Source organism: Suncus etruscus, chromosome 18, assembly GCF_024139225.1.
Source record: "Suncus etruscus isolate mSunEtr1 chromosome 18, mSunEtr1.pri.cur, whole genome shotgun sequence".
NCBI classification, from domain to species: domain Eukaryota; kingdom Metazoa; phylum Chordata; class Mammalia; order Eulipotyphla; family Soricidae; genus Suncus; species Suncus etruscus.
The window spans coordinates 20474643-20546731 of record NC_064865.1 but is presented as its reverse complement, the minus strand read 5'-3'; positions in this window follow the sequence as shown (position 1 = coordinate 20546731).

Below are 72089 nucleotides of genomic sequence, written 5' to 3'. Positions count from 1 at the left end.
AGCAGTGGTCCTTTTCACTACATCCCTACCAATACAGATTGCTCCCAGTATTTTTGGTATGTGCCATTCTCACTCATGTAAATGATAGTTCATTTTTGTCTTGATTTGGATTTTTAGATATAATGATAAAAAATGAAACATAAAACTTGCTTTGAGGCCAAGTGATAGAACAGCGGGTAGGGCACTTGCCTTGCACGTGCTCGACATGAGTTTGGTCATCGGCATTCCACCCGTGCATGCCAGGAAGGCATCCTGAGCAAAGCTAGGAATAGCCCCTGAGCATTTTTAACCGGTGTGGTTAAAAAACAAACAAACAAAACAAAACAAAACAAAAAACTTGTTTTATGTTTTTAGTTAAGTTATTTTTTTCAAATTTTTTTAAAAAATGCTTAAGAAAAAAACTGTAGAAAGTTAAGTAATGAAAAAAAATCTAGTCTATTAAAGCATTAGTCTATCTCTCACAAGTTAGTGGAAGCAACTGGAGAAAAAGAATATGTATTTAATATGAAAGAAAGCTCCAGCCAAAGTCCAGGGAGTGGAGTGTTAGACCACGTATTCATGCAATTATCAAGTAGAACCTTATGGCATGAAACAGTTGGTTGGTATTGGAAGGCTATGTGAATTACAAGAGCTGAGGAGTAAAATGATGTCTCTATAGAAAGTGTACCTGAGTTTAGATTTGCAACTTGTATAGATAGTGAGGAATCATTCGTTATGGTATAGTGAGGGTTCATATTAGAAATAAATATTGGAAGATGATCAGCATATTCTACTGTGAATTCTGCATTTAGACTTATAAAATTGAATTTAAATTTAAATATTTTTTTGCTCTTTCTCGCATATGTATATATTAATGTTATTGTTGACTCAAGGAAACAAACCTTGTCTGTTATCCAGGATATTCAATTTTTATGGATATTTTTCTTAGCATGTTAGGGTTTATTCGACCATTTGTGCTGGTATATGTTGTTATTAAAACAAGTTTATTTCCAATCCTTTAAAATTTTGATATAAAGAGCCCCTCCCACATGGTACCTCCAGACCCCTGAAACTGTAGACCAGCAACTTGAGTCTATTGTGCTATGGTAAAACAAAACAGAACAAAATCGGAAGCCCATAAATCCTGGAACTGTGAGCATCAGGGCCAAGTGAAGATCAGCAGAGCGCCTGCATTAAGACTTGTCTTTTTCAAGACTCTGATGGATGATTATAATTTTCTTTTTTCCTACTGATAATAAATTTATGCTTTCTTTTTCACTGCATGAGTATTGCAAGATCTTTTCTCAGCTTAACCCTGATAAAATTCTCCCTAATGAAAGGCTTTTGAGCTCTCTCCCTGGCCCCTCAGGGCTGAACTCTTGGAGAGCAACTTTCTCTGACTTCATTATATGAGAAAAAGAACTAGAAGAATAAACAAAATCAAAATATGGCAAATCCTTGAACTTTGACTGTAGAATTGAGGTGACCAAGCAATGAGGAGTATAATAAGGAGGTAAAAGTGAAATAGAAGGAACATAGGATAGTGTTGGAGGATCTTGAACAATTTTTGAGATGGTTGAGATGCAATTATTATACATCAGTCTATAAAAATCAATACTACCACAACCATGTTATCTACACAATAGTTTACAAAGAAAAATATTTGGAGCAATAGTACATTGAGTATGGTGTTGCCTTGCATGTGGCCAACCCTGTTTTGATCCCCAACTTTTCATATATTCTTTGTGAACTACCAGGAGTATTTCCTGAGTACAGTGACATGAGTAACCCCTGATTACAGCTGGGAGTTCAAAAAGCCAAAATTTAAAAAATATTTAAAATTAAAGAATAAAAAGAAAAGAATCAACCTGAGTCTTAGCAACTTCATCAAGAATGAGCCTTGAGACTTAGTCTTCGCCAAGATTTGGCCTTGAGACTTAATGTCTTTGCCAAGAATCAGCCTCGAGGCTTCACATCTTCACCAAGAATCAGCCTTGAGACGTAGTTTTAGCCAAGATTCAGTCTTAAGACTGAGAGTCTTAGCCCAATGACACATTCCCCACATGAGGCAAGAGTCCAAAATCACAGCCAAAAATCAAAAGGATAACAGATGACATCATTTCTGCTGAAGATGATGTTGGTTGAGTCAGGAAGCCAGGGACACAGAATCCCAAGGACCCTAATATATTTGACATGCAGAAGCATGATTTGTCACTTCAACAGAAAACCATCAATGAACAAAGAATCTTCCTAACACAATATTTTCAAGAATAATTAAAGCTCTTCCTAGTTTGCCTTATTCACTCCTCATCAGAAGACTCTCCACAGGCTCATTAGGTTGTCAGACTATAATGACACCATGTCCTGTTGTGAGGGGTTATGTGAAGAGAGGGGAGTGACAGGTAGTGAGATTTTTTTCCATGACACTGTAGAACAGTGCTTCTCAAATAGTGGGGCGCGCCCCCTGAGTCTCCTTAAAGGGGGTGGCTTTGACCTCGGCAAACTGTCATAACAAGCTAAGCCCCTATTTATGTCCCTGTAAGTCTCTGGAACTGAGAGTTGCTGTGTCCTGCTTCAAACGCTACTTCGAAAAGCTATGCATTGCAAACTGTGCTCATTGTAGCCATTAATCACCTCTGATTAAAAGATCAGCTCAAATTATTTTATATATTTTTGTTTTACAGGTTAAAGTTTATTTTTAAAAAAGATACTATTTACAGTGGTGCGGTGGGCATGAAAAATGTTTTCTTCTTCCTAGGGGGACATGACAGAAAATAATTGAGAAGAACTGCTGTAGAAGGTTTCAATATCAGATATGTATAGCTTGGACTGGTATATCACAAATAGGAAATAAGGAGGCACTGAGTAAGGGGTTAGTCCCTCTTTTCCTCTCTATGAGAAGTGACCCAGTTTCCTGGATTACATATTTTAATTTTTTATTAATTGCTTTATTTAATTTACAAAATTGTTCATTGTTGGATTTCAATCATAGAATGTGCACCACCCTTCACCAGAGCTCTCTTCCCCCTCTGATGCTTCCCTTTTTTGAGAGATAAAAATTAGGCATGGGTTTTGTTGTAGGTTCTTCATTGGATCATATCACTGGGTGAGGAAGCAAGAGATCTAGAGCAATTCTAGCAGTGGGGAAATCAAGATAGTCTGAGATTTAAGGAGAATGTTATAATCTGGTGGATGTTTATCTCTGGGCTGCACAACTAAGAAGGAAAATATTTCTGACAGTGTGCAACTGAGAGATTTCCTCCTGGCTATCCTAGCAATCTCATTCTAAAGGAGAGAACTTTCTAGAAATGTAGTTATTAAAAACTCTTTCTTTGGAAAGTCAAAATCCTATGATTACAGTCTATAACTGAAGAAGCCAATGAGCTGAACCTGCTCCCAATGATAATCTGAGGTTTAATTAATTAATGACTAAAGTACTTTGGAAACACAAAGGACTATATAAATGCTAAATATTATTAAATGTTAATAGCCATGTTCTTGAATAGCATTGATATTAATTTAAATTCCTAAACCTTATTATCAGAATGAAATGCATGCTAATGAGTCTTTCCTAATAAATATTTTGTTTATGATATATTTGGATTGGTATTACTTATCTTGCTAGAGCAAGTATAAATTACAGCACATGGCAAAAGGTTTGCTGCTTTTTATTCTTGATAATTAAAATGGAAATGCAGAAAATAGAATGAATATATTAAGTAAATGTAAATTGTGTTAGAACAACTGACATTTTCTTTGTGATCCAGCCAGTGGTTCCATTTCTTTTGAAAGTGGTGGTTCCAGTATTTAGTTGGTCTAATTTTTATCTTCTTAGACTTTTCTATCAGTATTTATTGAAGCATTTAAATTTTCAACCAACAGAGTGACATCACAATTTGTAAAGAATTTTCTGAAACTTGCATGGCCTATCTATCCCTGAAGATACCCTGAGGTGCCTTCTGACATGATTTCAATTCTTTTTCATACTGCTGCTTGCCAGAGACAACTGACAAACTACTATCTTTGCTACACAGATGGAAGCAGGTTTGTGTTTGTGTTGCTTTTTATTCTGTGCCTGGACTAACAATGCCAGAGGTAGCTACTTAGGGCATCGAGTCATTTGTGCATCAATTAGTGAAGATCTGAGTGAAATCCTCAGGTAGAATATTTCTAGTCATGTATTTATATAATCATCCCCACATCTCAAACCGCTATGGCTGCTTGCATACTGGTAGCTGAGCATGGACATTTCAGAACTAATTATTAATAGTATTGTAAACAAAAACATAAAGTAAACTTCCAAATGTGTACATACTTAATTGATACTTCTCTAAATTCTCTAAATTTTATTGTTGCTGTGTTGTTTTGTTTGGGGACCATCATTGAGGCAGAGGTAGAAATATTTGAGATTTTAAAGAATATACATAGTTTGGGACTGAACCAAAAGCACAGCTGGTAGGGCATCCACCTTGCTTGTGACCCACTTGGGTTCAATCTACAGCATCCCATATGGTCACCTGAGCCTGCCAGGAGAAATATCTGAATGTAGAGCCAGGAGTAACCCCTCCATGCTACTGGATGTGGCCCCAAACCAAAAATAAAATAACAGAAAAATTGAATATATTTTAAACATCATAGTCCATTCTCATTTTTAATAACATTAAGTATAAAGAAAGTGACATATTCTGTCATATCTTTGTTTCTGCATTTATCAAAAACAATTTCACATTCATGGAACCAAACCGATAGCATAGTGGGTAAGTTACATTCCTTGCATGTGGTTGACCCAAGTTTGTTCCCAAGCACCCTATAAAGCCCCCCAAATTCTCCTGGAGTGATCTTCAGATGTAGAATCATGAGTAAGCTTGAGCACTGTCATGTGTGATTCCCCAAAAAACTAGAAACAAAAAATACCCTCAAAAGACACATTTAAATGACATTAATCAGAGAGGGAGTTTGAAATCAAGGACGATTAATGCTGAGAATGGAAATGCTTCAAGATACTTTAGCAAGTAGAGAAAGAGGAAGAGAGGCAGAAGAGAGAAAGAGAGAGAGAAAGATAGAAAGAGAAAGAAAAAAAGATGTATATGCAGTTTTCTAAGGTATAAAATTCTAGAATTTTTCAAAGCCTTTAGATTAGGGGTCAGAGAACTATGGCATATAGTTTAAACACAATTTCAATGGGCACTAGCCATTTGCAGAGTTTGTTGACATTTTTAGACTATTATGTGCATGGCACGATTACTTTTTTCCTAAAACGTTCAACATAGCCAAAGAAAGATGACTTAAAGAGCTCATCTGGCTTTATTTTTTACAATTTTTTTTGAGAAATAAATCAATGAGAGCTATAAAATAAGTGTATTGTTCCCCATGTAGATTAAAAAATGCAGAAAAACCATAGGTTGAAGGGTACATTACTAGGGGGATAAAACAAAATCTAACATTTGGCTTAGAAGTGTTCACTCAGATTGGGGCAACTATATTTAGAAATGTCAGACCATTGAGAATGGCATCATATCATTCTGAAACAGTTAGGGGAAAAATCAGAAATTGAGACTATGAGAAGAAGAAATGTTTCCTTTTTAATTTAGAATCTCCTGATTTCACATCTGTCTTTTTTCTCCTCCACTCAATTCCCTTTTTTCTCCTCACTATATTCTGGGTCCAAAAGTGTCTAGACAACCTCCATTTAAAATTTGTTTCCTATTCTAGAAATTTAGGAGTTGAAGAAGCTTTCTTTAAAATAAAGATAATATATATATATATATATATATATATATATATATATATATATATATACACACACACACACATATATATATATACATACATGTAAAAGTAAAATTGGCTACTCAAAGTTAGCACAAGGTAAAAAATTGATTAAAAGACTGAAGATGGCTGCTCTGTGAAAAGAAGTCTGAGCCAGGTTAGTGGGAAATTTCTATAGTCATATTCTCTGCATGGTCTCAGCTTTTGAGTGATGTATGTAGATAATTAGCTAACAATGAGTATCATGAGTGCTATTAGAACAAACTCTGATTTCTTTACATCACTGACTCAAGTTTTACATTTTCTTATAGGAAGAAACATATCTGGAGGATTGAGAGCAACATTTGTGAATTTAAAATAAACCCAATGATTTATCTTCTGGGAAAGTTTAAAAAATTTAAAGGGAGCTCAGTGAATTGGTCTTGACTATTTCACCTCTCTTTTCCCTTACCTACTACAATGAATATGTGCTGTTAGAGGTTATAGCTTGTTGGCTGAGAAAAAGATAATTCATTCTACTGAGACCCTTTGTATAATCTTATCATTTATCACCCTATAGAGAAATAAGTATATGGGTTTTTATTAATCCTTGTAGATGAAGTTTAGCTATAGACTTTTTGAGACTAAATTTTAAAATGTGGGTTCCCCCTACTAAAAATGTCATTACCGAGTGCAAGTGTCACCATAGCAGATAAGGCACTTGCCTTGCAAGTGGCTGACCCAGGTTAAATCCCTGATATCCCATATCGTTTACTGAACACCATCAGAGTAATTCTTGAATGCAGAGCCCTCTGAGAATCATAGAGTGTGGCCTAAAACCCAAAAGCCCCAAAAGTTATTATAATTACTAAAACATAGATCCATTTCAGTATGTTAAATGACTAGAGCCCTACTCAGAATCTTCAGAAAAATTGATGCTCAAGGAAGACAGCTTGTTTCTTGACTTTACATAATATTCCCACCCAATTTTTGAGGTAAAGCTGCACATAGCACATTCAACTTTAATTTTTTCTCCAACAAATCCTGAGAACTTACTATATAGATGCAACCAGGCTGTGGATTCAAGGGTAAGCAACACCATGATATCTTTCTAGACACCCAAAGTTCTAGTCTAAAGCCAAGATTATCATCTAGCAATAGCCAGATGTGTCACAGAGCTGAAGTTGATTTTATTCATAAAATGCAAAAAGAAAATATCTTTAAAAATTATTTTTCTATAATGGAGTCCATGAACGACAAGAACTTCAGTCTTTGAAAGCATGTTTAAAAGTGTGGCTGTGGGTGATGGTGGATGGAACTGGATTAAGAATGGAAGGTCAAAAAAAATTGAAGGTCTATTGTTCTAAGGTTTCAGTGTGGATTCATTAGGATGAACGAATTTCCACCCTGGCCAACTGCGCTAGGCTTAATGGCTGTGAAATACTTATGTGCTGAGACAGGATGAGCCAATGACCTTGCTCCTGGTGATCCATTTGTGGATTTTTATGAGACTTTTCCACCTCACTGGACAGTCGTCTTAGTCAATCAATTTTACGTATTTGCTTTGGACTACTTTCCTTAGGTAGATTGAGATCCAAGTGCGCTATGTGTTTTTAACTATATTAATTGCTTGAGCACCTCCCATTTTGGAGGGGCTCAGAGAAATGCTTGCACACATTTTTCTCTCATCCTCAGCTGTTTCCCTTCTCCTTTGTTAACCCTGTGCTTGCCATGCAAATCTTAGGTTTGGCATTTCTGGCACTGATCAATGACATCTATATTTTAATTCTATTAGAAATTTGATTGATCTCATCCATTCTGGTGGAATGCCGGAAATCTAAAATCTGACTCACTGGAATGGCAAATAAGTTCTTCTTCAAGCAAGAATTGCTAACTAATTCAAAATGGGAAAAGAAAAAGAAAAATATCAGCATATGCAGACGTCCATTATTCCATAGGAAATAAATTTCTGGAATTGAAAAATGTTTAATTAAGCATGTTGAAATAGTTAACAATAATCTCATGAGAAAATAATATATACATAATCATTTGAATATCCCCAATTTGTGCATGAAAAATAGCAATGTTGACATTTAAATATTAAAAAAAATTGAAAGTACACCAAAATATCCAAAATTATTCCTAATGGATTTGGATATTAAAAATGTCCATGCAATCTATCAGATTTCAATTTTGCCAATAATGAAATAGCCTTTCACAGCATTTGTGTAGAAGTATCTAAGCAGATAACAAAGCATGGTATTAAGTGAAAATATATAATTTTTTCCAAGTACTTATAAATAATGAGTTTGTGTGACTAAGATATTCATCTTTCATTTTGGTTAATATTTCTGGTGTTAAATAAAATTGAAATTTTCTAAAATAGTATACAATAAAGAATTAATTGAATTACTAAAGCATTTAAATTTTTAATATTCTCTTACCAAAAAAATACAAATTGCTATGGAGATTTCTCCTTACAATAATGACTGTTCACTTGAGAAGAAAAAAAAGAATATTTAAAACATAAATGGCCTTTAAAGATAATTTGAGATTTCTCTAATCATTTCATTTATGTATGGATACATTTTTATTAATTATTACTTATATCTTACCTTCAATTTATTAAATTCCCCAATATTAACCCGTGTTATGTATACAAAAATATCCATTGCCTTTTTGTTGCTCCACTTAGGTCTAGTCAAATATTCTATATAAATTGGACAGAATCTCTGTACTCTTGGCCTCATGCTTTGGTTTACATATTTTCAAATGATCTGAAATTGATTCACCTACCTAATAGCATTCAACTTGACCTTCATTTCTCAATACAAAAAACAGCTTCTCTATCAAGTTGTCTCTGAAAATGATCTTTCCTATCTTTGAAACAGTACATTTAGACTTTGAAATATAGCTTGAATAAATGTATAGAAGCTTGGAGTTGGACCTAGCTCTGTTGAGCACTGGTTGTGTATCTTTGGCAAACTACTTGGCCAACCAGAAGCTTTGATCGTCAGAAAGATATGAATAGTAACATCATTATTGTTGTAGAATTTGCCAATAAGATAACTATGTAATGTCTCAGTGTAAAGGAAATACAATAGCAGACATTCAGAATGAGTCATGGTTAATGTTATGCTCACATTTCATCTTTAACAAATTGGTTTACTTGGAAGAGACAAGTTCATTTCCCTTAACTAACTAGTTGGCAGGTCTTATGTTTCTTTATTTTTATCCATCTCACTAGTGTCTAATACAATTAGCAGTTTATTCCATGGGAGCCTTACATAGTTAGAAACTTACATAGTTGGTTTTTTTTTTTAATTAAAAGAAGAAGGAAGAGCCAGAGAGATAGTATAGAAAGTAGGTATCTTGCCTTGCATGAGTCAAGCAGAATTCAATCCCTGATAATACAGTCTCAGAGCACATCCAAGAATGATCCCTAAGAACAGAGTCAGAAGTAAAACTTGAGCACCGCCAGGTGTAGGTCTTCAAAAAAGAAGGTACAAATAATAGAGAAGGCTGGAGTGGTGGCACAGCTGTAGGACTTTTGCCTTGCATGTGGCCAATCTAGGACAAAACACGGTTCAATCCGCAGGTGTCCCATATGGTCCCCCAAGCCTGGAGCGATTTCTGAGCACATAGCCAGGAGTAACCCCTAAGCATCACCAGTTGTGGACCAAAAAAAAACAAAACAAAAAGAGTAAAAGAGAAAGTAAGTGAGAAGGAAGGAAGGAAAGAAGGAAGGGAAGGAAGAAGGAGGATAGGGAGGAGGAGAGAAGGAGGGAAGAAGGGAGGCAGGAAGGAAGAATGGGAGAAATAAAGGAAGGGAGGGAAGGAGAAAGAGAGGGAGAGAGAAAGGGAGACAGGAAAGAAGAAAGGAAGAAAGAAAGAGAGGGAGGAAGAAAGGAAAAAGGGAGGGAGGGAGGGAATAAGAGAGGGAGGGAGGAAGGAAGGAAAAGAGGAAGGAAGAAAGGGAGGGAGGAAGGAAGAAAGGAAGGTAGGGAGAAATTAGGAAAGAAGAAGGAATAATGAAGAAAGAGAGGGTGAAAGGATGGAAGAGAGGAGGAAGGAAGAAAGGAAGGAAGAAGAGAAGGAAGGAAGGGAGAAGGGAAGGAAGGAAGAAGAAAGGAAATAAAAAGAATTTAAAAAGAAAAGAAAAAGAAAAGATCAATGCAACTTGTCACATTAGGTAATTGCATACACACATTGTGTATGTTTTATGTGCTTAATGTATTCGTATGAGCACACATACCTATGTATCTGGTAACTTCTAGAATAAAAAATCTGTGTGGTAGGGCATTCACCTTGCACGTGGCTGACCCAGGATGGGCCTGGGTTCATTTCCCAGCATTCTGTATGGTCCCTGGAATATGCCAGGAGCAATTTCTGAACACAGAGCCAGGTGTAACCCCTGAGCACTACCGGGTGTTGCCCCCAAAACAAACAAAACAACAACAACAACATCAAAAGATAGTAGGTACAGCAAGTAAGGTGTTTGGCTTGCATGTGGCCATCCTGGGTTCAATGCAGCATCCCATAAGGTCCCAGAACGCTGCCAGGAGTAATTCATAAATGCAGAACTGGGAGTAACCTTTGTGTATTTCTGGGTATGGGCCAACCCCCCCAAAAAATGCAAGAAAGGTATCACAATTTATAAATTGTTACTAGTAGGATATTATACATGGAATATTCCAGCACCACACCCTTCACCCAGGTTTCTATTTTTCTCCACCATTGTCCCAGAATCTCTTATTTATCTCTTTTCTTTATAGTAAGCTTCCTACTGAAGACAGGTTCTCAGTTTCTGTTGTCTTGGGACATTTGTTATTCCCTACTCTGTTTCTTCATATTCCACATATGAGAAAGATCATTTTGTGTCTATTCCTCTCCCTCTAACTAAACTCACTTCTGTGATACTTTATTCACGTGATATTTTTCTTTACAGTGAAGTAGTATTCCATTGTGTATATGCATCACAATTTATTTGTCCAGCTATCTGATCTTGGACACTTAGGTGGTCTCCAGATTTGGGGTATTGTGAATATGCTGCAATAAACATAGGCTGCAGACACCTTTTATAATTTAAGCTTTTGAGTCCTTGGGTAGATGCCCCAAAATAAAATTGCTAGGTCTCCATTTTAGGTATTTGGGAAGGGTCTCTATTATTTTCCAAAGGATTGGATCAGTTAATATCCCCAACAACATTGAATGAAGGTCCCTGTTCCCTATATCCATGTCAAAACTTATTGTTTTTGTTCTTTGTAAATTGTGCCGTTCTTATCTAGAGCTGGAGAGAATATCTCATTGTTCTTTTTGTTAAATAATATCTTTATTTAAGTACCACTATTACAAACGTATTCGTAGTTGGATTTCAGTTATAAAAAGAACAACCCCGGGGCTGGAGAGATAGCATGGAGGTTAGCGCATTTGCTTTGCATGCAGAAGAATGGTGGTTCAAATCCCGGCATCTCAGGGATGCAGCCAGGAGCAGGCTGATTTCTGAGCATAGAGCCAGGAGTAACCACTGCGCACTTCCGGGTGTGACCCCCCCCAAATAAAGAACAACCAAAGAACAACCCCCTTCACCAGTTCAACCTTCCCACCACCAATGCTCCCATCTTCCTCCACCCCGATCTCCTGCCTGCATTCAGGACAGGCATTCTATTTATCTCATCTGCATTTTCCTAATGATAAGTGAGGCAGAGTATTTTCATATACCTTTGGCTATCTATTTGCTTTCTTTGAGCAGGTTTCTGTTCATTTTTAACCCCATTTTTTATCTAGCACAGCAGGTAGGGCTTTACCTTCAGAGGTGGCTGACCCAGGTTTGATCCCCAGCATCCAATATGGTCCCAGCGCCTGCCAGGAGGATTTCTGAGCACAGAGCCTGAGACCCAGGGGTAATGCCTGAGCACCAGTGGGCATGGCCTCAAAACAAACAAACAAACAAACAAAAATTAACTCACCATATTCCTGGTGGTATATATCTGGACTCTCAGTTCTGTTTCATTGTTCTAAGAGTTTACAATATTTCAGTACCATACTGACATGATACTAGTACTTTGTAGTATAGTTTTAAACTGGTAAAAAATCCAAAACACATTTGTGATAAAAAAAAAACACTCAATAAAATGGAGTGGAAGAAAGTTTCCTTAGCACAATTAAAGTGCTTTATCATAAGTTAACAGCAAATATCATATTCAATGGTGAAAAACAAAAGCCTTTTCTCTACAAGATTGTCTACTCTCTCCACTACTATTCAATCTGGTATTGGAAGTTCTTTCCTCAGTGATTAGACAAGAATGAGATATTTAAGGGCATCCACATAAGACAGGAGGAAGTTAAAGTCTCTTTATGCAAATGATTCAAAGAATATCCCAAAGACTCCACAAAAATGCTCCTAAAAACCAAAGAACTTTATAGCAAAGTGGTAGGCTACAAAATAAAAGTATAGAAATCCATAGCTTTTCTATATGCAAATAAGATAACAAGAGAAAGAAATTAAAAAATCAATATCATTCACAATTGTGTCTCAGAAAAGAGAGTACCTGGGAACAACTCAACAAGAGAGGTAAAAGATTCACACTAAGAAAACCATAAATCATTACTAAAAAAAATAAAGAGGGGACCGGAGAGATAGAACAGTAGTAGGGCGTTTGCCTTGCACACCACTGATCCAGGACAGTGTGCCAGGAGTGACCCCAAGCGCTGCCGGATATGACCAAAAACAGCAACAACAAAACAAACAAACAAGCACAAAAAAGAAATAAAAGAGAATTTGAGGAGATGGAAACACTCCTGTTTATGGATTGGAAGGATTAATATTTACAAAGTGACATTTTGCAAAGCATGATGCAGGTTCAGTGTGGTACCTATTAAAATAGGCATAGCATTTTTTAAAGACATAGATCAAATAGTCTTAAAATTTGTATAAAATAAGTCCCCCTGAATAGCCAATGCAACTCTAGAAAAAAATAGTTATGCTTAACCAATAGACATAATGCAATTAGATGTGATAGTATTTTTATTGCAGAACTGACTAGAGAATAACTCAAAACAAGTTTTCCTAACAACAAATTCTTAACTATTTAGACTACTAATCAATGATATTTAGTTTAGAATCAAGTTTTCAAAAAATTTTACCTTTATAAAATTACAATTTCCTTAACCACAACTTAAGAACTAAAAGACATCTTGCAAGCATAATTTTAAAGTGTTCAGTGGTGAAAATAAGAAAAATTAGCCTTTGAGTGAAACTTAAAACACATTTGTCAAAAGCTAGCAGCCAAAACACCGGAAAGCAATTTATCCAAAATTAGATTGCTTTGAAAAACTAAGGTTAATGGAATCAATGGAGGCAAAAGGTGGTGAGATAATGTGGCACAGTTAAAACCTTCAACTTCAATGGGAGATAATCTAAGTTAACAACGTGAAATTAACTTATGTCTTAAAATGCTCCAAACAATTGGGAGCTGCTAAAAAAGTATTTTAAAAAAGAACATAGGTGTTTTGGGTATTTTTTCCTGCCTGCCTTTTGAAAGAATAATTTGATACCTATGAAATCCATTTTAGATGAAGCCATTTTTAGCATGCCAAAAAACTTGACTAAAAATCTAAGTCTACAAAGATAGACTGAGTTAAGATCATATGACCCAAACAGGATTAATCGGAAAACCAGGAAAACTGAGCTTATTGTTTGTATAATTAAAATATGTGTTATTGCATTTTTACAATAATTCCCCAAGACAAAAGAGAGGAGATGAAGCTCACCACAGAGTGATGAGTACAGTTAGAGAAATAACTACATTGAGAACTATCTTAACAATGTGAATGAATGAGGGAAGTAGAAAGCCTGTCTAGAGTACAGGCGGGTGTGGGTGGGGAGGAGGGAGACTTGGGACATTGGTGGTGAGAATGTTACACTGGTGAAGGGGGGGTGTTCTTTACATGACTGAAACCCATCTACAATCATATTTGTAATCAAGGTGTTTAAATAAAGACATTAATAAAAGTATGTGCTATTGGTAGCTCTTAGAGAAGAGGAAAGAATCAAGAAATGAAATGATGTAATTTAAAGATAAGGTGACTCACGTTACCTCAATCATTTACTTCTATTAATGTCACTCATCATTTTATTAATACTCATTTATAATCATATAATCATCTGTTTAAATGTGTCCTAATAAGTATATCCATTTTAAATCCAACTCCAATAAAATGGAGTCATATATTTTGCTTTCCTTAAGTGGAAATGAATAAGAGCCACATTTATTTTATAGTCCTCTTGGGATGTACTCAATAAATAATTTTTAAAAATTAGTGAATTTCTGTTGGAACATTTTTTCTTTCTTCGAATGCTAAGAAACCAGAAAGTGTAAATTAATGTTATTAGTATCCAATGATAGAGTATTTATATATTTTTTTGAAAAGAGTAATATTATTGGTTAGAGATTTTGTTCAGTCATTTATAAATAGTCACCTTTGTAAAGCATGAAATAACCTTGTTTTAAAAGCACTGACATTGTTATTCCATTGTCACCTGCTGGTAATTGAAAATGTGTTTCTGTCAGTTCTACCTAAGATGGAATGTAATTCCTTCTAAGATCTTGATCTTAAATTGGTAGCAAGAAAGTCAAAGAGGAAAAAGCAAGAAGTCTTTACTTGTTCTTTGCACAAGTAATTTTGTACTGCCCTTTCTGATAATGTGAGATATTATTCTTTGTGACTCTCCTAAGGCAGCAATAGGTTGTTGTTTTTTATTTTATTTTTTATGGGTCTCTGTTTTGCTCAATTGATATGGAAGTGAGCTGCTGCTTGGTTTTGGAACACACATTTGTAATGTTTATTTTAAAAGAAGATCCAGATTGCTTTGTTAGAATAAGCATTAACGCAGTAAAGAACCAAGTCTTTGCCAGAAGCTCCTCAGAGTCATTTTTCCTCCTTGCAAACTTGTTTTAGAACCTCACAGTCCAAGTAAGTATCACACTTACTAGGGAGAATTAGCCTCAAAGTCCTGGGTCCACAAAACTATTATTACCAGCCTCAAGTGCATAGTTATCCAAATCTAATGTTTCAGAATAATCAGGCACTGCAACGCTTATCTATATTTTAAGGAATGCAAATAGAATTTTAATTACACTGTAACACTGCCTCTGGTAATCATGTCACAGAAAATCCTGAAACATTTTTCTCAGATTTATTTTTTTTTTCCTATTTGAAGAAATACAGAGGGCAGATAAAAATAAGACTTAAATTCTTTTTTAATCATGAAAGAATCTGAACAATAAACAAGCTGATTGGGAAGAGATTATAACTCCTCATCAAGCAAATATGAGATGTCACTGGATCTTAGTCTTAGAGTAGATTTATGAGGTCACAGAAGCAAATCTCGGTACAAAAGCAATGAATCCACTTAAGCTATTCTGGACAAAGGTCATCCTGCCTCTTTAAACACTTCTGGAAACTGCAAGTTTCTTCTTAGCATTCCAACCCAATCTGTTTTTATAGAGTTCTAATTATTTTCATGTTCCCCACATAGAGACACACAAAAAATGTAACCTCCTTTTGAAATTTCTCATTTTTCTTTGTGCTGTCCTGTGGCATTAACAGAGTAAATCTAATTGATTCCGTTTCACATGATTTTCTTCCAAATATTTAAAGATGCTTACCATGACCAGTGTTTGGGAAACTGATTCAATGTCATTCATTTTATTTCTTTTGATTTCCCATACACTGCAAGGAAGCCTCCTATTTTCTTTTTAACCACAATAAGGTATCTTTTTTTTAATGAAAGCTATTACTTGCACTGCTTTGCAGATATGAGGTCTTGGGTTTAATCCCTGTCATGAAAACAAAACCAAACCATTACAGAAAAAAAGTTATTCCTCTGTTACCTTTGTACAATCTCTTTGTTAAATTATGTGGCATACCACTACATATATATTTTATATTTTGATGTTTAACTAGTTTACAGAATTAGATTATTAAGGGTAGGGAATGTGAGGCCGAGTTGGGAGGGAACCCTGTGACAATGGTGAAGGGAACTGGACACTGGTGGAGAATATGGTATTTAAATATTGTATGCATGATACCTTAATAAAATCATTGTAAATCATGGTTCTTTTCATAAAATAGAGGCCAGGATGCTAATATAGCTGTAGAACACTAACTTTATTCATGGATAGCCTGGTTTCAATCTCTGGCATGCCAGATGGTCCCCTGTCAGGAGTGATCCCTAAATGCAGTTAGTAATTTTTTCTGAGCACAGTAAGGTGTGGCTCCCAGACCAAAAAGTAATCGATTTCAAATAAAATTAATGAAAGAATAAAACTGTAGGGACCAGAGTGGTGGCACAAGCTGTAAGGCATTTGCTTTGTGCACACCAGTGTAGGACAGATCACAGTTTGATCCCCTGGTGTCCCATATGGTTCCCCAAGCCAGGAGCGATTTCTGAGCACATAGCCAGGAGTAACTGCTGAGCATCACCGGATGTGGCCCAAAAACCAAAAAATAAAATAAAATTAAACTATATAATTAATAGTCAAACTTTAGGACTTTTACACATGAAGATATATCATGGAAATAATAGCAATACTGATTATAGTCAGCATTGAAAAGGAGAATCTTATATGCCTGATTTTGTGTCATTATATGTCAGATCTCTTATGTCAGATTTGTTACATTTTGTGACATTAAAATGTTTTAAGTATATGATATAGTCTGAAAGTGGCACAATATCACCCAAAAGAGATAAGTAAAAAGTAGTACTTATCTGCTTAGGTTGCAAATAAATTTTTGAATAGATAAATTACTTATCAAGTAAGTCAAATAGTTGGGGCTGGAGCAATACCACAGCAGGTAAGGCATTTACTTTGCATGTGGCTGACCTGGGTTTGAGATTTGACATCTCATATAGTCCTCGGAGCACTGCCAGGAATGAGCCCTGAGTGCAGAGCCAGGAGTAACCCCTGAACACCACTGGGTGTGGCCCTTCAAGAAAAGAAAAAATAAGCAAAGTTAGATAGGCAATAGGTGTAAGTGATATAAGACAAGTAGGAAGTCACTTTCATAAAAGTAAATAAATTTAGACTGCCATAATGAGGAGGTTTCTTGGTAAATTTATTTGCCGAAATATTCTGACACAAACATTTTGTTACTGGGGATCAACGAATTACAGAGCCTGTACATACTCTGCTGAAGCCTGAAACCCTTTTGGCATGTTGTTCAGAAACATGAAGGTAGACAGCATCATGGTGGTAAGCCAGATGAAATCCTTAATCTCTAGCTAGTGAAAGATGCACAAATATTTACCATGTCATTGTACAAGGCATCTCCCTGTATAGAAATCATACATCAACTAAAAAATACCAGAGGGGAAGAAAAGTCAAATGAATTTTTAAGAAAATTTTCTGAGGTGACATAACACTCTTCAGACATCATTCTGTTTTTGGCAAAGGAATCATTAGGACAGGATTTTCAACTGTTAATACCCGAAGACTGAAATCTTCCAATCTAGAAACAGAAGTAGTAGAAACTTTAATTTATAAGGGACCTTCCACACATTCAGAGGAGGAAACTTGGTTTTGTGACTGCGGTGATGCAGAAATCCCATAAAGCTAGTCAGCCATCGATTGGCTAATGTTCTAAAATCCCCAAAGCATCAGTTAAAGCAGAAAGTAGTAGTCCCATTTAAGCGGGCATCTAAGATGCTTTACTGATAAAGCAGGACCAACGGCTCTGTCTGAGCATTACAGCATAGCATCCCCCCAAAACTAATGGGGTCACCATACTTTTATTAGCCTTTTTTTTTTTACAATGTCCGTTTAATGAAGCTTTGGGTAGGAATTAACGTTTTTCTCCCTTTGGTGCTCAAGAGTCTATCTAGTTAAATTCACCCAATTTAAAAGCATTTTCTTTACTGTATCTCACATGCATCAACAAATCAGAACTCTAAATTTATTTCCGCAACAGAATAGCACCATCCCTGGTGAAAGAGCTCTATAATGAGCAGAGAATACCAAATTACACACACCATAGACTTTCTTGGGCCCAATATAAGTATAGTCTTATAGAGATGGATAATTTTAGAAAGTGCTCAGACACATAAGACACATAAGGCAACAATTATCTTCTATATAAAGCATTTGCCCCTCAAATCCTGAATGATTCATATATTTATGTCTTTCTTAAGGCTATTTAAAATATGGAGTCAAAAGCATGCCAATATTTAGTTTTTTGAAGTTACCCCCTTCACATTTTGTAGAACATAATGTTAATATCAATTTAGAATTATCACAAGAAATATGGCTCGCAGTTAAATGTTATTTTTACTGTTATATCTACTTCCATTTTGGAGCTGAAAGTTTCAAGAAAAAATCAATGACAAATCATTAAAGAATGAATTTAAATCTGCAAAATGTGAAGAAAAATATGACATGATTCTTCAAAGATATTACAATCTGCCTAGAAAAGTAATGCAGACACACAATGATATTTTATCATGTTTGTTTGTCTTTGGGCCACAATTGGTGGCTCTCAGGGAATACATCCTGGCTCTGTGTTCTGGAATTACTCCTGGTGGACTCAGAAGACTATATTTAATAATAATATAGGCATTATGTTAAATAATCTGATATAAAGAGCAAACAAAATGGGGGCCTAGATTCTAGAAGGGAGCATTAGAGTAGCTTATGTTGTTATTGGTGATGTCACAAGAGGTGTGAAGCTTCTAAGGATTAGTGATGGTGGCAATATTGGAAGTGGGAAATAAGAATAAGGAAAATATACACTTCTCTGAACGGATTTTTGGGATAGTAATGAAAGGCGAGGATTTATAGATGCTGAAGAATGATGGAAGGTATAATCATTTCAGAAGACAAATTGACGTGAGGTGAGACATATTAAACAACTTGGGAAGTTTTGAGTGGGGGATAAAGAAGATGGAAAAGGTATACATAGCAGAGTAATAGTGGATGGAATCCTTCCCTTATCTGGGAGGGCCTCAATGTTTGAGTTTTTGACCAGTTTTCCACTGAGCTCAAATATAGGAGCTCAAATAGCTTAATATGGTTATGTCTAAGTTTAGATTTCCATTGAATGAAGTAAATAACTGTTGTTTGTCTCAAAATGTGCTCCAGGTTAAAAACGTGACTCTGAACCAGCTGGTATTTTATACAAAACACCAATTGTCATAACTTGCTCACTTATTACTGAGCAAAATACCATGCAAGTGACAATGAAAATTACTGATAACTTTGATTATATACTTTAAAATATGTATTTTACTAATAATGTTTTACCATTTTAATTGACTAATATGTAATAATGATTCAATTCATTATTTTTATTTAAGGAAGGAAAGTAAGAGAATTTCCAAATGCAAGTAGTTCATCAGACATAAGAAGAGATGAAGTATGTTTCAGGTACATTTCACTCATCAACCAAAAGAATGGAGATGACTACAATAAACTTCATAAAAATTAAGTGAAATTATCAATTGAGAAATTTGGGCATAATTGATGAACAGATATTTAGTCAAATATATATGTCCAATAGGCACATGATAAACTATTTTTTGTTACTATCAAGAAAATGCAAATCATAACTACAGTGAACTATATAACCTCACATCAGTGAGACAGGTCTATCTCAGAGATCAAAAACATGTTCTGGTGGAATGTAAAAAGGGAATCTTTTTTCATTATTGATGGGAATGTAACATTCCAGTCATTATGGAAAGTCTTCAAATATTGGAAGTAGATCTACAATATAACCCAGCATTATCACTCCTAAGTATTTATCCCAAAACAACAGACAATAATCTGAAAAGTTTTATTTATATTTACTTTACTGCAAAACTATTTACGGTAGTTAATAAAAACCTTTTTAACAATATAAAAGAAATTCTGGAACTACCACACTTATTCAATGACAGATGAGTGGCTACATAAGATATACAAATCAGAATATTTCTCAGTTATGAGAAGAAATAAAGTTTTGAATTTGCTACAATATGGATGGAAATGAAAATTGTGTTGCTTAGAAAAATAATTTAGAAGGATGAATACAGACCAGAAGATTTCTCACATAGGTGGGAATAGAAAGGCAAAGAAAAATAATAGGTAAAACCAAATGGAAATAAACACTTGAATTCATACAGCAGACTTAAGCTATCAAAGTGGGAGATGAAAGGAGGAAATAGAAATTGGTAGAAGGACTAGGATAAAGGGATATTGGGACTTTAGTTGGTGGGTGTTTACATTCTGAAGAGGTATGAAATTGTACTCATAAAATATAAAATAAAATTCAATAAAATTACTGTACTATAAACCAATGATACTAAATTGAGAAAATGTCAATATGTAAAAGGAAAATGAACTTTTCATCTGTAACAGAAAGCCAGAAAAGACTACTTAAAAACATTCCATTAGAAAAAAGAGATAAACAAACTCTTGTTTCAAATCCATAAAAACTGCAGAAAGGCTGTTAGGTGAGTATAATTTGACATTTTCCATAAAATATCAGGTGTGTCTATTTCAGTGACCCCATGAATGTAAGACTGGCAAAGACTATCATGCAAGCTTGTGATAGCAATGAGTTAAGAACTGAAAGGTTGGCAGACTTCTAATATAAAATGCCTTAGAATGTTCTCGTCCCATTAAACTAATAAAAACAGCACACCGAGCACTGAGCACACCGAGATACTAAGGATAGACATGAGATTGCTCCCCAAAGGGAATGATATTTGAAGATTTGCTTTGTAACAAATGACAAGGTTGATGAGTAAGCTGGTAACAGGCATGCCTGTGGCTGTGGTCTAAGAAAATATGGAAGAAAGTTATCAAAGAACTTCTGACACAAGACGTTTCCCCCAAATCAGGACAGGATACACATTTACAGATACTTTCTGATGGTCAGTCTTACAATTTTCTATTACTACTTTTCTATTCATGCCTATTCATGAGTCAATTGTATGGTTCAAATGTGACTCCCTACTAAAGAAGGACTGAAGTTTTCAGCCAGTACCTGTGAAGATGAGCTTATTTAAAAATAGTTTTTGCAGATAAACTTAACTTTCCCATTTCTATTGAATCACCATGAGTTATAAACTTAAAAATATATTTGTTATTGAGTTTCAGGAATACAATATTCCAACACCCACCCCTTCACCAGTGTCTGCTACCCCTTAAGAATGTCCCCTGTTCCTCTCCCACTCCTCAGCTGCCTCAGTAGTAGATATTTTCCCCCCTCCACTGTGGGGTCCTACTGTTCTCTTTTCTACTTCCCCCCTGGAATTAATTTTTAAGTAAAGATGAGGACATACTAAACATTTTGAGCCCTTAACTAAGATAATTAGTGCCATATAAGAAATGACATATGCACATGCATGCATACTCATATGACATACACACAAACACAGAAAATGTGTTAATGGGGGGAGATAATGGAACCTAAGGAAAAAGATTGATAGAAGTACCTGAAGTTAGGTGAAGAACGTGTCAGATCCCTACAAGAAATTTCAGGGAGATCATTGCCCTGAAGATTACCATTTTCAGAGTTGTAGGATCTAGACCTATGGAAAAATACTTCCTGTTGTTTTAACCACCCAGTCTATGTATTACCATGTATTTTGTTCAAGCAGCCCTTGGAAAGGAATGCACAAGTAAGTTTTCATGATTTCTTTTTTTTTTTTTTTTTTTTTTTTTTTGGTTTTTGGTTTTTTTGGGTCACACCCGGCAGTGCTCAGGGGTTATTTCTGGCTCCAGGCTCAGAAATTGCTCCTGGCAGGCACAGGGGACCATATGGGGTGCCGAGATTTGAACCGATGACCTCCTGCATGAAAGGCAAACACCTTACCTCCATGCTATCTCTCCAGCCCCTTTCATGATTTCTTATTCCATGTACTTGTCGTACTTCTGTCCATGAAAAAATGATCTCCAGGAAAGCATGATCCTTCTTTTCTTATCTGTCCCCCCACACCAAGTGTCTTGTTGCTGTTACAAAGAACCCACACCTTTTCATGTAGCCACCAGGCTACATGTTATGAACAAAGTTCAGACTATTGAACAGGTGGCAAACGGGTGCTAAAACCTGCTAGATGCTAATTGCCAAATGGATGAAGTCTCTGGAGTGTATTTGTTCTAAAGCAAATCACTGTGTATTTTATTTCATAATTGTTTTCTAATGATTTCTATGTTGCCTGCCTCCATAAAATATTTTACTTGAGTGATATAACTAATGAGCACAAGACAGGACAATCACACAAAATGGAAAATGGTGGAGAAAATGAAGGGTAAGGGAAAAATTATGTACTGCAGTAAGTTCTTCTTACAATTGAGGGTTAAACTTTGAATTTTTGCCAGACAAGGAAAAAAATGTTTTATGTTGGCATTGAAATAAAGAAATTAATTAACTTCACCTGAACAACAAATCTTCTTGGTAATGTAAAACCTAGAAGAAATTTTATGTGAATTTTTACAGGGAACTTTTATGCAAGAAATATATACATTCAAGAAGCTCATTGCTTAGATTCTTCGGTAATTACTTTGAAAAATATATTGGTATAATTTGCAAAACAACAGCAACAACATTTTTAAGTAACTCCTTAAAGAACAACAAATACGCTCTGGTTTAGTTCTTCAACACTCAAGTTTTCTGTTTGTTTGTTTTAGGGCACCTAGTGGCACTCAGGGGTTACTTGTGGCTTTGCACTCAGAAATTAATCCTGGCAGGCTCAGGGGACCATATGGTATGCTGGGAATAGAATCTGGGTTTGTCCTAGGTTGGCAGCATGCAAAGCAAATGCTCTACAGCTGTGCTATAGCTCTGACCCCTAAACTGTGTAGGACCTTATAAATAATACTGATATATATATATATATATATATATATATATATATATATATATATATATATATATATATATATATATATATATATGCCACAGTTCTGAAATAACTCCTTTCTCAAGAGAAGACAACTCTATTTTTATTAATTACTTTAATTCAACATAGTGGACACAAGTTTGTTCATAACACAGTCATTATTTTTCACAGATACAGTTATTCATGATTGAATGAGAGTCATACATTGTCCAACACACTTCACCAGTGCACATTTCCCACCACCAAATCCCCAATTTCTCTCTCGCCCTCTCCCCACTGCCAAAGAAAAAAAGTTTTTCTTCTCTCTCTCACTCTCACTCCATTTCTCTCTTTTAAAAGGGAGAGGTCCTTGTAAACTGTAGTTTGCAATATTGTTAGAGAGGGTTAATCATGTCTATCACTTTATCTTCTTTCAGCCAAATTCTTATCCAGAGTGATCATTTCCAACTATCATTGTCATAGTCCCTTCTCTGCCCTAACTGCACTTTCCTTTTCATGGGAAGCTTCATAACAAGGGACTGGTCTTCCTGGACCTTATCTCTATTGTCTTTGATATTATTATCATCACACTATTTTCCTTATATCTCACAAATAAGATCATTCTATTTCTACCCCTTTCCCTCAGGCTCATTTCACTCAACATAATGCTCTCCAGATACATCCATGTATAAATGAATTTCAGAATTTCATTTTTTCTAGCATCTGTATAGTTTCCATTGTGTAGATGGACCAAAAATTCTTTATTCACTCATCTGTTCTTGGGTTCATCTGTTCTTCGGCTGTTTCCAGGTTCTGAATTATTATGAATAGTATTGTGATGAACATAGGGATGCAAAGGGCTTTTCTACATTGTGCTTTTTGGGGCCTTAGGGTATAGTCCTAAGAGTGAAATTGCTGGTACATATGGAATCTCAGTTTCTTACTCTTTGATAAATATTCATATTGCTTTCCAAAAAGGTTGGACCAATCAACATTCTCACCAGCAGTGAATGAGAGTCCCTTTCTTCTCACATCTATACCAGCTCAGGTTGTTCTTGTTCTTTGTAACGTGTGCCAGTTTCTGTGGTATGATATATCTCGTTGTTTTGATTTGAATATATCTGATTATTAATTGGTGGAGCATTATTTTGTATTTCTTTTGGTCATCTGGAAGTTCCTTTGTTAATTTAAACACCATGGTTATAATGTTGTCATAATATAGATTTTTTTACAGATAAAGTTATTCATGAACAAGTTATAGTCATACAATGTACAACAACCTTCACCAATTCATATTTCTCACCACCAAACACATCTAACAATTCTTAAAATAGGCAAATATAAATTTAAATGTGGTAGGTACAGTAGCAACAACAATAAACAAAGTAATGGGTTGGTAGAGCCGATCAAAAGAAACTCAGCACAAGAAATAACGAGATAAAATTCCATTAGAGCTAATATTACACAATCCAGATAAAGTTCTCCCTAGTAAACTGGCAATGCTTGGACGGAGCTAGATAACAAAACAAAGAAGAAAATAAAAATTTGTTTTCTGTGGGTCTACTCAGATTAGGTCCATAGACCACTAATTTTCAATTTTTTCTTTTTTTCCTCCCACAAATATTTGATATTTCATTTTTTTATAGTAGACATTTATACATTAGATGTCTGGATTTTTTCAATGGTAGTACTAAGTCAAGCAGCAGCAATTGACTACAATTAGGTTGGAAAATCATTCAGCTGGTCTTCAACGAAGACCATGATGTTTTGGGAGCAGATTCAGATGATGGATAAATTCTCCAATGAGCTCCCAGTGATAGCTTGATTTATAAACAACAACAACAACAACAACAAAACATGTTTATAGATCAGACATTCTTTATTATTTTGTTGTGGAAATGTAATTTTATTGGAGAGCTGCAAAGATATTAGTAAAATATGCATGTTCCTTTTTACCCCCCAAAGAGTTTAATCTGCCCCAGCACTGAATGGACAAGTATTTCTAAGACAGACTCACAACACTGAATATGGCAATCAGATTTGAGAGTCCTAAAAGCATAATCACAAAGTCCACCATTTACTCTTTCTTTATTGATGGTTGACAATGTATTTCATACTTTATATTTTCTACTTTGATCTTTATAATGATTATAGTCTAATTTATTATTATATTTTACCATATAGAAATCTGATCCTTGGATATATATTCAGCAACATTCCTATGGTCACAGAAATCATAAATGACAAGCTTGAAATTCAATCCAGGTCTATTGGTATATAAGTTGGTGTAGTCAATTAGGACATTAGTAGGCCTATCATATGATCCAACCATTGAAAGCATTGATAAAAATACTTATTAAAACATTAATTTAAAATAATATTCACTTGTTGAACTAATTCTTATGGCTATTATAGAATTTTAGAAAAAATAAATCATAGGAACAAAATGGATATATTAGATAATTGGGTAAAAAAATATCTAGGGCCCTAGAGAAGTAATATGGTGAGTAGGGCATGCGCCTTTCACATGGCCAACCAGTGTTGATCCCTGGCACCCTATATGGTCCCTGCATCAAGAGTACAGAGTACAGAGCCAGAAGTACTCCAAAACCAATCTAAAATGAGAAGCATTGAATTAGTTCACTCATGTACAATATTAAACATAAAACAGATGAACAGGCAAAATAAAATATCTGAGATAGAGAATTGGAAATGAGAAGAAATAGAGGGACGTAAGATAGGATAATGGTATTCTAACAAAATAAAAATTATTGAAATAAATGCCATTTCATGAGAAGAATAACAAATCTAGGATTTTTTAAGGTTAATTCAAATTAATTTATTATGATTTAAAACTCTCAATATCAAAACTATTTAAAACTATATGGGGGACAAACATAATTTTACTCTCTGCAAAACTGACCTTGTACGTGTCTTCAGTGATATAATTTTACTGGCAAATAATACAAAAGCAGAAATTACAAGTGGGACCACATATAACTAAAAAGAAATTACAAAAGAAATTACAAAAGAAATGAGGCCTAAAATGAAAAGGAATACATTTGTTGGGTGAAAAATCTTTGAAAAACTAAACATAAAACCAAGACACACTTTGAGGTATATTGATTTTCAAAGTAAAACAGAAGGTCTAATATTTTTTGGGGGTGGGTGGGAAAAAAACTGATCAATGAAAAGGTAATTTCGACTCCAGCCATATGCTCAAGTGTAGATTACATACTTAGAATATCAAAGGCTATATTTTTATATATATTTTATTTAAACACCTTGATTACATACGTGATTGTTTTTGGGTTTCAGTCATGTAAAGAACAACACCCATCACCAATGTCCCAAATCTCCCTCCTCCCCACCCAACCCCCACCTGAACTCTAGACAGGCTTTCTATAACCCTCATACATTCTCATTATTAGGATAGTTCAAAATGTAGTTATTTCTCTAAGTACACTCATCACAATAAATCATGAACTACTAAATACAGAACTATACACTCTCCAAAGCCAAAAGTCAAAACAAGCTACAATAATTACAAACATATGCATGCACACATATACAGTCTAATGCATACACAAGATAGCAGTTTTCAATATGTTACAATTATAACAGCCATCCTAATTGAAATAGTCATCAGATTTATGTGTGCGGTAACATTTGTGGACTTAATAGACTGACTAGATTTTAGTTACAAAATTCTGCCAATCTATAGGACTAAAAACGAATGGGAAATGGTCAAATTGTTCAGAATGCGATGTTGAGAAATATGATTCATTATCATGAGAATAATTAAGATGGCTATGGATTAATAACATATCACCATCATTTTCTTCACAAAATTAGAATTCAGGGAAAAGCCAAATGTTCATGAGAGTGTGGAACAAGGACATGGGCTCTCAGTCTTAGTTATAGCTTGGAATCACCTGGGAAGTTATGGCCTCATTTCCAGTCTTGAGAACTCTGTTTAATAATCTCAGTTATATCCTAGAAGATGTCATCATTAGCATGCCACATAAGAAACTAACAGCCAGATTCAGTGTTAACTCTAGGGTGGAAGAAAATCTGCGTTCACACAGTCATTCTGCAAAGCAATTATGCTATTAACAGTATGCTTGTTGATCATTGATCCAGAAATTCTGCTTTAGTGTACAGTCTAGAGAATCCAGTACAATACAGAGTTTTCAAAACAGCTCAGACAACACATGTTCAATGACAGTTATCCCCTGGTTGTAATAGGACTGAAAATACTCTGCCTATCCATCCCAAGAGTAAATGAGGTTTACCAAGGGACCTTATAGAGCAGCAGGTGGGAATAAGTGGTCTGAGTGAGGTCTAGGTAAACCGAGATATTATTGGGCAGAAGTGTTTAAAGTCATGGGACATAATGAAGCAAATTAAGCTATATTCTTATAAGAAACAAAGACCAAAGCTTAGTACCCTTGTTTAGATAATGGGACTGTGAAAGAACTGATAAATGCAATTAAAATGCTCTGGCTGATGAAGAGGACAGGGAATGTGGGAACAGAGTCCAAAGGAGGGAGTCAACTTCCATGCTACCTACCACAAGACTCTAAGGAGATATAGGCTGTTCTTGACCTTGACAAAAACTGCTTCATTTCTGTGATGGGAACAAAGAATCAATTTAAATGGATTGAGACAAGAATAGAAGGCATGATCGGATTAAAATCCTTTGGAGGAATTTTGCCAGCAAATACAGGATGCTACCTAAACATTTAGAGGGAGATGTGGGCCAAGATGGATTTTGCCTTAAAGGATGGTTATCATTAAAATGTGTGTCTTGAAGAAGAATAAGTTTGATAGTTGCTATAAGAGCAATAAGGAAAAGATCCTAGTAAAAAGGAGAGGAATGGATTCCAGCTTGAAGCTGTGATACAGTTAGGTGGGTTGGTGACACTGATGTCGTTGTTACATGTTTGACCTCTAACTATAAATATGAAAAATAGCCATATTCAAAGTGAAACAGGGAGGGAATATTAGAAATGTGATAAGAGAACTTGTGATGAGATCACAGTTAGTGCAAAGAGCTGGAATTTGCTCCTTAGCATCATGTGGCATATAAGGTGATTGCAGCCAGTTTTAGGATCCTCAGTTCCACTGGAATAAACACTCAATCTTCACTGTAAGGAAGAATATCACCATTGTGGTCTTTGGGTCCCAACCCAATAACAAAAAGTTAATTTGTTAAATCTTCACCTCAGTTACAAGAGAACTGTTAGCCTAGATCACTGGTAGTGACAGAGGACATAATTTGAGGGTGCTTAGAAAGACATTCTCTTGGCTTTTTGAATTCTTAGTTCTCCCTATCATAACATTCATATGTTATGTTATTATGATTTTTTTCACTAGACCTCTTTCTAAAATATCTTTGATTAAAGTTAGAACTCCAGAGTCTGGCTTATTTTGCTTCATAAATATTTGACAAATGAGGTGGCTAGAGTAAGTTGCCTTGCACACGGCCAACCTGGGTTTTATCCTGGCATCCCATAAGGTTTCCAGAGCCTTCCAGGAAGTCATTTCAGAGCACAGAGCCAGGAGTGATCCCTGAGGACTACCATGAGGGATCCTCTAAAAGAACTGACACATGAAGAGAGAGAGAGAGAGAGAGAGAGAGAGAGAGAGAGAGAGAGAGAGAGAGAGAGACTATATGTGTGTGTGAGAGAGATTGAGAGAGAGAGATCACCAATATGGCTGATGCCTACTTTAAATAAAACAGATTTTAAGTCCAAATTTAAGATAATAATGCATAATGTTATTACCTGGATAGAAATTTAAGTAATTCTCTTTGCACAATCACACAAGTTGTTTATGAATCATTGGGACAGATAAACAGACACCCTTAAAATTTAGAGAACAATAAAGTGGCTGACAAAAATGTAACCTTCTCAGTGCATACCTTGCAAGTAAACCATCTTAGCAAAACCAGTGTCTCAGCATTAAAATCAATAAAATTATACAGAAAGTGAAATGGGTTAAAATGTATTTCTCATTTTATACATCCATGGGATCTATATACTCTTGATAGGCTGTGATTATTTTTCCAAGAAAGTATAGCCAGATTTAGAAGGATAAACTCATTATTACATGTTTTAGCTAATCCTTTAATAAGTGAAATCAGTGGGAGTAGCTGACACTAAGCTGCCCTTAAAATTGATTTGGTTGAATGTTGGCTGAGAAATAATGTAGCCATAGGCCAGAGAAATGCATGAAAATATTTTTTAAACAACTGGGCTTTTTATAGCCATTATTGTTCACACTGGGAAGAATTCCTTTAGATATTAAAAAATTCAAATCATTTTTTTACATTAAAAGGAAAAAAGCAACAAAGCATGTGTAGTGAGGCAAGAAAGAGAGTGAACGAGAATTGTATAACACAGTAAAATATTTAACTTATTTAGTGTAACTGCAAGTTTCTTTTCTTCTTTCTTGTTTTCTTTTTATCTTTCTCTTAAACATGTATTTATCAAGAGCAGTGAGCTCCCATTCGACACAGCTATTCCACTCCTAGGGATATACTCTAGGAACACAAGAATACAATACAAAAACCCCTTCCTCACACCTATATTTATTGCAGTACTATTCACAATATCCAGGCTTTGGAAACAACCAAGATGCCCTTCAACAGACGAATGGCTAAAGAAACTGTGGTACATATACACAATGGAATATTATGCAGCCGTCAGGAGAGATGAAGTCATGAAATTTTCCTATACATGGATGTACATGGAATCTATCATGCTGAGTGAAATAAGTCAGAGGGAGAGAGAGATGCAGAATAGTCTCACTCATCTGTGGGTTTTAAGAAAAATAAAAGTCATTTTTGCAACAATCCTTAGAGACAATGAGAGGAGGGCTGGAACTTCCAGCTCACTTCATGAGCTTTGTAGTTCCTTCTGTCTGCCCATTTTTGGTTGATTTTATTGATCATTATCCCTTTTTAAGCTGTGCCATTCAGTTATTTATATAGGCTTTTCCTTCCTTCCTTCCTTCCTTCTTGATGAATGCTTGCAAAGTCATGAATTTTTCTCTTAATGCTGCTTTTGATTGTCTCACAAATTCTGATAATTCTTGTTTTTATTCTCATTTGCTCTAGGAATGTTTTGATTTCCTGTTTGATTTCATCTCTCACTCACTGTTCAATAGTGAGCTGTTTAATTCCCAGTGTTAAATTTCTTTGTCTGTGTCTGTTTTGTAACTCACTTCTAATTTCAGTACATGATGATCTGAGAAGGTAGTTGATACAATTTGTTTTCTTTTGATTTTATGGAGGTATTTTTTGTGACCCAGTATGTGGTCTATCTTGGCGAATGTCCCATGTACATTGTAGAAGAACGTGTATTCAGCTTTTTGTGAATGGAGAACCCTAAATATATGTATATATAGGTGTATATGTACATATGTATACACACACACACACACACACACACACACACACATATATATATATACCAAGCCACTCATTACCATTTATTTTTTCAGAGCCAGTGTATCCTTGTTGATTTTCAGCCTTGATAGGTTGACCTATCAAGGGGTGAAAGGGCAGCATTTTAGTATCCCACTATTATTGTGTTGTTACTGATGTTTTTCCTCTAATCTAGCAGCAAATTTTAAAAATATTTTGCTGACCCTCTCACTGGTTGCATATGTTTAGGAGTTTGATTTATTCCTGTTTTACATATCCCTTGATTATTAAGAAATGCCCATATCTATCTCTTATAACCTTTTAAATTTTATAGCCTATGTTGTCTGATATTAGTATGGCCATTCCACCTTTTTAAGGAAGTTGTTTGCTTGAATGATTATTCTCAAATCTTTGACTTTGAGTCCGTGTTTGATCTGACTATTCAGATGTTTTTCTTTCAGGTAGCAAAATGTTGAGTTCAAAATTTTGATCAATTTTGCCACTCTGTTTCTCTTGATTGGTGCAGTTAGTCCATTGATATTAAGATAAATGATTTTCATATGATTAAGTGTCATCTTGTTGTAGAATTTTTGTGTTTGTTGGGTCTGCCTTATCTTAGAGTAGCCCTTCAGCTCTTAAGGTTGGTTGTGAATCTGTAAAGTTCTGAGCTTCTGTTTATCCACAAAGCTGTGTATCCTTCTTTCAAACCTGCATGAAAGTCTGGCTGGGTAAACTATCCTTGGCTAAACATTCATTTATTTTTTTATCAATATTTCCCACCAATGCCTTTGGGTCTTGAGGTGTGCGTGTGACAAATCTGCTATAAATCTTAAGGATGCCTCTTTATATAATTTTCCTTTTGATTGTGTTGCTTTCAGTATTTTATCTCTATCTGTGGATTTCATCATTGTGACTATTATGTGCCTTTTCGTGCTTTTTTTGTATCACTTTTAGCTGGTACTCTTAGGACATCCAGAATACAGTTGCTTGCATTCTTTGGTTCTAGGAATTTCTCAGCAACAATGTTCTTGACTGTTGATTCTTCATTGGGGTCTTCTTCTTTGGTCTCTGGGACCCAAATGTTTCTTACGTTGTTTCTATTGAGTTTATCCCAGAATTCTATTTTAGTCTGCTCACTTTCTTTGAGGATTTTTTCCTGCCTCTTCTGTTGTATGGAGGTGTTATGCAATTCAACTTCTATATCACCGATTCTGTCCTCAGCTGCTTTACTCTGCTAATGAGGCTTTCCAGTGAAGTTTTCATTCACCACCATGTTTTTCAGCCTGATATTTCTGTTTGAAGTTATCTCATTTCTACTCTCATATCTTCATGAGTCTTCTGAGCTGTCCATTTCATCATTTCTTTAAGTTTGTTGAACATTTGTAACATTTCCTATCTAAAGTTCTAATCAGAGATTTTACATAGGTAGTATGTGTTGGTTGGATCTCCAGAACTAGCATCCTCAGTCACAACGTGTGTTGGGTTTCAGTAAAGTTTTACCATTGTGAATTTTTTTTGTATAGTACTGTTATTAAGTGATGTGCTACAGCTCCTTTACTGGAAGAAATGCACAGCCATGGAGGAATGTGGAGTGGCTGTGCTCTTGCTGGTCTCACACTCAACTGTATTCTAATGGGATTTTACCCTCCAAAACTCTGCCACAACCAACATGCAGTTGGGTTTGGGTTCGCATACCTGTTACAGAAGTCAATCCAATCTCTGGACACTGCTCATAGTTAAGCTCTTCTGGTCTTACACTCAGCTGAACTCTAACTCCTCCTTAGTATTTTTATATTTTTAAATAAAATTAGCTTATTAACAGAAATAAAATGATTGAAATATATTATTCAATTTATAATATAGTATGTACTGTACACTATAGTATATATTATTGTATATGTATTGAATAAATTTATATAACAGTATATAGAAGTGTATTGAATGTAACAAACAAAAAGCAGGATAAATAGAGGCATATAATTCCAAAGTTCTTACATTTGTTTTGCATAAAGTTGTACAATCTTGATTCTTGAAGAAATAGAAAATTTCTGAATATCCATTGCTATTCTTAATACATTTATTGAACTAATCCAAAGAAGTACAGCCTAAATGATTTCCTTTTATATGTATTTATAATACTCGCCTGTTGCTGATGTAGTATTTTAGATATCATTTGTCTGCAAAAGTCTTTTTTATGTATTTGGCTTTTTGCTATGCATGCAATTTTATGGTTTGATTTCTCTTCTCCTCCCCTAAGCATCTTGATTATTTTATAGGGTACTGACTGGTATTCTAAGAAAAAATAAATATGCTCATTTTTACTTTTGTCTTTCTATGTGGAATTCATTGTCTAGATTTTTTTTTTGTATTTTGTTTTCAGCAGTTGGACAAAGACTTGTTTAGAATGTGTTCTGGCATTCACTGTATTCGTAGCTGTAGTTTCAAACATTGTTGAATCTGTCAATTCATATTTATTATGAATTAATCATATTTATAAAATTATGGCTAACACACATTTTCAAATATTTTCTTTCACTTTTCTTTCTTTTGTTCCTTGGGCTTAAAGACTAAAAAAATATGAGTTTGAAATTTTACATACTGTTAAAATGTGTCAACCTTTACACAAATTATAAAGAACAAAATATTTTTTAAAAATTATTTAATGGTGTGTAAGGTTTGAGTAAATTAAAATAATTTTATATTACTAAATATGGTCATAGCCAGAAAACACACACAGACACACACAGAAACATAGAAAATGGAGACATCTTGAGAAAAATAATTAACAATCAGCCAAAAGAAAACCCTCTCATATGGCTATATTTTTGTTATATAACTTTAATGGGCTTTTTTGGAAAAGAAATATTGGAAACAAATATCATTTTTCATTTTCTACAAAGAAATTACAATGAGACAATTTGCAATTATTTTATAATCTGTTTTATATTCAACACACTCTACTTATTTTATGTCAGAAAATGTTTTCTTCTTTGGTATTTAACTATTTCCCTACTATGAATAAACATTTATGTTTTCTGAAAAGTTTTCCTTAGTAGTATCAGATAGTATCATTGCTTCTAAGCAAAAAACCTGAGAATTAGTATCTTTAAACATAGACCTACTTTAAAAACAATCATCTAATATGCTACCTAGATTTTTACTCATTTTGTTTTATGAGTCCTTCCTTCTTCATTTTTTTAAATTATAATTAATCCAATCTCCATGCTGATTGAACCATGCTGATTCATTTGCTATCACAAACATAATATTTTGTGAGTTAAATTTTTCGATCAAGAACTTCTATTCTATTTAAAATTGTCTTATTGCTTTATTATTTATACAGAATAAGGTTGCTTCCTTTAAGCTGTTCAGAGCAATATTTTAAAAAGTTTGCAATTATGTAAGTAGCACCTAACCTAATTTATAATATCTTTATAATTTATCATAAAAATATCATTCTACTATAATCACTTATCCCACACCCAGGAAATCACTGTTCATCCTTGTATACATCAGCCTATTCTAAATATTTCTCTTAAGTGCGATTATACAATATATGGTGATTTATGTATGGCTCATTGACAGCATAATATTTTGGGATCTCATTCATGTGGTGCTTTTCTAGGCTTTTTCCTTTGACTGTTCACTGGGAACTGGGATTCAATTATATGACTATACCACATTTTGTTTATCCAATCTCAAGTTGATGGACATTTGAGTTGTTTCTACTTTTTGATTATTATGAATAATACAGATATGATCATTCAGCAACAACTTTTTTGTGGCATATGTTTTTATTTCTCTTGAGTTGATAATTAGGAGCAGAAATGATGGGCCATATGGAAAATCTATCTTTAACATTTTAAGACACCATCAAACTGTTTTTCAAAGCAGCTATACCATTTTTTTGCAGTAAAAAAACCTTATAGTTCCCTTCTCTCCTCTCAAAGATTTGTCATTGTCTATATTTTATTCTAACTATTCTTATATACACAAAATGGTATTTTATTGTGATTTTAATTCTAATTTGCTAATCATTATTGATTTTGTCAATCAATTTGCTTATTGACTATATATTTTGTTCATTTTTTTATTTCAACCTTCTATTGATTTTTATTTTCATTTTTAAATAGACTTATTTAAATTCCTGCTAAGGAAGCAAAGTTTCTTATATTTTCTGAATAAACTAGAAAAATCAATACTACTAACTTGCTGGTTTCTATTTTATTTCTTATTATTATGTTTTTAAATGTGAACATTTTTACTCTGACCATACCTAATTTATCAATGCTTTCATTCATTCTGTGGTCAGAAGAAATTTTACCTATGTAATAAAGACTTTTATGCCTATTTTTATTTGAACAATGATAACTCTTCACTTTAGTTTATAGCTCATTTATAATGAATTTAGATGTATTCTGTAAGGTCGGGTTCTCCTATGTGAAGAGCATATGGATATTATTCTCCATATAATTTGTTGAAAAGCCCATCCTTTTCTCATTGAATTACCTCTACATGTTTGTTTGTACAAATTCTTGTTTCTAAAATATTTTCATTCTTTTTTGTTTGATTGTTTATTTTTTGTTTGTTTTTTCTTTTTGGGTCACACCCGGTGACGTTCAGGGGTTACTCCTGGCTATGCGCTTAGAAATCGCTCCTGGCTTGGGGGACCATATGGGACGCTAGGGATCAAACCTAGGTCCGTCCTGGGTCAGCCACATGCAAAGCAAACGCCCGACCACTGTGCTATTGTTCTGGCCCCTCGAATTTTATTCTTTTCCATCACTTGACTTTAATGAATTCTGAAATCAATAATGAAGTCTATAGATTTTTATTTATAATTTTCAAGGTTCTTTGTTACAGTTTTCAAACCAGTTTCAATTATTTAAATGAGGTTTTCTTAAACATTTAATTTATCAGTTGCATTACTTTGAATTATACTAATTATACTAATAATATAGTAGTAATATACTAATAATATATTAATATATAATATACTAATAATATACTAAAATAGTAGTATGCTATATACTATACTATATTACTAGTATACTAATATACTAATAATATACAAGTAAGTAATAATATGGTTGAATTATACTAATTATAAACAATAGAAAGCTATTTTCCACTTCTCACTTATAATGGATAAAGGGACCAATGAACAATGGATAACCTATCCATTGGTACATTATAGTTTGTCAAATCTCTCTATATGTCCACATAATTACCTGTTACAAAGTGAAAGTTATGCGTTTAGTTGAATGGTCTTAATTCCTAACCCAAGTTATAAATAGGCATGCCACAGTAAGAGGCAATGTTGAATTATATGCTTTTTGATTTGATATAAAACATGACTTAATATTGGAAATATATTCATTGCAGCACTATTTACAATATCCAGACTTGAAACAACCAAGATGCCCTTCAACAGATAAATGGCTAAAGAAATGGTGGTATATCTACACAATGGAATATTATGCAGCTGTCAGGAGAGATGAAGTCATGAAATTTTTTTTTGTGGACACAGAAACTATTATGTTGAGTGAAATAAGTCAGAGGGAGAGAGATAGACGTAGAATAGTCTCACTCATCTATGGATTTTAAGAAAAATTAAAGACATTACTGTAATAAGGCCCAGAGGCAATAGAGTTAAGGGCTGGAAAGGCCTGAAGGATCAACTCATAATATGAAGCTCACCACAAAGAGTAATTGGTGCAGTTAGGAAAATAACTACACTAACAACTATCATGACTATCTTAATGAATGAGAGAAGTAGAATGCTTTTTATCAAATACAGGCAGGGGTTGGGAAGGAGAGGGGACATTGGTGGTGGGAATGTTGCACTGGTGAAGGGGGGTGTTCTGTTTATGACTGAAATCCAACTACAATCATGCTTGTAATCACAGTGCTTAAATAAAGATTTGTTTTTTAAAAAAAACTAAGTGTTATTTAAGATATATTTATTTTATTTTAGGAAGATTTTTTGAGGGGATAGTGTGCCTGGCAGTGATCAGTGCTTGTTCTTGATTCTGCTCAGGGATCACTCTTGGTGGATTCTGGGAAGTATATAGGGTTCTGAAGATCAGTTGCATGTAAAGAAAGTGCTTTACTCACCGTGGCCACAATTTTAAGTGTTCTAGTGAAAAATTTTGACCCACTAATCAAATAACAATCAAAAAACAATAACAATGTAAGAAAATATCAGAACAAAATATTTAAAGTAAAACCATTGAGATCAGGGAAGAGAAGTTTCTATTATCTCAAAAACTTTCCATGAAAGTAGATGATAAAGAATTTAATTTATCAACCAGAGCTGGAACTAAACATCACACCTTCCTTCCTACTCCATCCCAAACCTGATAATACATATCACAAGCCTATGCTGGCCTCAGAACTTGACAGTATTAAATCAACCCAGAAGTGTGAAGGAATTGAGAACATTCTGTCAATGATTTCACTTTCTCACTGCCCAGGAAGATCTTTCCTAATTCACTTTATTCTTTCATTCCTTAAAAAATATCATTGACTAGTTCAACCAGCTTCATTAAGTGACTACTGTCAAATGCTTTTATAATCTTGGCGAGGTGTGTTACTATTTCTTCTTTTTGAAACTTTAGCTCCTAATTACACCCTATACTTTCGACATCTCTATTGGTCTGATGTTCATGTCAGGCTGTCCTGATTCATGCGTTGTATTGAAACTAGATATTGAAGTCACTGAAATATGAATCACTTGAGAAATTTTGAAGTGTTCTGCTTACAAGCCTTTTTTCTTTTTTATAACTTCTGTAGCACCTAGAAGATTTATGTTTTGAGAAAGAATAAAGTCTTATGAGTGAAATTTTACATGATGTTAGATGTGCTTTCACTTATGTTCAGATGAGAAGGGAGAAAGACACAGAAGTTAGTGCAGTAGTGTATACATTTTGAACAAATTAAAATACTTTAAATGTTTAATAAAATTAATATACAGTCAGACTATGAAATATACAGCCACACAAAAATAAAAAAAATTTAAAATAAAATAAAAATTGGCCATATTTTAAAAAAATTTGATAGATTTTGATATATGTCTAAGTAATGTTGGTATATAATTATTAATAATATAATGTGATTATACCAGAGGTATTTATTTTATAATCTTTACATACACTTACATTTATTTCTTTCAAATTGCTAAAGTTAGTTGCTAAAAAATTAGTTCTGTCATATTCAATTCTTTTGTATTTAATAATACTACTTGTGAACATTTGCATTGTTAGAACATTTTTCTTAATTGCAATTTGTCTTTCAAAACAACTGCTTCTCTCTTAAAACATCATTCTCACAAATAGGCATCTCGAGTGTAGAAACTCAGCCTATTGCCTTCCCAGTTGTATTTTTTTTTTTTTTTTTTTGGTTTTTGGGCCACACCCGGTGACGCTCAGGGGTTACTCCTGGCTATGCACTCAGAAGTCGCTCCTGGCTTGGGGGACCATATGGGACACCGGGGGATCGAACCACGGTCCATCCTAGGCTAGCGCAGGCAAGGCAGTCACCTTACCTCTAGCGCCACCACCCGGCCCCCCCAGTTGTATTTTATGTCAGGTAATCTTTGCCTTGAAAATTTGGGAAACATGCATAACAAAACAAAGCCACAAATGGGATTCTTGAGTTCTTAGCAAGAAAATAATTCTATATGAGATCAATGATTTTGAGGACAGTTTACTTGAACTGATCCAGCTAACCTAGTTTCATCCATGTTGTTTTAGTTCCATGTTCTGATGAGTTAAATTTTGTGACATATCCTAAAGATAATTTGCTAACATCATTTTCCTTCCCTTGTAAACAATAGTTCAAAATAGGAAAGAGAGAGATGATATGGAGAAGGGGTAAGGCCTCTGTCTTGCACATGGCTGACTCAGAGTTCTATCCCTGATATTCCATAAGATTCTCTGAGCCCTGCAGGTGTGGTTTGAGTTCAGAGCCAGGGGTAAGCACTAAACACAGCTGGGTGCAGCCCAAACCCCCATAATTTAAAATACATTGGAAATTTTATTGCCTAAGGTTGAATATACTTTTGTATTAATTATATACTTTTTGTGATTTAGAAAAACTTAATATATGCTCAAGTGTTGTTTTTAGTCTGAATCTTTAATCTTAGGTTGTGATTATGACAACTGGCCTATTTTTTGCTAAAAGAGAAAGAAAGCACAATGAATTTATGATGAAATGGAGGTTTAATTTATGTTTTATTTTATTTGATAAAGGCCTTACTATATAGATCCAAGTCAAGAAATGACCAAATAACCTTGGTAAGCGCAAGCAATTGTTTCTTCTTTCACTGAATTGAGGAGATAATGTGTCCAGTACTCTACATAAACTTTGTTCCACTGAGACCTGGCAGAGTTCTTGTGAAATGTGTCATATGAAAGAATTATCTGATTCAGAGACACCCTTGCAATCAGGATTACATTCAGGTCCCTCAAACTTTCTAAATTTCATTGGTACTTATCCTATTAGTCTAACAGTGAGAAACCTTTTGAGAGGTTCTTCTCTTAGAAGTCTGTAAAATTTCCACACTCATAATTGATCAATATAAATTGATTCATATTTTGAATTTTCAGAATATATACACTTCTGATTTTCGACATTACTCAAAAGGCTAGATTCATTGTCTAATTTAAACAAAGAACATTTAACAAAAGTGTGTAATTTTTCTACTGAAACTTATGCTGATCTATTGTAGATTGGCCTAGAAAGTTGGCATCAACATAACAGAATTACTGGAATAATTTGTGTTGGTTGGATGTTGTGAGAAAAAAACACTCATTCACTGCTAGTGGGAAAGCTGCCTGTTCCAAACTCTTTGGAAAAGAATATAGAAGGTTCTCAGTAAACTCAAAACTGAGCTGTCACATGACTCAGAAATCCCATTTTGGGGTATCTAAACCCAGGATAGAAAAGCATTCATCCAAAAGGTGTATGCACACTACTATTCAGTGTAGCATTCAGTACAATAGCTAAGATTTGGAATCATCCTAGATGTTTAACAACAGACAAGTGGATCATGAAGATGTGGTACACACACACACACACACACACACACACACACACACACACACACACACACACACACACACACACACATATATACACACACACAATGGAATAGCAAGTAGCTGTAATGCATGATGCAATCATGCACTTTGCAGCAACATGGATGGAACTATAAGACTATATAACTACATAAGGAAATAGACTGGTCTAAATTGTCTCAAACAACTATCAGAGTATAGTGAGTGGAAGAGGAGAAACACAAAAGCTTACATTCTCTTATACTTCAAAGAGACCTGCAGCAACAGATACAGCTGTTTAGATTGAGCAGATATTCAATTAATTGCTCTTTACAGATGTCCATAATAATGTTTTAATGCTTTTACCCGCAGAAACAGGCACAGAATGAGTTTGGAAGCCATGAACTTGCACTACAGTATTCACTATAAGAAAGTTTCAGTGTCTTAATTTTAATATGTCTATAATAACTCTTTAATCTTTTGTTCACAATGATTCTTGGATATATAGGTTGGTTTTCCTAGTCATTTATTACAGTGCTACATCACTAGACTCCAAATATAGTGCTCATTATGATAGGCTTGACAAATATTCTAATCTATTCATTTTCCATTTGATTCTGCCTGCTAATATGACCTAATGTTTATGTCCACAGATATCACTGGAAAGGGAAACTCTTGCTATAGTGCTCATTTACTGAGTATGTTTTGTCAATTTATTTTCAATTCAAGCTAGTTTACTGTTATATCATAATGCCATGTTTGTAGCTTGATTTCAGGAAAGTAACCTGGATGCTCAAGACCTGTTAGATGATACTTCATATAGACTCCTTTTAAAGTGTTCATTACCATATTTCATAGTATTCTAGATTTGAAAATTATGATCATTTGAATGCTCTATGTGCAGTATAACACAGGAAACCTTTCTTCAGCAAAGTTTACCCTCACCAGTGATGATTTACCCTCACCAATAATGATTTTCACCTCCTAGCTTTATATTTTTTATATTTTTAAGTACTCTGACCCATTCTACCTGGGTCAGTTTTTCAACTGCAACCAATGGATTGATCTTCATTGTCTATGTGTGTGTGTGAATGTATGTGTGTGGTGGCCACCTCTATGTCTGTCTATTTTTCATCTGTATTATATGTAATGTCTATGTTGTATATAGTCCTTTACCTTGCAATATATAACCCCTCCTACTCCTCCTCCGCTTGCCACTTTACAAGTTCTTTACTGTCCTTTTGCTCCCTCACCCCTGATTTATTATTTCTCCCTATTAACCCTTTTACCCTCAGTTTTTAACTAACTCCTTAGGAACCAAAACACTCTCCCCAACCCAATCTACTGCCAGCCAGTTCCCAAAGTGAAAGGACATCCTCCCAGCCAGCCTTGCCTTGGCCGGGAAAGAAGCTGCCACCACTGCTGCTGCTGATTTGCTCTTGCGACACCTTTTCTCAACCTCCCTTCACCATGGACTGTTGTTCAATCAGGTTGGCTTTTGAGAGACCCTCAATTAGAGGACATTTCCTGATATGTGACTCCTGGGAGTCTTTTTCCAGACTTTACAAGACCCTGTCACAGGCTAACGCTATGCTCCAGATTGTATTCCTCCTCCCCAGACTATGTTAAAAGGCTTAAAGAGATACATATATTACCTTTGTATATTTTTAAGTGCATTTCCTTAACAGGTATACTTCTTATTGTTTATCTCCTTATGTAGATATAGTTTTTTCCACCTGTTTTGTATTTAGTATGAAATTCTAGTAGACAATTTTTTTTTTGAGTTCTGAGTTCATGGAACTGGCATGGTTTTCTGCACTAGCACCAGAAATCAAACTTCTACTAGAGAAAGCTCTAATGCTGCCCTGGCACTGACTTGCTTTATGTTGGGTTCATATGACACTCTGACGATCAGGAAACAGCAACAACTTGCTTTCAGGATGGGTTTTTCTGCCTTGCCACCTAACGGTGAGATGAAACCAGAAGACACTGTGGCACCCTGACTTCAACATAGATCTGTGTAAAAACCAAGATCTCTAATTACTGAAGCTGACTGTAACAACCATGATTAAGTAGAACTTTCCTAGAACCATCGAGAAAACCTTTGGAGTTAGACAACTTAGTATGCCTGAGCCTGCAGTTGGTCTTATGGCAAGATGCTTCATGGGTAGGGACACCCTGGTTTTAGGCCAAAGGTTTTTTCTTCAATTTTCCCTAACTATTGGTGAGCCTATGCAAAAAAACTCCCACTCCATTTTTACTTTTTAGATAGGGTCTAAAAAGGATCTCCAGCCTTTTTTTTTTATAGAAACTTGGAACATAAATTACTTTGTTTTACCACATATTTCTGCAATTTTCTATAAAATTAAGAAAAATAAGGATCAGTTGTAGGAGCCAGGTGGTCTCAAGTACATTGGTGTAGATAAAAAAGACAGACATTACTATCCAAGCCAAAGTGAACAACAATAGAGTAAAAAGTCCGAAACTATAACAATCTAAACTTAAAACAGAGCTGTTATATTGGCAGACCAGGGTGCAAAAGGTGGTGGTATAAGTTGCATTCTGGGAACATTGGTGAAGAGATGTTGACAATGGGTAATATTGGTGCTGATTCATTGTATGTCTGAAATCTAACTATGAAGGACTTTATATATCACAATGGTTTCAATAAAATAAAATTTTAACAGAAGGATAAATATATAATAATATTGTTTATATGTTATATTTAGAATTACTGCATGAAGAAATACAATGTTTTAAATAAGAGTTATATTAAGCACCATTGGCCCCAGAGTATAGTAAGGAGAAATAAAAAAACTGATTGGAGGAGGAGAAACACAAATATGAAAGGATGGGGGCTAGGGGCCAAGCGGTCTCAGGTGCATTGGTGGTGTCAGAAAAGGACAGAACTAAGCATCCAAGCCAAAGTCAAGAACAATGAAGTCAAGAAACCCAAACTTTAACAATAAACTTAAAATGGACCTATTATACTGGCAGGCTGGGAGCCAGATTATATGGAAAGCATTTTTGGAACATTGGTGAAGGGAAATTGACACTGGTGGCAGGAACGGACTGAAACATGTCTAAAACCCAACTATAAAGAACTTTGTAAATTATAATGGTTGTAATTAAGAAAAAGAAAATTAACATCAATAAGTGGTCTTTTATGTTGGAGCCAGAGAATAGAATATCAGGTAGGGTGTTTGCCTTGCACATGACAGACCTGGATTAGATTTTCAGAATTACATTTCCTGAGGCTACCAGGAGTGATTTCTGAATGCAAAGTCAGGAGTAACCCCTAAGTTATGTTGGGTGTGGCCCAAAAACAAACAAGAAGAGTGGTTGTTGAAGTATTTGGCAGATATAAAATAGGCCTGGAAAAATGGTATTGTTCAAATCACATAAATAAGTATAAAATTATGTTTATAATACTAACTGGATACCACAGTTGTCTATATAGACAGAACAGACAATCCTAAATATGACTCTAGATTAAAATATTTTACTCCTAAAATGTGTTAGGTAAAAACTTTGAATATAAAGTGTCTTATCCATTAATTTAATTTAGATTATATAATTTGCCTTCAAGAAATGGAAAATGGTCTCTCTCTCCTTTCTCTTCTCTCTCCCCTCTCTCCTCTCTCCCCTCTCCTTCTCTTCTCTCTCCCTTCTCTCCTCTCTCCTCTCCTCTTCTCTCTCCCTTCTCCCCTCTCTCTCCCCTCTCTTCGTTCTCCCTTCTCTCCACTCTCTCTCTCCCCTCTCCTCTCTTTCTTCCCCTCTTTCTCCTCTTCTCTCTCTCTCTCTCTTTATCTCTCTCATTTCTTAAGGGCAGGAGACTTTGAGTGGGGCTCAAGAGCCTTAAAAAAAAAAAAAGAAATGGGGCCCGGAGAGATAGCACAGCGGTGTTTGCCTTGCAAGCAGCCGATCCAGGACCAAAGGTGGTTGGTTCGAATCCCGGTGTCCCATATGGTCCCCCTGCCAGGAGCTATTTCTGAGCAGACAGCCAGGAGTAACCCCTGAGCACTGCCGGGTGTGGCTCTCCCCCCCCAAAAAAAAAAAAAACAAAAAAAAAAAAGAAAAGAAAAGAAATGGAAAATTAGGACATTCTTCCCTGAGGGTTTGCCTTCTTCAAAGATGAGTCCTCCTGCCCACAGAAGATGGAACCAGATGATTACCGCTGTGTGTCAGAAGCACAGCAGACATCTTGGGCCTTTTTTGCCTTCCTGAGGCCTGAGAATTTTATTCTTCTTAGCATTCTTCCCCTGAGAGCTCGCCTTCTTCAGAGGTGAGTTGTCCCACCAACAAGAGTGGAACCAGCTGATTTCTGATGTGTGTCAGAAGCACAGCAGATATCTTAGGCCTTTTCTACCTTCCTGAGGCCCAAGAATTTGATTATCTTCTGCATTCTTCCCTGAGGGCTTGCCTTCTTCACAGGTGAGTCATCCCACCCACAATAGGTGGAGCCAAAGGAGCACAGCCCCGCTTTGCGGCCACATACATCTTCTAACCGATGAATACCACCATAATATGTTGAAAAATCCACATTACAAGCTGGACAATGGGGAAACAACACAAGCCAACACCAGGCATAGAGAATGAAGATGGCAACTCTGATAACCCGAAAATGGCCAACCACCTAGTTAGTCTCTGAGATATGGAGTTTAGAGAAGAAATATGGTGGATGTTCACAGAACTCAAAGAAATCATAGATCAAGTTGAATGGAACACTAATAAGAATAAAGATGATCTGAAGATAGAAATCAGAAAACTCCACACCGAAATAACAGCTCTGAAAAACTCAGTAGATGAATTGAAAACCTCAATGGAAAACCTCTCCAAAAGGGTAACAGCAGCTGAGGATAGAACCAGTGAGCTGGAAGATGAGAGGCATAACTACTCCATATAACAGAAGAGATTGGAAAATAAAACATTAAAGCAAATGATCAGACAATGGAAAAATTACTCAAAGAATGTGAACAGATGAAAATAGAAGTCTTTGTTAAGATCAACTAAAAACAACTTAAGAATCATTGGAGTCCCGGAAACACAGGAAGAAAATCCCCAGGACAAATCAACAGTCCAGGACATCATTACAGAGAAACTACCAGAGCTAAAGAGTACATGCAACCAGATCCTGCATGCCCAAAGTGTACCAGGTAAAAGACATCCACGGAAAAGCACCCCAAGACCATCCTAGTCACAATGACAAAACCCACAGATAGGGATAGAATACTGAAAGCAGCTAGATAAAAAAAAAAAGAAATTACATTCAAAGAAGCATCCTTAAAATTTACAGCAGACCTGTCACAAGAATCTCACAAGGCCAGAAGGCAGTGGTAGATCATAGTGACAAAGCTGAATGAAATAAATGCTTCGCCTAGAGTCCTGCACCCAGCAAACTCACTTTCAGGTTTGAATGAAGCATACATAGCTTCACAGATAAACAACAGCTCAGAAACAGCTCAGAAAAAACAGAATCAAAATCAAAGACTGGAGAAAAATCATCAAAGCAAACAACACCCTTAAAAAACTGGAATGGCCATACTAATATCAGTATTATTACTGATAATACCGATTATCAGACTTTATACTCAGAAAATTTGTAAGGGACAAAGATGGACATTATGTAATAATCAAGGGATATATACAACAGGAAGAAATCCTAAACATATACACACCCAATGAGGGGCCAGCAAAGTACTTAATACAATTGTTGACAAATCTGAAAAAAGATATCAATAGCAACACAATAATTGTGGGAGACCTCAGCATTACCCTCTCTCCCCTTGATAGGTCAAACTACACTGAAACCCAAGACAAATATACTAGATTTGCAAAAAGAAATGGAAGAAAGTGGACTAGTAGTCTTATATATGTCATATATATATGGCACTTCATTCCCAGAAACCTGAATACACATTCTTCTCCAATGCACATGGGTCATTCTCCAGGATAAACCGCATGCTGGCTCATAAAACATATCTCCATAATATCAAGAGGATAGAAATTGTGCAAAGTACCTTTGCTGATCACAAGGCACTAAAATTAGACGTGAACTACAAAGGGTCACAGAAGAAAAACTTTAACACCTAAAAATTAAACAGCACACTGCTGAACAACCAGTGGGTCAAAGATGAAATTAAAGAGGAAATCAAAACATTCTTGGAAACAATAATAAAGATACAAATTATCAGAATTTATGGGACACAGCAAAAGCGGTACTGAGAGGAAAATTTATAGATTTGCAAGCACACATCAGGAGGGAAGAAGGGGCCTATATGAATACCTTAATGACAGTTTATAAAACTAGAAAATGATTCACAAATGGAAGCAAAAATTGGTAGATAGAAGTAACTTAGAAAGCTTAGAGCAGAAATCAATGAAGTGAAAATAAAAAAAAAATCCGAAAGATAAACGAAAGCAAAAGTTGGTTCTTCAAAAAAATAAACAAGATTGATAAACCACTGGCAAAATTCACAAAGAAAGCAAGAGAGAGAAAATTAATAAACTGGAGTAGATATGAAAAGGGGGAGATCACTACAGATATTGCAGAAATTCAATGGGCCATCAGAGACTACTTTGAAAAACTATATACCACGAAACATGAGAACCTAGAAGAAATGGATAAATTTTTGGACTCATAACTTTTCACGATTGAATAAAGATGAGGGAGCATATCTAAATAGCCCCATCACTATTGAGGAAATTAAAATGGTGATAAAAAATCTTCCCAAAAACAAAAGCCCAGGCCCAGATGGTTTCATAAATGAATTCTTTCAAACCTTTCAAGAGGAACTTCTACCAATCCTTTTTAGACTTTTTCATAATATAGTCAAGATCATCTAACACTAACCAATGGCAAATATTATTATCAATGGAAATAAACTAAATGCTTTCCCCTAAAATTTGGTACAAGACAAGTTTGTCCTCTCTCACCACTCCTATTCAACATAGTACTGGAAGTACTTGTCATAACGATTAAGCAAGAAAAAGATATCAAGGGCATCCAGATAGGTAAGGAAGAAGTCAAGCTCTCACTCTTTGCAGATGACATGATACTATATTTAGAAAACCCTAAAGACTCTGCCAAAAAGCTTCTAGAAAGAATAGATTTATATAGCAAATTTTCAGGCTACAAAATGAACATGCAAAAGTCAAAAGTCAATGGCCTTCTTATACACCAATAATGATAGAGAAGAAATGGATATTAAAAAATATCTCATTCACACCAGTGCCCCACAAACTCAAATATCTTGGGATCAACTTAACTATAGAGGTGAAGGACCTATCCAAAGAAAACTACAAAAGCCTGCTTCAACAAATAAGAGAGGACACAAGGAAATGGAAACACATACCCTGCTCATGAATTGGCAGGATTAATATCATTAACATGGCAATACTCACCAAAGCATTGTACAAATTTAATGCAATCCCTCCAAAGACATCCATGACATTCTTCAAAGAAGTGAATCAAACACTTCGGAAATTCATTTGGAAAAATAAACTCCCATGAATAGCTAAAGCACTTCTCGGGAAAAGGAATATGGGAGGCATTACTTTCCCCAATTTTAAACTGTATTACCAAGCAATGGTTATCCAAACAGCATGGTACTGGAATAAAGATAGATCCTCAGATCAGTGGAATAGATTTGAGTATTCAGAGCATGTTCCCCAGATATGCAATCAACTAATCTTTGATAAAGAATTAAGCAATCCAATGTGGACCAAGTAAAGCCTCTTCAACAAGTGGTCTTAGCACAACTTGTTAGCCACTTATATAAAAGTGAACTCAGACCCCATCTAATGTCATGCACAAAGATCAAATCCAAATGTATTAAAGACCATAATATTAGACCTGAAACCATAAGGTATATAGAACAACACGTGGGTAAAACACTTTTTGACATTGAGACTAAAGCCATCTTCAAGGAGGAAAGAGCACTCTTCAAACAAGTGGAAGTAGAGATAAACAGATGGGACTATATTAAGCTGAGAAGCTGCTGCACCTCAAAGGAAATAGTGCCTAAGGTACAAAAACCACCCACAGAATGGGAGAAACTATTCACCCAATACCCATCAGACAAGGAACTTATATTGAAAATATACAAGGTATTGATAGAACTTCATAAGAAAAATTATATAGCACCATCAAAAAATGGGGAGAAGTGAACAGATATTTTCTCAAAGAAATACAAATGGCCAGAAGGCATATGGAAAAAAAATGCTCCACATCACTAATCATCAGGGAGATGCAAATCAAAACTACAATGAGGTACCATCTTACACAGCAGAGACTGGCATACATCACAAAGAACAAGAACAATCAGTGCTGGCAGGGATGTGAAGAGAAAGGAACACTTATTCACTGCTGGTGGGAATGCTGTCTAGTCCAGCCTTGATGGAAAACAATATGGAGATTTCTCAAAAAAAAAAAACTGGAAATAGAGGTCCCATAGGATTCAGTTACAACATTCCTAGGAATATACCCTAGGAACACAAAAATACTATTTAAAAATTTCTTCCTCACACCTATATTCATTGCAGCACTATTTACAATAGCCAGACTCTGGAAACAACCAAAATGCCCTTCAGCAGACGAATGGCTAAAGATACCGTGGTACCTATGCACAATGAAATACTATGCAGCCATCAGGAGAGATGAAGTCATGAAATTTTTCTATACATGGCTTTCCATGGAATCTATTATGCTGAGTGAAATAAGTCAGAGGGTGAGAAATAGACACAGAATAGTCTCACTCATTTATGGGTTTTAAGAAAAATAAAAGATATTTTTAAAAATAATTCTCAGACACAATAGATGAGGGCTGGAAGGTCCAACTCACAATATGAATCTCACCACAAAGAGTGGTGAGTGCAGTTAGAGAAGTACACTGACAACTATCATAACAATATAAATGAATGAGGAAAGTAGAAAGCCTGTCTCAAATATAGGTGGGGGAGGGGTAGAGAGGAGGGAGATTTGGGGGATTGGTGATGGGAATGTTGCACTGGTAAAGGTGGGTGTTCTTTATATGACTGAAACCCAACTACAATCATGTTTGTAACCAAGATGTCTAAATAAATATATTAAAAACGGATAATTTGAATAAAATAAATTCTTAGTGCTACATGTCATTTACTCTTTTTCTGAGTCATGAGGAAAACATGTTGAACATCATTTTGAGGACAAATTAGTTTCCTAAGCCATCTTGATTTGATTTCCCAGAATAAAACATGCTTTAATCTTTTTATCCCATTTAATAGAATGTAGAAAACAAGAGCTGTATACATTTCTGTTTAAAATTTTACAACTAAATACACTTCATGTGCCCAATGGTTTTTTATGAGCTCTGAATTTCTAAATTGGCAATGATATGGGTAGTGACCTCTGTGGAACAATATGAAAATAAAAATTGGTTCCGTTAATGGACTATTTTTATAAGATAGAGTATCCCAAAGTATAAATAAAACTCAAATGGAACAACAATACCTATAGAATACAGAACAGCATATGACATGGAACAAGGCCATACAGAGTAGCACAGAGGTCATGAAATAATATAGAAATACAAAAAGAGCATCTGGATATGCTATACGTTATATATATATGTGTGTGTATATGTGTATATACACATATATATGTAAATCAACATGCAAATTGAGCACAATAAGATGCTGTGGTCTCACTAGTTCTTAAAGATTACATATAAGGGCAGAGCTGGATGTAGTGTTTTAATATTCTGTTGTACTAAAAGCTCTCACAAACATTGGAGAATAATTTTCCCAATAGCGTTGTTTCTATATTGTTTATTATCATACAAATTTTGTTAACAAGTAGGTTGAAAGTCTTGGACTAGAACAAAACATCATTTTTTTAAATTTAGCATTACTGTTTAATGCAGACATTGAAGTAATTTTGCATATTGATGCCACTTTAATTTGTTTATTTACAATGTCTAAGGTGCTATTTACTAAATTATCAGGCTTTGCAAGAGCAAAGCTGATGCATACAGCTCTGACTTCTGACAAATCTGAATTAATCTGTTTGATTCAATTTATAAATACAAACTTGAAATTAAATAAAAATTTCAAATTGCTACCTGGATCCATTCATTTAAGAGGGTTTGTTTATTTGGACTTCATCACTGTCTTGTTTTCTCAGTAAGTAATCAGTTTATTTTAGGTGTATAACTTTAGAACACTTAAGAAAAGCAGATGTCAGGTGATTTGAAAGGCACATGAGAAGAACATGCAAGGGTAATTGATCAGGAGAAACTATCTAGTCCTTACAGGAGGTAAATCCTTCATGAGCCTTGTCATACTTTCTGAGCCATTTCATCTAGAAGGGTGGAACGTGCTGGTATTGGAGTTCTATCTAAATAATATGTTCCTGATAGGCTGTAATTCAATGATCCTTCCCAGTCATTTGCTATCTTAACCCCGGACAGTTGACATGTGCTGAGAAGATACAGACATGATTGTGCTTCCAATATTAAATGACTACATGGAAACTTATCTACCTTTCTCCTAAGCATTAATTAAATATCTCTTGCTTTCTTGTTAAAATCCTCCTTCTTCCAGATATGTGTCTGACCCATGCCTATTGGAAGGCTGCTAGCATTTTTTAGTTACTAAGGGAATCAATTTTTGTAAAAAAGTGTTTGAGACTGTTCCTGAAATAAATTAATATACAAACTTTTCAGTTCAGGCCCATCATTGAACCTGAGCTTCAAATTTTGTGTGAGAGGTTCTGTGTCAATCTTCTCAAAACATTCATCTGAAATTACGTTGTAAACTAAAAGTAAATAATGAAGTTTTATTGTTGGCTTAATAAAATTAGTTATTTGTAAGAAAACAAATTTCTAATCACTAGGGTATATATAAACACTAGGGTATTTATTTAATTGTATACATCAATATAAAGTAAGTTGCTGAAAAGTACTGCAAACTAAAATTATATTTAAGTTAATTTACAGAAATCTCAAATATTGGGAGAAAGTATTACTGAATTATATGCAGTTGAATCATGATATGAAGTTTACCACAAAAATGGTGAGTGTAGATAGAGAAATAGCTACACTAACAACAATTATGACAATATTAATATGCAAGAGAAGTAGAATGCCTGTCTTGAATACAGGCAGAATGTGGGGGAGGATAGAGATGGGACATTGATGGTGGGAAGGTTGCACTGGTGAAGGAGGTGTTCTTTTTTATGACTGAAACCCAACTACACAGTCTTAAATAAAGGTCTTATTAAAAATAATTGTGCTTTGAAATAAAAGAGTAAGAATGAGAATACTGGTGAAGGCTAGGATGCAGAGTAAAAGTTTATTTTTATGTCTTAAGAGCAAAATATTTGCAAAATTAAGGAAAGACCAAATGAGATTAACATTTTTTAACTGTGAACATATTTTTTGAAAAGACACAAAGGGCTTACTTATTATAATTGTAATTATTTGAAACTTTGCCATCATTGTCAAAACTGCCTTATTTATGGATGACTCCTCCGGCATTAAACTGTTTCCCTCTTCCTTCCCCTGCAAAAGAAAATATTTAATGGTTTTAAGAGGTTCCCCTGGTTGAAATCTTCTGTACAATACTTGTTTAATGAGCTGATTAATAACTGTTACTTAGACTTAATGAATCAAATCACAGTGGTAATTACCATATTGCAAATCACTGTGTTGTATTTGGTTATGATAGAACCATACATTTTATAGTGATGACTCTTGAATAATGAAGGTATCTGAACAGATTGTACCCAAGGTCTCATTGAAGAAATTCCTATATCTTGGATATAAGATCGTCTTTGGAGTTCCCTAAACAGCAAACCACAAAACATTCTATTAGTATAATATTGCCCATTAAGAACAAAATGCTTTTTGATTTTAAATAATCATTCAGAGTGGTTTTTAAAACCTATTTCAGTTTTATATACTTATCATCATCCAAACACATAGAAATGCTGTCATCTGATTAAGCATCTGCTTTAACATGATTTTCGCTGGAATGGCATATAAATTCTAAAGTATTACTGTAAGGGGATTTATGTATTAACCATATGCTTCTATCTGGCTAGTTTTTGGTTCATAATATTTAAAAACATAATATTCTACATTTAAGATTAGTTCTTAAAAATCTCTTAGTCTTGGGGCCCGAGAGATAGTTCAGTGGATAAGGTGCTTTTTTTTTTTTTTTTTTTTTTGCACTGGGCCTAAAGAAATTCAATTCCCGGCATCACACATGGAACCTTGATTCCCACCAAGAATGATCCCTTAGCACAGGCAAGAGTTCTTGAGCATTTCTGGGTATGATTCAAAACACAAAAGGAAAAAACATCAACAGACTCTTAACTTTTGAACCTTATTATTGAATGCTTTAATAGTTAATTATTGTGTCAACAAATCTGTTAAAAACAATGAAATTACATAGAATAGACAGAGAGAATAAGAGAAAATGAGAGAAAGACACAGAGAGAGAGAGCGAGAGAGAGCGAGAGAGAGAGCGAGAGAGAGAGAGAGAGAGAGAAAGAGAGAGAGAGAGAGAGAGAGAGAGAGAGAAAGAGAGATGTCTGCCCCAGAGACAGGTAGGCAGAAGAGCAGGAGGGAAACTGGAAGCATTAGTGGTAGGGAATGTGTACTATTGAAGTATATTGTACATTATATGACGAAAACTTAATCATAAACAAATTGGTAATTGTGAAAAAAAACACAACTGAATTATTAACAGCCTTGTAACCATGGTGTTTAAATAAAGTAATTAAGAAAAAAAGAACAATGAAGTGGTAGCTATGGGTTTTTATGCAGGAAAATGTATACTGTAATAAGTTAATATTAAAGTTAGAGGTAAATATTATTTTTGTATTTTTTCTAAATATTTAGTTAAAAAAGAAAAATTGCTCATTAGCATTACATACAGAGATGACAGAAGTTTCGTCTTGCTCTATAGCCTCATGGATCAATCTGTATTATAAGAATGGAAGACAATTCAAAAAACTAGAGCATGTGCTCTGGGCAGGAGGACTGGGTTTGATACCTGGTACAGATGAGGAAGATAACCAAAACATAGAGCTTGGGATAGATGTGGTCCCAAATCCAAACAAGAATGTATTTGAAATGACATTGACATACTAGTTAGAAAATGACTCTGAACTGAATAATCATAGTGCACTCAAGCCAGATGTTCAGGTTTAATATTATATATATATACATATATACATATATATACATATATATACATATATATGTATATATAATATCACATTTACAATATTTTAAACAACTTCTGCATTTATAAATTATTCTAATCAATGTATAAAAAGTCCATTTAATTAACATTGACTAAATGTTTGATATGTGTAGATTTTTTTATGCTTTTTGGGCCACACCCTATAATGCTCAGGGGTTATTCCTGGCTATGTGCTCAGAAATCGCTCCTGGCTCGGGGGACCATTGTGACGCCAGGGATCGAACCAAGGTCTGTTCTAGATTGACTGCATGCAAGGCAAATACCCTACCGTTGTGCTATCACTCCGGCACCATATTTGCAGATTTTTACCCAACTGTTGTGCTTTATTTTTTTAGTTTTTATTTTTTTTTACCACAGACAGCAGTGCTTAGGGCTTACTATGGGCTCTGGATAGACGGATCTTTCCTTGCAGAGCTGGGTGTATCAGGTTGTTTGATGTGACACAAAGACCTTAATCTAAGCCATATCTCTCTGGGCCAAACAACTGTCATTTTTAATATTAGGTAGACTTCAAAGAAGATCTCTATCTTATACTCCTATTCAGTTTAATTTATGCAAATTTATTATTTTACTCAACCTTTTTTTTTTTTTTTTTTTTTTTGGTTTTTGGGTCACAGCCAGTGGCACTCAGGGGTTACTCCTGGCTTTGCACTTAGAAATTACTCCTGGCATGGGGGACCATATGGGATGTCAGTGATTGAACCCAGAGGTCCATTCAGGGTGAGCCGCATGCAAGGCAAACGCTCTACCACTGTGCTACCACTTCAGCCCTAGTTTCCTCGACTTTACCCTTAAACAAATTACCTGGTCACTGCCTTATGATATTCCTGGACATTCTGGGTCTTCCTTTCAGCAGGTGAAAGGGGAGTAGTATAAGTTTTGGGCCATATTGCCTGGCCAAGACAATGGGCTCCACCACTGGCTAACTATGTGATCTGACACAGGTAGTTCAATTGGTCCCTGTCTCACTTCTTCATCTATAAAAATCAGTATCTCCCTAGATGGGATTGATAAAATGCAATGAGCCAGTACAGATTAGTTGAAAATAACCTTCACTGAGTAGGCATTAATTGTGATAAAAAATAAGAACTTAGTCTATGATAATTATGTCCCCATCACATTATTTCTTGCCCCCCTCAAATGTTGAAATTATGCATGAAGCATTCGATTTCATAGATTTAAAAGCTGAGTAACTCAAAGCATCTTCTTAAAGCACAGTAGCTCTGCTTAAGAGGTGGCAAAGTGGAATCATTTTAATGTTGAATTCAAAGTAGAGAAGCAGAGGAGGGAAGAGAGAAACTTCAATGGAATATATATTCATATATGTATTATATGCAATATACATGGTACATTGAAAATAGTCTAATTTTATCAACTATCACCTTTAAGATACAGGGTTTCAATATACATTGACTCAAAGGTATTTATTAGAGGAGCCGGAATGATAGCACAGCAGCAGGGTATTTGCTTTGCATGAAGCTGATCTGGACGAACCTGGGTTAGATCCCCAGCATCCCATATGATCCCCCAGCCTGACTGGTGCAATTTCTGAGCACAAAGCCAGGAATAAACCCTGAGCACAGCCTGTGTGGCCCCAAAACAAAAAAATCGAAGATATTTATTAGAGTAGATTTCAAAGAAACAAGATTCAAGTCCATGTTGTCCTTAAAAAATAATTTTCTCACTTTTTTCCTACTCTGGGTAACCTTGATGGTTTCCAAAAGTATTGCTCAGGCATTTTGTAGAATGTCTCTTATTTTGGATTGGTGTGTGGCATTTCCTCATGATTGGACTGAGGCTGTATATTTGAGGGAGAAGTATTAAAGAAAGTGGCTTCTCATCACAACATATCAAAAGTGTTTTCTATTAGCATGATACTATTGATAACAATATTGGCCACCTGGATGATTGCACTGATCCCAGCTTGCTAAGAGCATGAGTACACTATGATGCCCTATCATCTTACACAGACATTGCTGGTAACTTTTTTTGTCCTTCAGATTTTGAGATTTTTGGTCATCCCAGTCACAGAAAATTATTATTATGCAATTTGTTCAGTTACATGGAGCTTTTCTCTTGGAAGGATATGTTCTCTCTTGAATGTCAGATTCCTGAAATTCATGATAATCTTGAAATTTCACTGATTTTTTTTTTAAAAAAAGAAACCAGGTTGATCATCTAGGCTCATGACTCCCAAATGCCAGTGGTACTTTTTTTTACTCATTATTCTTTTGTACCTGTCCCTTAACTTCTTAGATCTTTACTCTCTACCCTAAATGGAATTAAAAATACTTAATAGCTGCAATGCTGTTCATGATCATGTTTTATTCATTCCAGATTTTGGCTATCATAGTTGCTCAATAAATTTTTGTTGACTTTGATATTGTTGTGCTGATAATGAATTCAGTGTTAATTTCAACTATATCAGTTTTCAAAGATTGTCAAAGATGTCAATGAAAAGACATCGCAAATTATAATAAAATGAAGACAAATTTTACAAAACATAAAAATAATGAGATTAATCAACACAATGAACAAATATGCTAAAAACCCAAGCAGGAGAGACATGGAAAAATAATTAATGTGTAATTTACCTTGAAGAATTTTCCAACTGTTTCTTGTGCAAAAAGAACTGGATATTTTCCACTTGTCACATGGGGAAGAAGTAAGAAATGGTAACACCCCTTCTATAAGTGTATTCACATTTCCAAAGCAATAGAGAGGAATGGGTAGATACCAGGTCTGTGTAGTCATAGACCAGTTATCAGAACTCCAGGAGTCTTCTGTTAACTAAGTTCTCAGAATTCTGATTATGAGTCACTAGGTCACAAAGGAAGATCTAGTCATCTGCCTTTCAATAGGCGGTATAAAGAATTCTCATAATAAAAAAAAAGAAATTAACCAGTGGGGGGGGAAATAATTTTCATAATTAAGAAAGTTTGGGAAACATGGTGGTAGTAGTAACATTTTTTGAGTGAGAACATTTCTTTCTATGATAGAAGATGCCTGTTTTCTACAATATCTCTGATACAGCCTTTTCAGTTCTTCTCTGTCATATCATTAGCGTAAGATGGTGTTCATAAACACTGTGCTCTTAGGCTCATTGTGTAGGCATGTCCACTGAATGGACCTGAATTCAGTCTGTGCTTTCAGTGTCTTCATATAAGGCCAAATTCTGAATTTTCTCAGCACCACTAAGACTTTCTCCTAGAGACACATGTACCCATTAGCTTGTGGTTTGAAAGTTTCGCCACAGACCCTCCATGCCTCCCTCATTTGGCTGACATGAGTAGGGTTGTATAGTCTGAGACCCACCCCAAATGTAGCAAAGGATAAAATGTGACATAAGAATTTCAATTTTTTTTCCATTTCATAGCAATCATAGTTTGGTTCTACTCCATAGCTTTATTACATGTTATCTAACCCATATTAGGATCTAACCAATTTAGGATCTAACCAATATTCTTACCTTGTTTCTAAAAAAAAAAAGGCCAATTGCCAATAGACTTGAAAATTAACTTTGAAATATAACATTAGTACATATATTTCCTAGGAAGGTTCTGCACTCAAAACTCCAAGCATGACACAGGAACTAGAAGACACATACATAATCTATACAATACAATCTATCAATAAAGAAGAAAACATACAATTGGCAACCTCAGACTCCACTGCCGTCTTAAAGAGCACTGTGACCAGGGTCCAGACAGGAAACAGAGTCCCTCAAGGACACACAGAGGGAGTGTGGAAAAGAGGGGGAAATCTGTCATTAAATGGGAGGTCACAGAGCTGAGAGGAGGTGCAGATGCCCAGAAATAAGTCAGAGGGTGGCTTGGTTTCTACAAACAACTCCTGCTGATCCTGCATCAGGAATGAAGAGCCATAAGTGCTAGGAGTGGTAGCATCCCATAACCCCAAAGCTGATAATGCTGCAATCAATGTGAGGGCCTATAGGTCACCAGGAAATCTTTTCAGAAATACTTTCTTACCTCCTAAGAAATAGTATCAGCCACTCACTGACTTCTCTGGGGAAGGGATGTCTTTATGCACTGTAATTTTTTAAAGATAATTTAGGATCCCTGTCCCCTTTTGTAGCTATGCAAGTTATAAATTATAGTGTTCCAAAATATAACCATTTTAGTTCCCAGTGGGTCAGGTTCTTTGTGTGTGTATTTATCCAATTGTCTGATTCACTTAAGTTTGTAACTACAGGGTCTTGCTCTGGTTTTAAAAATGAATAGCTCGAAAAGTCAAAGCAACAATCAATTCTTTAAAACCCAGATCTGCCCTGCTTGTAGTCATATAAGGGTAGTTACATGATTATCCAAAACAGCATTGACCTAGAGACGAAAGATCTGGGTAACTCTCTATGGCAAGTGAGCATGTGATTTTTCTCTCTGCTCTGGTGGGACTCAGCCAGTCAAGACCACTCCAAGTGATATCGATCTTTTAATCCTTGATAAAAAGTGAAATGGCCAGGTCTATTTTGGATGATAAATTGATAAGGATTAGAAATTCACTTTGAGGAAAAATAAAAATACTGCATCTGACCTTTTATATATTCCTCTCTTACAATAAAAGAAAGTTAATATACTAAATGTGGAGAAATCATCTTTTCTCCTCAGCTATTATGATGGTTTACAAACCTCAAAACCTGCTTCTGATAGGATTTTAATACTTTTCAAGCCACTAAAAGAATCATGTATTTTTATTTTTTCTTCACATCTGTACTAAGCATTACTGAAAGCTTTTGCAAAGAGATATCACATAAGCTTTGCCACCACAACCCAACCTAACATTTATAATAAAGTCCTCTGTACCGTCCCTATTTGTAAACACCTGCTACATCTTTTTATTTGTGACTTTCAAGATTCTAACATAAATTCAATTTAACTTTTACAGAACCCATAGAAAGAATGCCTGAAAATCTGGACAGCAATAAAACAGGAATATTAAAAAGAGATATGCATTTCATTACTCCCTAGTCCCTCCAAATAGCCAGATAGCTGAGTTGCTTGCTTGCTTTTGGATGCATGTGTTTATTAAGGATTGGTTTGGAGCACGCACTTGCCAGAGTCTTGGAATTATCTGAGAAAAGAACAGACATGCTCCCTTTCTTCTCATAGGTAATTCATTCAGGACAAGAGGTAAGCAAGCCAGAAATTTCAGCATTGTCTGTCTTGCTGAAAGCTTTTATGAGGTGAGTATATATGTTCTAGAAACACAAATCAAAGGCACCTTTATGCATAAGTTGGTCAAAGAAGGCCTCCTTACCCTCATGTGTGGTAGAAACTAGAATGAATTCACTATATTTCAGTATAGTTTCTTCAAGTGAAGAAACACTGTCTTAGCAGTTGGTGATGGGAAATACAGATTGATGAAGGTTGTTGTATACTGTATGATTGTAACTCAATCATGATCAACTTCATCTGTGGATAAAAAAAAGCTATAGTATAAGCAACTTTTAATCATGGTGTTTAAATAAAATAATTTTAATTAAAAATATTCCAAAAGAGTCTAGGAGACATTCTCAGATATTATGTAACTAAGAACAAAAGCGATGTCACTGAAAATTAAAATTATTATAGTTTAGGTTGCATATTTCAATTAGTGTTAACATGATTTTGATGTAGACAGCTCTCTCACCTTTCCACAAGTTCCTCTCACAATGTTGTTATTGTTCTGTTTGTTACTCCCTCTCCACCTTATCCATTACTTAGGAGAGTATCTGACTTCTGTAATCTCAGGCCAACGGTTTATTTTCATTTTATGCTCTCTATTTCAAAATAATGGCATTTTAAGGATCTTAATATATATGAAAAACATGGTCCAGAAAAGATTGTAACTGCCACTGGAGGATATCACCAGTGCATGACTCAAGTACTGAGTATGTTTGTAGCAGTTACTACCCCAGATTAGAAACTGCTGGACTTTATTGTTTATAATAGTAATTCAAACAACTTACAATCACCAGGCTCAAAGATTACTTATAGTCTGGGCCAGTAGGTAAGCATCTTTTATAGCTAACCTGGTTGTCTTATATAAGAATTTCAAAGAATATATGTTGAAAACATATTTGCTGAGTAATTACTGGGGATGCCTTTTTATTCTATAGCTAACTGAGGTTTGGTAAATGTAAACTTATCAGCTTCAATAAATAATTACAAACATACCAAAAATCTTATAAATTTTTAATTAATTAAAAATAATCATGTATAAATATGAAACTATAAGGTATATAGAAGAACACATTGATGAAACACTCCATTACATTGAAATCAAAGGCATCTTCAAGGAGAAAACAGCACTCTTCAAACAAGTGGAAACAGAGATAAACAGATGTGACTATATCAAGCTGAGAAGCTTCTGCACCTCAAAGGAAATAGTGATTAGGATACAAAAGCCACCCACAGAATGGGAGAAACTATTCACCCAATACCCATCAGATAAGGGACTAATATCTAAGAGATAAAAAGTACTGACAGAACTTAACAAGAAAAAAAAATCTAAACCCATTGAGAAATGGGGAGAAGAAATGAACAGAAAATTTCTCAAAGAACTGCAAATGGCCAAAAGGCACATAAAAAATGCTCCATATCACTAATCATAAGGGAGGTACCATCTCATGCTGTAGAGATTGGTACACATCACAAAGAATAAAAACAATAAATACTGGTGGGAATGTGGAGAGAAAGGAATCCTCATTCACTGATGGTGGGAATGCTATCTAGTCTAGACTTTATGAAAAACGATATGGAGATTCCTCAAAAAACTGTAAATTGAGCTCTTATATGATCTATCTATATTATTTCTAAGGTTATAACCTAGGAACACAAAAACACAATACAAAAATGCCTTCTGCACATCTACATTCATTGCAGTGCTATTTACAATAGCCAGAACATGGAAATAACCCAGATACCCAACAACAAATGAGTGGCTAAAGAAACAGTGGTATATATACATAATGGAATACTATGCAGCCATCAGGAAAAATAAAGTCATAAAATTTTCCAATACATGGATGGAATTAAAAACTATTATGCTGAGTGAAATAAGTCAGAGGGAGAGAGACACACAGAATAGTTTCACTCATCTATGGGTTTTAAGAAGCATAAAAGACAATGTTGTAATAATGCCCAGAGACAATAGAGATGAGGGCTGGAAGACCAGCCAGCCCAGATATGAAGCTAACAAGAGAGTGGTGAAATAACTACACTGACAACTAACATGACAATGGTTGTGAGTGAAAGAAATAGAATGCTTATCTTGAATATACACAGGGAGTGGAGAGGAGGGAGATGGGGTTTTTTGGTGGTGCACTGGTGAAGACGAAGTTTCTTTTATAACTAAAACCCAACTACAAACATGTTTGTAATCATGGTCTTTAAATAAAGATATTAATTAAAAAAATCAAAGAGATATTAAAATGTATTATAAAAACCTAAAAAATTTTCTTGGCACAAGAGGAAAATTAAGATACATATTTTGGCTTAGAATTATGATGAGAGTAGTAATAGTGTATGATAAATAAGAAACCACAGAGCTGAGTTTTTCCCATTTTGGGACAATTTTCATTTGTTGATCATTATACTTGCTGTTATTTTTCTTGACATAGAAAATGTTTAGTTGGGTTTATTCATAGACAAAAAATAAATCTCAAATTCTATTTCAAAAAATAATCATTTAAAAGTAAGTGACACAAAAATGCTGCACTTTACTACCACATATCTTTGAATAGTTTGTAGTCCATGTATTACATTATGTTGTGGGAAAAGGATAACTATAATCAAAAGAGGCATGTTATGAAGAAAAAACTCAGAGAAGAATAAATTTTGGTGCCACAGAGATCAAATATAATTCTTCCAACTTTTTCTTTTTTGGTTTTTGGGCCACACCCGGTGACGCTCAGAGGTTACTCCTGGCTATGCACTCAGAAAGCACTCCTGGCCTGGGGGACCATATGAGACACAGGGGGATTGAACTGCGGTTTGTCCTAAGCTAGCTTGGGCAAGGCAGATGCCTTACTGCTGCACCACCGCTCTGGCCCCCCAACTGTATTTTAGTATTGACAGAATTTTACAATATAGGAGAATCCAGAAGTATAAATAAAAATAATAGTTTCAGGACTAACTACTATGGTCACAATGATACTTCTATCTTATTCATATACATATATTTCATAAATATAAATGGATGGAATGCTCTATGGTCATTGATTTGTTAAGTTTATTTTAGAATTCTGGTTATACTACCTTTACTTGACATCTGATATTGTAAAATTCTTTCTACAAACATATCTTGTAGAAATTAGAAAGGTTTTGTATGAAGAGGTTACCTGGAATGGTTCGGGGGATGCAGTCAGACAAGAAAAGAATGAGAAGAAAGATATTGGAGGAGACAGTGATGGGATGAAATGGAATAGAGATAGCTACTCAATGAAGGTAACAATGATCAGAGATTTGTATGAGGCTATTCTATATCCCTGATAAATTCAAAACAAAGAAGCCAATTCCCAGAGCACAGTGGACCTACAGGATAATATGGGAATGGAGTCATAAAAATGTCTCAAAAGTATCATCCTACTTTGAATGTCAAACCATGGAGTTATGAGTTTGTATTCTAAACTATAACAATGAAAACACTTCTCCAAGATGCTATGTCCCAATTTTTGGAACCAAAATATATTACTTTATTAGTAAAAAGTTTTTACAAATATTATTAAGAATTTTGAGTTGGAGACTTTATATTGGAACCTAAAAGCCATCCCAGATGTCTTTGTAAAAGAGAAGTTGACTGGCACTTAGAGAAAAGAGGAGGTAATGTGACCAGACAGGCAAGCATTAAAAGCTATGTGGCCAAAGTATGCCTGCAGACCCAGAAGCTAGACAAGGCAAGGAATGAATTCTCTAGAACTCCCAGAGAGAGCTCAGTTTCGCTGCTGCCTGAATACATACACTGACACAATTTTGAAGAGAGTAAGAGAGAACAAATTACTATTATTTTAAAGTCACTGAGTTTGTTGCAGTTGGTTTCAGAATCTTTTGGATTCCAGTATATCTGCAAATGAATGATATGAACTAGATGGACATACACTAGATGGTATCACCAAGGAAAGAATATGGAGAGAAGAGATGTTTGGTAAGATGCTTCTAGTAAGATCTGAGAACTTTAATGTTTATAAGTAGAGAGGAAGAACTTTGTAGGCCTCTATGTGTGGGTAACAGTATGTGTTCCTTAGTGGGAAAATGGTCAAACAGAATGAAATGATGGATGTGTATAGAGGTGTAGAAATGTATTTAATACAAAACTTTTAGATTATTTGAAAGCATAAGAAAATACTAGATTCTTTTTTGTTTTACTCTCTATTGAGTTAACTCTAAGTGTCTGATATAAAAATTTGGCTTATTTTTAATATTGGGTAAAATTCACAGCTTGAAATGATAATTAGTATGATGTTGTCTATCTGACATCTTTGTGTATGTCAAAACCTGATTGATGATTGAACAGACAGTGGCCTCTGACAAATTTATCAGTACTGCAAAAATTGAGGACTTACTGTTTAAGTCATGGAAGATTTCCTAGTGTGTTATGTCATTTTAGTTAGTTAAATTGTAAAAATAAAAAGTAAATGATTTACTATGCAGTCCTTATATAAAATAATTTGCCTAAGAACAAAATTTCAGGAATAAAATATAAAGTGATATATATTTGTCTAGGAATAAAATACAAACACAATATCTTGAATAAAGTTAAGTGAAAGAAAATCTATATAAGGAGACAAGTTACTACTTTTTAGGTGAAAGCAATCAAGTGATGAAGCAATGAATGTGTCCATGAGTAAAATTATTTTTCTTTAAGGTAATTAGAAATTTATGACCTAGAAAATTTTTTACATATTAAGTGACCCAAAAGTCCTATCAAAGTAAGGACATTTTTGGGAATGACATGCCAGATCTGGTAACAATATAAATGTAATTATTTTCTCTTGCTTTCTTTCCTCTGTTCTCACTTTTTCTCTCCATTTTTTTCCTCTAAAAAGATTCTGTTAGCACAGACAAATGAGGCCAGTCAATAAAATTCATGCAAACAAATAGAATATATTGAGCTAACTCAAAGCTGAGTGAACAACAGCTGTGGTCTTGCCTATAAAATTAGTTCAGAGGTGGTTTCTGTGTACTGGAGCATCAAAAAACTTTTATTTGCATGTTCCTATAAATAGACAAATATGGACTCATGTAAAGTATTCTTTGCAGAAAGCTGGCATCTAAGTTTGTATATGTGGGCAAGAGACAAGATAAAAGAGAGGAGAGAAATATTTGTAAGCCTATTCCAAATATTTTTAGAGCAGGTAACCATGAAACAGATTGACCTTTTATTGCTTCTGAATTGAGAATAGATTCCTCCCATTAAAGCATCCATTATATTGCAAGTTTTTATGATTTTGAAAGATACTCTGATAGCTTAAGCAATGAGCCCAAACTCAGCAGTTTAGCATATTGAACCAATGCCATAAACCTGTAAAGATTATCCAATCTTGTACCAAAAAAATACCTATTTATAATGATTTTGACTTAAATTTTCAAGTTCATTGATAATGTATGGCTTATAAGAAGTACTAGTCAAGTAAGAATAAAAAAAATAAGAACTGGAGAAATAATACAGTCAGTAAATCCCTTGCTTTGAACCAGTATCTTTGAAACCCAGTATTCTCATTTTGTACCCTGAGCATCAGAAGGATTTATTCCTGAGCACAGATGTAGGAATAAGTTGTGAGAACTATTTTGTGTGGCAAAATAAAAATTAGTAAAAGAACAAACAATAATATAAAAGGGAGAAACTAGAGAGATAGAACAGGAATTAGGTGCTTGTGGTGAGCCCTATTTTGATGCCCATAGAGTCCCCTGAACATCTCCAACAATGATCCCTGACTGCAGAGCTCAGGAATAAGACCTGAGTAGAACAAGGCATGGCCCAATACCACCTCAAATAAAATAAAAAATAAAGAGGCATATATATTGTAATTAATTTGAATATTTGTCTTACAATTTAAAGGCAAATTTCACTTATGTCAGCCATTGAACTGTTTATAATTTTATTGGCATTTCTTGCATTTCAAGGAAAACTTAATCTAGCATTATTCTGTTATTGATGAAAAATTATTTTCTCACATAAAATTTTAAAATGAAAAGGAGGTTATAAAACTGGTAGATATTATATTAATCCAATTTGATTTATATACACTTTGCATATATTCATATGTATAACCTACATAGCTACATATATACAAAGGCACAAAGTGGTATTTCTGAATTTGGATATTATACATTTTTTATTTTCTTGTTTTCTGTTTGTTTTGAAATTTATAAATAAAACATGTTTTTGAAATATAAAGTCTAGAACACAAAAATTGAAATCTAGTAAGTTTAACACCTAGTATTTTGCATCTGTCATAGAATTATTAACATAAAAATGTTTTATTTGGGGGACAGAGTGCTAGTGCAGTGAATAGAGCACTTGCTTTGTATGTAGCCCATCTGATTTCAATTTTCCGCACCCCATATGGTTCCCAAAGTACTACCAGGAATGACTCCTGAATGCAGATCCAAGAACATCTTGAACATCATCAGGCATGACCCCCAAATACAAACAAAATACCTTTTTACCTTACTCCCAGATATCAAAACTGGACAACATATACAAATGTAATTAAGTATAGCAGGATGATACAAAGAAAAAAAGTAAAAATATTCTAAGTTGTACTTAACATTAATTTAATTTCTGCCTCAAAGCTCCTTCCTACGACTGCACACAATGAGGAACAATGATCTATTTAGAAGGATAAAACAAATTTATATCGAAGCATATGGAGTTGCTGTGGAGAGAAGGTTTCCTGAGTGATAAAAGATGCATAAAAAATGAACCTCAAAAAATCGCATATACTTTCTCAGTCTTTGGTCAGATACTAAATGAGATTGAATGCAGCAATAGATTTAGTAGAATATAAGTACTTGGTAGCTATACAATTGATAAGGAGAGTGGAACTAGAAACCTCTGGAAGTTATAAGCTTTTAGGTATCCATAGTGGGGATCAGGTTCTTAAAAAGACAACCTATGCATAGGGCTATGTTAGCTTTCAATACAGCACATCTAGTCCCCAAATTTCTATAATTTAAAACTGCCAAAACAAAAGTCTTCAAGAAAGCAACCATTTGCAAAAAGAAAGAAAACATCATAGACAAACTCAAATTTATCATCCCAAGAAGATACCAGAAAAAAATAAATTTTTAGACATATAAAAGGAAACAGCCAAAAAAATAGCCACAAAGAAATATAGCCATGATACAATAAGAAAAAAATTGCTTATTTAATCAATACAAACACTAAAATGAGAATAATAAGATTATATTGGCATGACTCCAGCAAAAGAATGGCACCCAAAGTTGTGAAGCATCCTATATTTTTTGTATTTACTAGATAACAAATGCAAAATCAAAAAACTACAAGCAACGGAACCTAAGTCTTCTACCAGAACAGAAATAACCATGGTAGTGAGACTAGAGTTGGAGGAGGAAGAGTTGTTGAGAGAAGGATTTCAGGGGGAATCTGGAGACACTCTTGGAGAGAAACTTAAAAATACCTGAGGATATAATGTTGGAATGTTGGATGTATGAAACTTTACCATGGGCAGTATTGTAAAACTGTAATGCTGTAAATCATAGTGAATAACATTTTAATATAATAATAAATCCCAGCCAAAATATTAATAGTAATATGTGAAGCTTTCAGAATGTAATATATAAAATAAAAATAGAAAGGGAAAACATTACTAATCATCAGGGAGATGCAAATAAAAACAACTATGAGGTACCACCTCACACCACAGAGATTGGCACATATCACAAAGAATGAGACCAAGCAGTGTTGGCAGGGATGTGGAGAGAAAGGAACTCTTATCCACTGCTGGTGGGAATGCCGTCTAGTTCAACCTTTATGGAAAGCAATATGGAGATTCCTCCAAAAACTGGAAATCGAGCTCCTGTATGACCCAGCTATACCACTCCTAGGAATATACCCTAGAAACACAAAAATACAATACAAAAAGCCCTTCCTTACACCTATATTCATTGCAGCACTATTCACATAGCAAGACTCTGGAAACATCCAAGATGCCCTTCAACAGACGAATGGCTAAAGAAACTGTGGTACATATACACAATGGAATATTATGAAGCTTTCAGGAGAGATGAAGTCATGAAATTTTCCTATACAGGGATGTACATGGAATCTATTATGCTGAGTGAAATAAGTCAGGGAGAGAGAGAGAGAGAGAGAGAGAGAGAGAGAGAGAGAGAGAGAGAGAGAGAGAGAGAGAGAGAGAGAGAGAGAGAGAGAGAGAGAGAGACGTAGAATGGTCTCACTCATCTATGGGTTTTAAGAAAAATGAAAGACATTCTTGCAATAATTTTCAGAGACAAAAGAGAGGAGGGCTGGAAGTTACAGCCCACTTCATGAACCTCACCACAAAGAGTGATGAGTTTAGTTAGAGAAATAACTACATTGTGAACTATCCTAACAATGAGAATGTATGAGGGAAATAGAAAGCCTGTCTAGAGTACAGGAGGGGGTGGGGTGGGATGGAGGGAGATTTGGGACATTGGAGATGGGAATATTGCACTGGTGATGGGTGGTGTTCTTTACATGACTGAAACCCAAACACAATCATGTATGTAATTAAGGTGTTTAAATAAAATATAAAAAAGATGTAAACACCTCCAATACCCCATTAATGAGGTAGTTTTCAAGCTCACTCATAAAAAGAAAGTGTAATGAATATTTCTATCCCTTCCCTGAAACACTCCTCTTTAAAAAAAAAAAAAAAGAAAAAAGAAAACATTGCTAGTGAAAAGGGTATAGCCACACAAGTATTTTTTAAAATGGAAAATAAATGGTTGAAGTGATTACAGTGAGTAGAGTGTTTGCCTAGCATGTGGCCTACCTAAATTTAATCCCTGGCATCCCATATAGTACTTGAGCACTACCAGGAGTAATTCTTGTGAGTAGAGCCAGGAGTACCCTCCTGAGCACTGTTATATGTGTCCCTGCCAAATGCATGAATGAATTAATAAAAAATTTTAAATGGTAAATAAAATAAAGGTATGTTCAAATAAGAAAAAGAGTAGGTCGTAAGTATGACAGATGCAAAAAAAAAACTTTCAACTGAAAGGAATGAGATTAAATGAAAGCTCAAAATTACAGAAATAAAAACACCAAAGTAATAGAAAATTTTATAATGAATGCTAAAGAATGTTTAATAATTTCTGTCACATTTAAGACAACAGATCCCAAACAATAGCATTCTATTAAGTAAAAATGTAACTTTTACACTTCTGCTAATAATGTTTTTCCAGAGGGCAGGGAGTTTAATAAAATTATATAAAAGCAAGGTTCTTACACACAAAAATTAAAACACACACAAGTTCATAAAGGGGTATGGTATAATATAATTTGAAAGTAGTGTATGAAAGCTAAAGAGAATCTTATTACAATTTATTGAAGAATTTTAAAATAAAAAGAATAAAAGGTATAGATAAAATGTCAACAGAGAAAATAAATGTACTATGAAATAAGCCAAAGGTAAATAGGAGAAACATAGAAAGAAAGTATGATTAAAGTTGCAGGAGAAAGTAAATGGACTATTTAAACATAAAATATCAATAATTTTACACTAAATACAGAGGTGGTAAAGTCACTATTATAAATACATATATAGTAAAACAAAAAAAGAATGCATTTAAACTAAACCAATTTAAAAACAATACAGTCATAAACATGCTACTGTACCTATGTCAACACTGGAAAAATTAAAATGTCAGAAATATTTCATTGATGGCATGAATAATAGATATTAGAAGTTGGATAAATATATTGTAAAGCTACAAGATCAATTCATTATAGAGAAATAATCTTCAGATAAATTGTTCTTTATGAAACACATGAAGAAAAGACCAAGTTAAGAAAGATAGGAACAGTCAAATGCATAATTATAGCTTAATCTCCTCTCTCAACAAATAGAGTAAACAGAAAAACAATCTGAAATAATCTAAAAGATCTGCATAGAATTATAAACCAAGGAACATAATTTATTTGCATATTCCATTCAGCTGTTACAGTATGCACATTCTTTTCCGTAGAAATTCTCAAATTACAAATTTGCCAAACAAAGCTTAATTCTAAAAGTGTCTTACAGTACACAGGATTACTTTATAACTGTGTGTCATGCGCAAAATAAAATCAGTAACTAGTAACCCAAAAATACTAGAAAAATCACAACCATTTTTCAAATGAAGAAAAACATTTTAAAGTAATACTCTAAGAAGAGCCACTCAGAAGGAGAAAAACAGAGAAAAAACCTTGACCTCCATCAGTGTCCAGGACCCTGCAGACAGCCCGTGAGCTGGCCCACCCAGGAGAAAATCAGAGAGAAGCCTCGGTCTCCTACCAGCACCCTGAACCCTACTGCTAGGCAAGTAAGCTAACTCCACCCAGAGGTACAGAGCAAGAGGTGTACAGCCCCTCTGCTTTACTCTTGGTCACACACTTCTCTTAGTCAATGAACTCCAGCACAGCACATAGAAAACACCACACTGCAAGTATGACAATGGGAAAATAATACAAACCTCAAACATGATTAGAGAACAAAGATGGTAGCTCTGATGACCTGACAAGTACCAACCACCTACATCTTCTCTCAGATAAGGATTTTAGAGAAGAAATATAGAGGCTGCTTAAGGAACTCAAAAGAAAGCGTGGAAGTAAATGAATGAATCACAACCAAGACACAAGACAATATGAAAGTAGATATGCAAAAACTTCAAACTGAAATAACAGGACTGAAAAACCTGGTAAGCAAAATGAAAAAAATCACCGGAAGGCCTCACCAGCTGAATAACAACTACTGAGGGAGAATCATTAACCTGGAAGATGAGCTGCATAACAATGTCATACAACAGAAAAGGTTGGAAAAGAGCCTTAAAATAAATAACCAGATGATGGAAAAATACTCAAAGAATGTAGAAAGATGAAAATATAAGTTTATGATAAATTCAACAGAAACAACAAAAGAGGGGCCTGAGCTATACGACAGTGGAAGGTCATTTGCCTTGTACGTGGCTGAACCAGGAGTAGCTAGGTTTGATCCCCTGGTACCCCATATGTTCCCCCTTACCAGGAGTGATCTCTGAGGGTATAGCCAGGAATAACCCCCAAACATCAGCGGGTGTGGCCCCAAAACAAAAAACAAAAAGCAACAAAAAGAAACAACATAAGAAATATTAGAGTCCCAGAGGCCCAGGAAGAGAATCCCCATAAAAAAAAATAAAAAGTCAATAACATCATTGGAGAGAAGTTCCTAGAACTAAAGAGTGCATGCAAGTACAACCTGGATGCTAAAAGAGTACCAGCTTAAAGAAATCCAAAAGAAAGCAACGAAAAAACATAGTAGTCACAAAGATGAGTAATACAATTAAAAACAGAATACTGAAGGCAGTAAGATCAAAAAGGGAACTCGCATACAAAGAAGCACCCTTACGTGGAGGAGGGAGATCAGGGGCATTGGTGGTGGAAATGATGCACTGGTGAAGGGGGTGTTCTTTGTATGACTGAAACCCAATGACAATCATGACTGTAATCAAGCTGATTTAAAAAATAAAAATCCCTGTAAAAGACTGCTCAGAGTCCCAGCAAGCTATATCAACTTGATCCCATCATTTTGCACCGACCAGGCAGTCCATCTCAAAGGCGGTCCCATCTCTTGCTGCTGCCTTTATAAAGCCCACTCCATTTTTGGCTTTCTGATCTCTGCGGGAGACAGCTCAGAGAGTCCCCAGCAAGCTTTATCAACTTGATCCCACCATTTTTCACTGACCAGGGAGGAGCGGGACCGGCACATCTTCCTACCCATGAACCCCACTACAACACATAGCAAAAGCTGCTCTTCAACCATGTCAATGGGGAAACAATGCCAGACAACAGCATGCATAGAGAATGAAGATGGCAACTCTGATGTCCCAGAGAATACCTATCATATAGATAACATGTCAGACAAGGAGTTTAGAGTACTAATATGGAGGATGTTCATAGAACTCAAAGAATGAATAGATCAAGCTGAAGAGAACACAATCAGAAAACTCCAAGCTTAAATAATAGGACTGAGAAACTCAGTAGATGAAATAAAAAACTCAATGCAAAGCCTTACAAAAAGAGTATCACCTGCCGAGGACAGAATCAGCATGCTGGAGGATGAGATGCAGAACAACTCAATACAGCAGAAAAAAAATTGAAAAAGAACCGTAAAGCAAACGATCAAACACTGAAAAAAATACTCAAGGAATGTGAACTGATGAAAATAGAAAACTTTGACAAATTCAACAGAAACAATGTAAGAATCATTGGAGTCCCAGAGACCCAGGAAGAAAATTCCCATAAAGAATCAATAGTCAAGAACATCATTACAGAGAAACTTCCAGAGCTAAATATTGCATGCAACCATATCCTGTATACCCGAAGAGTACCAGCTAGAAGAGACTCCAGGAAAAGCACCGCAAGACACATCCTAGTCACAATGACAAATCCCACAGAGAATACTGAAAGCTGGTGTGGACGTGTTGCATCCCTGAGCAAAACCTTCCTAAGGTTCAAGAACCTTTATGGGGAGAAAGTGGGAGCATGAGAAGACGAATATAAAATATGAAATAAAAGAGACCACACAAAATGCATTGTATGGGGACCCACGTCCTTGGGAGGAGAGACAATTTTTACTGTTCAGCTGATGACATTTTAAGCACAAATTCTGGTATGCAAGGTGTCTTCAGGGAAAACAAAGGGCAAAGGATAGCCAGGAGGGGCAACACAATGGTAAGGGACCCTAGAATCTACATATCAAATAACTACTCAATGTAGGTGAGAAAGAGCCCTGCTAGAGGGCTTTGAAACAAGAGCTAGAGATGTTTTTGGTTCAGCAAAAAGCAGGTTGTTTTGTTTTTGTTTTTGTTTTTAAAGAAGCAGGAGGAGAGAAACTGGTTTTTGGAGAGAATGTTTATGTAGTTGCCGGAAAATAGATATTTGGGGGGGGGACAGAAATAATTGTTTACTATCATACAGATAGACCGAGAAAAACAAGCTGCTGGGGCCAGGTTACACTTGAAGTAAGAGTCACAAATAAACTAGCCAGCGGGGAGCTTTTGGCTGGCTTTGGTACTGAAATTTCTTTGCGAATGTAGAAAAACTAAGGCCAAATTTCTGTAATAGAAAGAAGACAAAAATCAAATAAAAGAAAAAGAGAAAATGTAATGTCACAGCTGTGTCAGAATTATAGCCAGTAATCCATGCAAAGGGTCAATGATTGAAGTCTCTAACTGGCCTTCTGGCAGATAATTCTTGGGAGGAAAATTAGGCACTGCACCAGGAAAGCCAAAAGCCACGTCTGGTGGGTGCTTCCTTTTGTGGGTAGTGACAGAAAGCTGCAAGACCAAAAAGTGAAAATGCATTCAAATGATCATCCTTGAGATTTATAGCAGACATGTCACAAGAAACTCTCAAGTGGTGGGATATTGTGACAAGACTGAATGAAATGGATGTTCCACCTAGAATACTTTACCCAGCCCGACTACATTCAGGTTTGAAGGAAGAATTCATAGCTTCATGGATAAGCAAGAGCTCAGAAACTTTACAGATGCAAGACCAGCCTTAAAAGAAAAGCTGAAAGGTTTACTTTAAGACAAGAAGATCAACAGAAACATCAAACTTACACACAAGAATGACATCAAACCCCATGACTATCATCTCCCTCAATGCCAGTGGACTAAATGCACCAGTTAAGAGACACAAAGTGGAGAAATAGATCAAAAAGAGGAATCCAACCTTCTGCTGCCTACAAGAAACACACCTAAATAGTCAGAACAAATATAGACTGAAAATCAAAGGCTGGAGGAAAATCATCCAAGCAAACAAAACCCGTAAAAGAAGCTGGAGAGGGGTCCGGAGAGATAGCACAACGGCATTTGCCTTGCAAGCAGCCGATCCAGGACCAAAGGTGGTTGGTTCGAATCCTGGTGTCCCATATGGTCCCCCATGCCTGCCAGGAGCTATTTCTGAGCAGACAGCCAGGAGTAACCCCTGAGCACCGCCGGGTGTGGCCCAAAAATAAAAACAAAAAACAAAAAACAAAAACAAAAACAAAAAACAAACCACCCCCCACACACACACACACACACAAAAGCTGGAGTGGCTATATTAATATCAGACGACACAAAAATTTTAGACTCAGAATAGTTGTAAGGGACAAAGATGAATACTTTGTACTAATCAAGGGATATATGCAACAGGAAGAAATCACACTACTAAACTTATACACACCCAAAGAGAGACCAGCAAAATATCTCATACAATTATTGACAATTTTGAAAGAGGATATCAATAATAACACAATAATTGTGGGAGACCTCAACACAGCTTGTCAACACTTGATAGGTCAACCAAACTAAAATCCAACAAAATATACTGGCCTTGAAAAGAGAAATGGAAGAAAGAGTAAATGGAGTCTATCATTCTGAGTGAAATAAGTCAGAGGGATAAAGGAGATGCAGAATAGTCTCACTCATCTATTGGTTTTAAGAAAAATAAAAGTCATCTTTGCAACAATCCTCAAAGGCAATGAGAGGAGGGCTGGAACTTCCAGCTCACTTCATGAAGCTCA